The sequence below is a fragment of the Falco rusticolus genome, chromosome 8, assembly GCF_015220075.1.
Source record: "Falco rusticolus isolate bFalRus1 chromosome 8, bFalRus1.pri, whole genome shotgun sequence".
In the NCBI taxonomy this organism is placed as follows: domain Eukaryota; kingdom Metazoa; phylum Chordata; class Aves; order Falconiformes; family Falconidae; genus Falco; species Falco rusticolus.
In genome coordinates, this window is record NC_051194.1 from 37,772,605 (window position 1) to 37,844,693 (window position 72,089).

The 72,089-nt window shown below is 40.4% G+C and overlaps 1 protein-coding gene across 1 annotated transcript; it reads left to right on the top strand.

The window, feature by feature from the left end:
• Positions 1–2,418: 2,418 nt before the first annotated feature.
• Positions 2,419–37,147, top strand: GYPC (glycophorin C (Gerbich blood group)). The gene is made up of 3 exons (XM_037397031.1): positions 2,419–2,635; positions 29,766–29,816; positions 32,247–37,147. Exons 1-3 carry the CDS (start codon positions 2,602–2,604, stop codon positions 32,441–32,443), a joined length of 282 nt encoding a protein of 93 aa, XP_037252928.1. The 5' UTR covers positions 2,419–2,601; the 3' UTR covers positions 32,444–37,147.
• Positions 37,148–72,089: the final 34,942 nt, after the last annotated feature.

Sequence of the window (72,089 nt, forward strand, 5' to 3'; positions counted from 1 at the left end):
CTGTATGAACGCCACAGCCCTTAGATATAAAATGCTTTCAGCCACCCTTTCACTTTTTTTTGTTTTGCGGGGGGGGGGGGGGGGGGGGGGGGGGGGCGGGGGGTGTGTTGCCAGAAGCAACCACTATATTTGAAGTTTAGGAAAGAGTTCAGACAAGCTGGAAATCAACAATTAACCACATATTTCCCCCACCATGACTCCACTCCCCTCTTTTGCTCTGGGTTCCCTTGGTGCCTCCTGGCCCTCAGGGGTAGTCGGCTGAGGGTCAGAGCAGGCAGAGAGCACTGGGCTGCTCTTTGTTTCACAACCCGGTCTCAGGCTCCTCCAGGAGCATGCTGGGCTGTGTAGAGCTGGTTGTGCTCATTTCTCTTTTCAACCTCACATATTTCCCATTAATGGTGAGTGGGAAAGGTCAGGGAGTATGTCCTTGAGGGCCTGCTTGAAGGCACGCAACAGCCTTGGGAAATGGCTTTCTGATTTCCTGGAAATCCCAGCCTATTCAATAAGCAAAGAAAGAAGTCCTAAGAAGAGTGAAAATATCAAGGTGCCAAAGGGAACTTTCCTATGTGGGCTTGATTCTGCCAGAATCCTTCTATGTAAACTTGGGTATAACTCCCCCGGTGTTTTTGGTGGTAGGAGGGTAGCCTTAATAAGAACAAAGAAAAGAGATGCAGGAAGTGTTGCACAGATGCAAAAGGGCTATGCACTAGGAGCTACCTGGGTAGAGTTTAGGCAGCCCACTTGAGTGTGTGTATGCCATCTTGAGTAGCCTGCCACAAGACTCCTGGGAAAGGTCCAAGCCACTGGCACTAGCATAATGAAGGCATCAATACTTCAGTTCAGCTGCAGTGGCTGAGAAGTCCTTTCTCAACAGCAGTTGTGAAATTTCTCAGGGATCAGGATGATGAAAGATTTAAATGTAATAACTTTGCATGACAACAATTCTCATGCCTTAGGACAGAAAGTTCCAATTTTACCTGTGCACATTGTGCTTCAAATATAGAAAAAGAGGTAATAAATAACATGCCCATCAGTATTTTCATAGAGGATCTATCTGGTGTAAATCAATGCTGTGTTACAGAGTTGAAGGCAGTGGAGCAACGTCAGTTTTTTCTATTATTTTTCTCTCTGTATTTTGTGCCTTGCTTTGTATATCATTAAATGTTCCAGGGCTTTCTACTGTGAGCCCAGAGTGTGGAAAATGCTGAGTAAAGTCATTTACTGTATCCATGCTCACAAACAAGCTGTTATTTGTTGTTGGCATGTAAATAAGTCACTGTTCTTTCGATTTTATAGCTGTTTAATAAATACTGTGAACCAAGTTTGCAGCATTGATTTTTTGTAGGAGGTCACTGAGATGATTTCACAGAAATACCCTGCAACACTTTTGCAAAACAGGATGAGTCTCAGCCTGAATTTCATGACTCTGTTTTTTTCCACTTCCATTCCGATGGTTACTGTGTTTTTGCTGTCACAGGCAGGCGGTTAATTCACCCTGACTCACAGAGACGAGGAAAATGGAAACTTTGTCCACTCTTCTGAGTGTCTAAGACATATGCATTATAAATTAGTTGTATTTTGGTATGACCTAGAAGTCCTAGCCCACGTCAACTGCAGACAGGCTGTGTTTGCACACCTAAAACAACTACATACAGCTGATTGCAGTATAGCATGTGGATAGCCAAATATTTTTAAATGTCAAAAATATAAATGAGGGAGCTGGTAGTCTAGTCCAGGATGAAAAATTTGCTGTGGAGTATAAGTAAACTAACCCATGCCCACCAATAAAGATATCCTATTTATAAACAATGCCTACCTGGAGATTAAAATAAAAATTCTAAGACTGGGGGGACATCTCTTGTATCATCTTCATTCTACAGACGGCAAACTGAGGCAGAGATTAAATGCTTTGCTGAAGGTGCCATAAGAAGCCTGTGTCAGTGCCAGGACTAGAGTTACCTGTGCCTCAGCCTGTGCCTCAGCCACAGGTTCCTCCTTGTTTTGAGCACAGGGTAGATCTGTGCTATATACTGACACAACTACTCCGACCTAGTAAATGTCATTCTCAATTTTCACTCATTAAAAGGACAGAATCGGTTAGACTGAGTGTTAAGGATGCTGCTGGGCAATGAAAATTGAAAGCCCTACTTTCAGTCTCACCCACTGGTGATAGGGAAGGTAGCCAGCTCAAGTTTTGCACTTGAAATAATATCAACAGTGGTCAGTAGGGTTTTGGGAAGCAAATCTAATAGGTGCATCTAGATTTGGCGAAGAATGAAAAGAGCATTTTCTTTCCACTGGTTGCTGGCTAGTAAAAGCAAAGGGGTGGAACACATCCAAGTTGCAAAACTTGAATACAGTTACTGCTATCTGCAAATGGGTGCCCCTCCCCGCTCATGTGAGCTACACAGGCAAAAGAGAATGACACATGTGCTGTTTCCTTTTCCAGTTGTAAAGGGGTCAGGAGCCAGGCAAGGAGAGCCCGAACAAGAGGAGCATTTTCCTGGGCTCTTCCAGCTGTTCTGGTCAATCCTGCCGTCGGTTCTGAGCAGGGAAGAGAGACTGTCAAGACAAATAAGGCATTTTTCAAAGGCGTAAATTATGAGTTACCAAAACAATACAACATCTCAACCACGTGAGTACTCTTATTCCCCCCACCCCACCCCCCCTTACAATAAGAGTGGTTTTTTCAGTCTGCTGCTTAAAGAAAAGATTGTCTAATGTGTTTCATATGTAAAAAGGAAAAAAAAAAAAGAGAGAGAGAAAAAAAAAGAAAGAAAAAAGAACGCCTGAAACTAATCCTGAAGAGAAAAAGTTGTGATGAAACTGTTTTCCTTTTTTATTCTTTGTGTTTGTGCACGCGCGGGTGTGTGAAGAACTGAAAGAGGCTCTGCAAACTTTGGCTTCTGAATAGGAACAAGCAAAGTTAGTAACGTTTCTGCCTAAACCCTGGCTTAGAAAAGTTTCATTTGAATGCTTTTCCCTCCCCCCACCTTCAGGAATGAAAATATAGAGCATTTCAAAAGCATACTGACGCTTTTCTGAGATATTAATGGTGCTGCCCAACTTGTCTTCAGAGTTTCAAGCTGTCTGTGTGTAATATGAGACACAAGCCACAAACTGGCAGTCTATATTTAAAGCCACAATGCATTTCTGCTCCTGGAAATTTAGAAACGTGGGATTAAGGACAAGGAAATTAGTTTCTCAGCAAGAAAGGGTACAGGAGGGCAAGTCCTCTGCTGGCGTAACTCTGCATATTTCAGTAAATTTTAAAAGAGAGTTTGGCCTGAACAGTCAAGTGAGCACGGAGGCTCAGCTGCAGCGTGGTAGCGTTCATTTTGGGACAGTATTAAAAAGAAAGCAGAGGGAAAGAGGGAGGATTCTGTTTTCATAAGCTGAGAAAATCAATGGGAAAATTCTGAATATTCAGTGTTGCAATAGCTCCATATCTCTTTTATGGCTTTAGTATAATCTTTGCTGTTTTAATTCAAGACAGTAGCTTTGTATTATTCTTAATAAATATTCTTTTATATAAAATTATAAAATAATAAAAAATATCTGCCAATAGCAGAATTGTTTAGCATACCATGGTACCAGTAATGAAGGCAAAAAGTACAGACGACACTGCTGTGATGTGCCTGTGGTTCAGGATTTGATCCAGAGACTGCTGTAAGAATATTTTTTCTGCGTGGATGTTGACACTGATGATGTTTCCCAAGCTCTGAATGAGGCAGGCTGATCCAGCAGAAATGACACAGTGAGCAGCACCTCTGCAATCCTGACCAGTAATTTCTATTTACCCTTCAGTCCTTTTTGCAAGTTCTAACCAACAAGAAAGATTAGATACTAACTTTATATTATTTTTTGATCCTTTTTATTCAGCAGTTTAGAATATTATAGCTTGTTTTGTATTGTTTCTATTATGGCTTGGTTTCTATTATTGATAGGAAAGAAACATTCAGGGTTCTGAGAGCTTGGGTTTGGAAAACCTTGAGTAATTTTCTGCCATTGGTGCTCTCCAAGCTTGTGCAGGTGGGTGGTTGTGACTCACTGAGATGCATTTTGTTCATTGTGCAATATCAGCAAGGGTCCAGACCCAATCTTGTATCTTTAGTGATGGGCTTGGCCAGGTGACAAGTCCAGGACCAGTTCTAAAGTCCTGAATACATTACAAATTACTTCTCTGACAGACCCAGATTGTTCGAGGACTCCACAGAAGGCCCTAGGGTGAATCTGGATGAGGAGTTAGTACCCCAGGGGGCCTTTTGTCTGTTCATAATGAAAAAAGGCTGATTCATCAGGTTCTCTTGTTTTTTCCAAAATCTAGGCAGGAATTCTCAGCTTGAACCATTTTAAGATCATATGATTGCCAGTGAAAATGAATGGCCTCCAATCTAGCTAGAAGAAGTATTCTGACTGAAAAATATTTACTACCTATTCTTTATTTGACCTCAGAATTTCCCTTACTGATTCAGACAGGATGTTCCTTTATTTAGTTTCAGTCTCTCTTTGTTTGATTTTTTTTTTTTAAATTACATGTATCAGATTTATGGATTAAAACCAAAATTAAATTAGAGGGAAGTCTGATAGTATTCTATTCCTGTATAATGCAAGTTTGGTGCATTGTTTTTATAAAGGTAGAGGTTTTGGGGGTAGGTCTTGTGGAAAAGGGTCCTATTTCTCAGTAAAATTCCTGCAATTTTTGCAAGAAACAAGATATTGAAAGATCAGTGTACTGACAGGCACTGCACAGCATGGACAGCAGATGTTTGCCAGAGAGGCAGAGTAATTGGGAAGACAAATTTGCTTCATAACCATAGTGAAAATCTTTGAAATGGGTGTGAAAATGCATAAAGAATCAGTAAAAACCTTTGACTATACTGAACATATTAATTCTTTGCTGAATACCTGCAGGTGAGACCACAGAGCACCTGCCTACTGATGTAAACTGAACACTGTTAAGTTACCTAATTGCTCGTGTTCTTTGCTTATCTCCTTGTGTTCACTCAAGGCTGATAAGGAATTTGTATTCATTCTATAAATACAGTATGATCCTGGCAATTCAGGTGGGAGCAGACTACTGTTTCAGATTTAAAATATTCAACTCTGTGAAACTTGCAAATGTATTCCGCATCGATATGGGGATGCTACACCATCTAACCTTGGGCACTTCCCATGCCCAGCTCAGATATCCCACTGCTTTGAGTGGACTCTCTGTATTACTCAACAGAGAGGCAAGGGAGCCAGTAATTCTACCTGCTGATGTTAGGCAGTGTGTGTATATTTACTACGTCATTAATTGTTAATGGACATTTGTGTGTGGCTGGAGTAAAATGGAATGCCTAAGTAAAGCAGTCTGTTACCAAAGCCAAAAATGGAGTTCGGTTTGGATTTCATTGACTTGGATTGAATACAATACTGTGCTGTGGATATGTATCCAGTTTGGGGTTTTTTTTTTTAGTTCTTCTGATATAAAGGGGACCTAGCCTGACTGCACGAATCTCTGCTCAGATGTACAGGCAGTAGATGTCTGATTTATTATAAAATCTGAGGAAATCCATAGGTTTGTCAATCTCTGTTGAGACTGCAGCTTTTGTGCTCTTCCTTTTAGACTGCACTGACCCAGTTTGGAGGCAATGGGACAGCTCAAATGAGGTGAAGGACTCACGCAAATAAATGTCACCTGGTCAAAGTTTGGTCTGGGAGGCAGTGATCTATGCAAAACCATCTTCAGGGGTCAAACGTTTTCATCCCTTTGGAGAAGGTGCTCTGCACCTTACAGGACTTAATCCGTACTCAGCATGCTGGGACTGTTTTATTTGGAACCTTGTATACTCCAAATGCCAGCCGTCAAAGGCATTAGTGGTTAAGGAAAGCAGTTTGTGGAGGCTTCTCTTCCTCACCACCTACCAGCAGAAAAGGTTTTTCTTCTGGGCAGGTAGCGAAGCAGTCCAGTCTGTGCTTTGCAGAAGAATTGGCCCAAAGGGAAACCAGGAGTCAAGACTGGACCTCAGGCCATGCCACAGCTGCAGAAAAAGGAAGAGGGTCAGGAACAGGGTGAAGCAAAGCATGCCTTGTGAACTGCACGTTTTCCATCTGCATTGCCAGCTGTAGTTCAGCAGTAGCCCAGCAGTGCAAGACTGCTCTGGGGGGAGCAGACCCTGCTGCTGCCTCTGTCCCACGAGCTGGAGGTCTCAGCTCCATCATGCCCATCTTCTCCACCTGCCACAATGACAGCTAGGGTTTCTGGCAAAAAGAGTCAAGTATGTGTGGGATGTCCCCTCCAGAGAGGTTGAGAGCTTGCCAAAGGTGCCCCCCCCCCCCAATAAAGGCAAAGTGAATGGTGAATCTGGTTATGACAGCAGCCTCGCCCTATCTTTAACTCATTTTGAGATACATTTTGGGGCTGCAGACTGATCCTTTAAATGTTCATGGAGCAGTACCACTTGGGTTTCACACAGGGCCTGTGAGAAGCCACAGATGATCCCTGTAGGCTTTTAATCACGTTATTCACTGTCTTGGCAATAGATTTGATTTCATTGCCCTTAATCAACAGAAGCACTTGTCTGTGACAATAACTAATAAACAAAAATGGAGGCTATTGATTATGAAAATTTTGGTCATCACTGGTAAACTTGTGAGCATTTATAAGCAAGGAAACCTATAGATTATAACAACCTCTCATTTTTAGCACAGAAGTCTCAAAACAGGTCCCACAAGCATTTATGTAAATTGACTGCCTCTGCTTCTATATTTGTCTCTCACCACTGTGCATATGAATTGGAAAATTTGGCTTTATACCCCAGGGCTTTCCCTGACACCCCAATTGCCTGAGATGTTGATGTGAAAGTCTGTGAATTGAAAGACCCAGAATGCACCTGAAATTTCAGTAATTAACAGCAGAAATGTTGGTAAACCTCTAAGCTGGAGGGAATGGGCGGGATGTCCACCCAGATAGGAGTCTGCTTTTTTAAAATACACAGCTCTCAGCATTTCTGGACACTGCTTTTCACACATACACACACACACACACAAATAGGGGGATGGAGAAAAAGAAAAGAGAAGCCAATTATTTACACAATAGATGTTAAAGATTCAGGTTATGGCTGGTTATGTGCTTAAGCCTATTAGTATTACAGAATCATGCAGTGTCTGCATCTCATTGCTGATACTGCTGCACCTTTCTTTCTAGGCTCTGGTGGAATATACCCTGTATCCACCGCTGTTCAAATGACTGAGTCCAATCAGCAAAGCCTTTTGTACAACAGGCTTTCAGGACTGCATTCTCTAATGAAAGTCTGTTTGTGTGTCTGCTCTGTGGAGTGCCTGTCTCTATTGTTGGGGCAGGATTAGTATTCCTATAGCATACAGAAATTCAAGCCAGCAGAGGGATCTGATTGTGCTAGGTGCCGTATAGGCACCCTTTCTTCAAAAGGCTGGTAGCCTACCTAAAGGATGGATTACAGGTAGGAGAGAAATGACTGCTTCCCAGGGGCACTCTGGAGAGGCAGCTTTTGGCTGTGGGAAGGCATTTTTAGCAGCCAGGAGGCAGGAGCTAGTATTGATTCCAATAGACCCACTGGGGCAACAACTCTTTGCTTCCCACTCTCTAATTTTGTAACACATGCTTAGGAAAAAAGGTAGGTCTGAAATCATTTAGCAATTGCCCTGTTTATTTCCCACAGAAAGAACAGAAAAATTTTACACATGATATTTGGTGCTAGTAGAAACTTTGTTTACTTTTTCTTCTTTTTTTACCTCACATTGAAGTTGTGATAGGAAATGCATGAAAAATTGAGGGACACCCAGATGTTGCAGTGACAAGAATACATGAACACCTTAGCTGGGCAAATATTTGGACAGCACACAGACTGTTTTACTTACTTCTGAAAGACTTAAGTTCCTAAGTCAAATGAATTTGGCAGTGTTACCCCAGTAATGAGTTGATGAAAAATTCACCAGCTGCTAGGCATTCTGAAAAACTACTTGGTGAATGAAGAAAAGTGGCACTTGGAGAAATCAGGTTTGGTTTGTCAACAATTTATGAACACGCATGGAGAAAGGGACTGTCTTCTCTGGATGATTTATTTGTAACCCATAACTCAATTGCATCAAGTAACAATACTGCAACATTATAACAACAGACATGCAGCTCGTAATTTGTAGCTGAAATAAGATCTGAACTCTGTTTCTCCAAGAGTCAGCATGGTCTAATTCACACCAGATTCCCAATGTTAGCATGGAAATCAAATGCACTGTCTGTGCTATGCTGCTCCCTTATTGCAGATGTACCTCGCACGTGTAGTTTCACCAATGAGACATCTGGCTAAGTGATTTTCCTCTTAATTAATCTTCTCATCTGCAAAGGAGGCCAGTGTCTCATATCTTCTCTTCTGACATATGTTTCACCACAGGGTTCTTCCTGATGAAGCAGAAAACTTCACTTAAAATCTCAATGGGTTAAACTAGTTCTACTGCATTGAAGTTTTAAAGTGATTTTTTTCCTTCTCTCTCCCTCTCTTTTTCATCTTAGGGGGGAAAAAAAGAAATCAGTTATTTCATGAGGGTCTACCTCTTTCTTCTTCAGATAAGCCCTGAAATGGAGTTAAGCTTTTTATCAGTAAGTTGCAGGGGGGTTTTTGAACACACCCTGAGACAGCTCCATGTTATCATGAGTGATAAATGCCTATTTTACTGGAGACTGTATGTTTAAAATGTCTAGTTTTATGAGGCAGTCCACATTATAAAGAGCATATGTGACAAGGTCACAGCAATGCAGAATCAGACATCAAGTCTTTACATATGTGTAGGTGGTTAGATTTGCAAATAGAGACTATTTTAGTATCATCAAACCCAGAAAATGGATTTGAATTCTTTATATACATACATATATGCACACACACAGTGTATCTATATATAATATACTGTATAACGGTATGCATATATATACACAGACATACATATCTATACACGGACACCCCTCTTCACCACTTACATGGCTTTTCACTAGTCAGACTTCTCAGTATAGGGAGTTTTATTTCCCTGACCATATCTCTATTCACAGATCAATACCCACACAAACACGTTTCCCTTTTTGTATGATAGATACCTTCAAAAGTGGCAGAAAAAAATGACTGTATTTTTGAAGGCTTAGCAGAGGCATAAACTCAAGAACAAGAAAGAAAGCAAGGAGATGGTTTGGGCTACATAAGAAGCTGAAAACATTACAAAAAATCCTTTTTTTATGATATAGTAAAACATTAGAGAAACAGCCTTATACAAACTATCTCTTGCAGATGCCAGATTCAGATGTCTCTCTGCTGACTGTATATACAGTTGGAGCGTAGCAGCGCATGACGGTATAGACACTGAGTCACTCCATGTTTTGAAATTAAGCATCTACGTTACTTGCCTGAATCCATCTTGGAGACTACTACAGGACCCATGTCCATATAAGCAAAGATTCAGAGAAAAGCAATGATAATAAGAAGCAAAGAGGAAGTAGATGTTCCATATGGCTCAAGCTATTTAAAAAGGGAGAACCCAGATTAGGACAGGCCATGTCTGCACTCTTCTTCAGGCAGTGAATGGTTTAAACCTCAAGCAGGCAGGAGATTGGGTCAGGTTTGTGTTCTTCTAGTAGCTCATCTGTGCTGGGAGAATTTGGTACTTGCATCTTCAGGACAGTTTTACAGAAAAACCGGTCATTTTAGCGTGTTCATGCTGAAAAAAATTTATTCTTTAAAGAATAACTACCCTCGTTTGGAAACAGAATACTTATTCAAGAATCAATTCAATGTTATTATGTAATTGTTTCACCTCAAACAGTTACGGGAAAATGAATTTATACTGGAGTAGCTTTCACAGAATTGTTACTCCAGGTTCACTTGATCCTTTTGTGTAGGCATTTTTTTTCTCTGTACACAAGAAAAATAAGCTTGTTTTCTTTGCAGCAGCATTCTTACTAAGACAAAAGCAAGAGGCTTCTCATCTGCTAATTGGATGTTTCAAACATTTCAGTCACTTAACAAGAGATGAAACAGCAGCCCTTGATGACCAAGTTCAGCTAAACCAAATAATCCTTAGTTAAAACAAAGAGCCTGAAAATCACTTAACCACAGGTTACTGAGGACTTACATGTATGAATGAGTAGAGGGAAAAAATATTTCTAGTGCAAGGTGAAGAGGTACCATAACAAGGCGGTCATCCAAGAATCCAGGAAACCTGTATATATTTTCAAAAATTCTAAAGTATGTTTAAAATGACACCCTGAATGTTTTTGGTTTATTTCTATCTTCTGTGATCTATATGGGTGTATTGTTAAAATTTGCTTTCAAGGTTTTCTTAGCATGTATTAGGGCTATAAATTTACCAATTTATTAAATTATTGCTGTATCTGTGATGCAAGGATGCTCTGAGAGAGTGGACCAGACTCTATCAATACCTCTCTCTCACACCTGACCTCCCAAGTTGTCTAGTTCAGGTACCCTCTGCACCTCCTAGTCCTTCCTGTCTGACCCTTTCTCAGCCCACAGGTAAGTGCTCGTATCTCAATACAGGAAAGACACACAGGTCCCAGTTGTTAAATGCTATTCCCTCCCTTTTTTCAAGGACCTCCCACAGTCCTGACAGTGGGAAGGAAGAAAAGCATAGACAAGGAAGACATACATCTTCCCCTGTCCTCCTCTGGGCTGAGGCCTTGTTTCCTTTGGGAATCACCCCCTTATCCATCTCCCTTCCTCTTCTCTGTTGGTTTGGCTTTGTTCTTTCATCTTCACAGATTGCTACAAAACACCTCCCCCCTCCAGATCTTTCCTGTCATCACATAGGAATTTTTATTTACAACCTGGGACACACCTTATACATCCTGGATCACACAATTGAGAGAGTTCATTATTGTCTGTCTCTTTTGAATTTCCATAATTACATCAGTGGACTTTGATTTTTGGACTGTGTTGCATAGAAATCCAATTTTACTCTCACTGAACCCATTGGGAGTTTTTAGTTTAAAGAAGCCTATACTACCAGTTGTTAATGGCAATTAAGCCCTTGGTGGAAACAGGGCAATATACACAGGGTTAGGCTACATCTCTACAGAAACTCCTGCCTAAGCTGTTGAGCAGAGCAGAGCAGGAAGCACAACTGCTGTTGGGAGCCATGCTTCCGTTCCAGCTTCTGCTTTGCTTTGGGAAAAGGAGAAGTCATGGGTTTTTCACTCTTTTTCAAAACCACTCAGTGTGCTTTGCACACCCTATCACTTTTCCTTTTGCCAATCCTACTCTTGCCCCAGTCATGAGGAAAGAGTGGAGTGAATGGCTTCTGTTAACATCAGCACAGCCAAGAAGAGCTGCACCAGGTCAGAGAGGAGAAGGGTGCTTTGTAGGTCCCTCTTGTGCAGGCTGTGTCCACCGAATGGAAAGGAACAAATTCTGAAACTTGTTGATTGCCTTTGGCACTTTCCCATCTCCCACCGAGAGGTGTCTTCTCCTCCATACGTACAGATTGAGCAACAGCTAATGTCAGGATCCTTGATTATTCTTAAAAAAAATGAAGTCACCTTCTGTTTCACCTTTTGTAGAGCTGGATGGATCTGGTCCCTCCAAACACTTTTCTCATCCTGCTTACTTGCCCACCCGCTTCACCATATATCCCCAGTTTATGCTTCCTCCTTCTCAAGCTTACCTTTCCACACCCTAACCCAAGAATCCAGATCTCATTTCTACTTACTTGCTGTACAAGGGACAATTTGAGATTACTTGAAGTCCAAGCCATTACCACAAAGGCAGTGGTGGTGTGGTGACTTCATGTAGTGAGAGATGGAAAAGATGGTGGTGTACAGCCCAGTCCCAGGAAGAAGCTAGATTGCTCATAGCCTGGGTTAGCCAAGTCCTTCCTCTGTTTCCAGCTCTCCAGTCAGCGTCTCCTTCCTACTCATTATTAATAGCAAGCTCCCACCATCTTTCTTCTCACATCCTTCCCATTCCTTCTTAACAAAATACGGTCTCCTCCATTGCATGAATTTATCCTTTTTGCTTTGTTTAGTCTGCAGATTCCTCAGGACAGAAATCCTCTCTCCTTCCGTCTCCTTTCTAAACAAAAGTCACCCATTATTTGCCACTTCATTGCTGATGGCAAAGAGCACTGACCACATCCATCTTTCCAAGTTACCTCATCAAGTTGCTCATTCTGGGAAGAGATTTAGGCCTCCTGAAGCATAAAGATAAAATGCAAAAAAACCAACCTTAGGTAGGACATCAACTGGCAAAGTATATCAAGTTGGAAGGACTTTAGTGTTTTCTCCTTGAAAATATTTTCCCTCTAAACATATTTATTTGTATTCTCTGAGATAGTCTCTAGACTGTGGAGATCAAAGCATGCTGGAAATCCAGCAGAGTTTTAAAGTGCATTAAAGGTAGCGTGTTTCAAAGCCACATGCCTGAACATTTAAGCACCATGGAAGAAATGAAGTAGCAGGTGGTAATACATGTAAACATGATTGTTCTAATCTTCAAACTTTTCAACTTGTCAAAGCCTAACTCTGTGACACAACGTTTGACAAAGAGCAAAAATAAAGGATGCTGCATGCATACAAAGACACACAGGAAAGCATAAAGCCCAAAGACACCAGTCAGCTTTGGGGTTTCTCTTTCAGCTACACATCTGCTCTTGCAAGTCATTTACAGCAATAAGGATGTGGATTTACCAGACTTAAGTGGAACCTGGCAACTCTGAGCATGGAGTGAGTGCTTCTTTGGAGATTTAAATAGAAAAATGTAGCTCTCTGCTGCGTATTTTTCACCAAGGAAAATAGTATAAAATGCCATCCACTACAGACTAGTGGCATTTGTAAATGTCTGCATATTGTGAATAGATAGATATAACCAGTCTTTAATGTTCCTCACTTAGCAACTGAAGCATTGTCAAAATATTTTCAGGTGGTTTCACAGAGCCAAAGTGAGACAAAATGCATCTCTTTTTCTTTTTATTACTCCTAAAGAAATGAGAACATAATAACGAGAGATATCCACCAGATCTAACCCCTTTCCTGCCTTAACTTTTGGTGCTTGTTTTCTGATCAGCTGTAGCTGCAAACAGAAATCTTCATCACCTGAGGTCCTGGCATGTAAACTAATAGTTGCCCATTTCTGTCTCCTTCACATTTCTGCAGTTTCTCAGGAAATTCCTTACTCATTGCAGGTTAGCACTGCATTGCTGAAGTCAGTGGTGGTGAGATACTTGTACCCTGGAACTCAAGATCGCTCATATTGATTTCATTGGACTTTGGATTAGAATTTGCTGATTTCACATCTTCACTTTTTTAATATTATTCTGTTTCAAATGCCTTGACTTACCTCACAGCAGCCTTATCTACTATCACCACAGATTTTAATGAAGGCAAAGTGATTTGATTTATCACTGGTAACTAGAGCTTTTCTAGGAACCACTATTGAAGGCAGAGGGTAGTGGGGAGCAAATAAAGATAAACTGATTCTGTATGCTCCCAAAGAAGAATACTTCTTGCTGATTCAAGGTTGTTGCACATTAAGAAAATATATCTATGGCTCCTGAGCTTATTCTCCCTGTGGATTAATGATCCATAAGGGACTCCTTGTACCAAGGAGGAGTAAATCACCCCTCCTGCTTTTGGAAGGCAGAAATGTGACTGGGGACATAAATGGTTTTGCATTTCTATGAACTTTGCTGTTGCTCCTTGGTAAAAGATTTCCCCTTCTGGAATCCATTAAAATCTGTGAATCTCAGGCAAAGACTGTTCTTCCTCCTCCTGTGTTCTGTGTGAGATGTTTAATCTCTGCATCCTGGGGACATAAACATTTGTGAGCTGGAAACAGAGCATGAGCCAAGCCCTTCACTTGGAGTACGTCCTTTGATTTTCCTTGCTTGTAATGAATGAAACCTTTCATTTCAACAGCATCTGACTTGTGTCAGAAGGTTCATGACTAACTGGAGCAACAATGGGGAGGCAGAGATGGATGGAACTGTTTAAAATGTGTCATTGCTAAATAAGTAAAGATCAGCTTTAAATATGGGGGAAGAAAGCAAGAGAAGGTACGACTGCATGACTGCTTTTAAGATAAAGTGCAGCCTGGACTTTTTCCCCTTACTCCTCTTCATGACTTGCATTTCCTTTACAGAAAAGGTCATGCCTTCTCTCCCAGGCTGCAAAACCCCTCCCTGGGCAGGAAGCGTATCCTGTGTCCTGTTTTCTCCAGAGGCCGGTAGCAGAGCAGATAGGAGCATGACTTCCATGTAGTTGCTTCCATTGTGTTGTTTTTAAGTGACCAGAGTACCGAATTGCTGGGTAAATCCCTTCCCTTTCAAATGCAGTGTAGCACAGCCCCAGGACCTTGCAGAGTCTGGCAGCTGCTGGAAGTGGCCAGAGGGGGAAATGCAAGCTACTCCCTTTGGAGGCGTTGGAGCCTATTTTTGTCAGATATGAAATTGCAGCAGTTATTGCGGGGGGGCGGTGAGGGGAGTAGGGGTGGGTGGGCATACATCCTGTAATTAAAGATTGTGTCTGTGACTCATTCCAGAGGAGAGGGATGTATTTTTATTATATTCCTCATTCAATGAGGAAAATAGGCTTGGAAACCGGAACATCTAGCACATGCCATTTTCCACCTAAGTGATTTCCTTCACAGCTCACACCTGAGAAGAGACTGTCAATTCCCTAAGGGACCAGCCCTCCCCAGTCATGCCCTGCTGCCTGCAGCACACAGCAAGGTCCAGGGTTTGTGGGTGGCTGGGGGAAGTCTGCCAAGGAGACACTGATAAATATGGATGTCCAGCTTTGCAGATGATTTTGTTTGCCAGTATTTGGCACATTAAGGTAGCAGCTTGATGTCTGTGGGCATAGGCATCTATATCCCTAAGAGGATACTTCTCCCCACCCCAACCCCAACCCCACCCACCCCCCACCCCGCACTGAACATAATCCTGGGTGAGGGGAGATATAGAAAGAAATGCAAAATCAGTCCCTTAACAGGCGCAAAACTATGTCATGCCAGCTGTGGCCAAGGGTCGTATCATCTCTCCAGACTCCCAGGGCACGCATATCTGCCTTTCCCATTCCTCATCCTTGCTGGGATATTTCCAATCCATCTTCTAGCTAACAGTATTTGGTACCAATTTTTTCCCATACTTTGTTTCACTACCATTGCACAATTAAATGGTGGTGTGGCATTACCAGAGCTGCCTGTGTGTTTTCCTTGGCCCTTACCAGCTGGCTGCATGGTTACACCAGTATTAAGAAAAAGAGACTTTCTTTCCCAGGGACACTGCCACCTCTTCCCATCTGCTGCAGTACCCATGACAAATGATTACCAACATTGGTTTGATCCTGATGGTGCTGGGTATTCTTGCCTAACCAGGACTTAAATGTTTTTTTAGATCTGCCTATGAAAATGCTGTAGTGAGCATGGAGCTGACATTCCACCTTTCCCATTACAGCCAGCAGCTGATGCCTAATGGAGAGTTAAAGCACAGGGCAACCATCTAGGGATCTGAGGCATGGGAAATTCTTGAGCCAGAGTTAGTATTTCAGTGTTTAAAGGGTTGCCTTGGGGTATAAAAGCTTTTGCATTTACCAGAGTTTCTCATATTAAATACTTTAACGTCCTGTTCACATCCAGACTCAGGCTGGGTCTGTGGGCTGTTTTATCCACTTGGCAGGACTGAGCCTTGCCTCCCCCTCTTCCCTCTTCTTGAACGAGCTCTTTTAACTTGTACTTGAAGGAATTCAACCTTGGGAACTCAGCATTACTGAAGGCACAGCTTGTGTCAGGGAGCAAGGCACTCTGCCTTGTTTCCCCAGGTAACCACAGTGCCTCCAGAAGCCACGCAGACATGCACACAGTTGTGACTTTATCCTTTTGTCCCCTCTAACAGCCAGCTGTGCAGCAGGAGCCGGCCCCAGAAACTGTACAGGCTGTTGTGTGAAGCTATCCACGCAACCCAGCACAGCACAAGGGTGTTGACATGCCTAGCCCATGTCTGGGAATGCAAGCGGGATAGGGGAAGCCTCTGCCACTCCTTCTTCCCTCCTCATTCAGCAGAGCTCCTGCTTGTCAGACAAAACACTTCAGTGGAAGGCTTTAAGGAGGTAAAGCCAGGCTGCTGTGTATGTCCGTTCTTACAAAGCATAAGCATATCCAAGGGAATGTTTCTTGCTGACTGTCTGCTACAAGGACTCCCAAGAGCAAAGAAGCTAGAAAGACAAGCCTTAGAGCTTCTGCCTATGTGTTTAACTCTCATGAGGGTGGCAGAGGCATGGGGCAGGGCTACCACATCTCATGAAAGTAGCTTAGTGGATTTAGAAACACAGGCATTCAGGTCTTGTGGAATAAGGAATTAAATTTAACAGACAGGCCCTGTAAAAATGTGGGCTGTTTTATCCACTTCTTTCAGTTTATTCCATCTATGCAGACAGAATCAAAGAATGTGAAGGGATGTGAGCTTTATTCATCTCTAACTTGTAACAGATACATACTTGTGTCCAAGCCTTGCCCTAACACGAAGTACAGCATAACTCCTCCTGAAATAAACTGCAGCTCACCCATATCTCGGGGTGGAACTTGGCTCTTAAACAAAGTTTAATGGGAGTCTGCTCTGGTTGAACTCTACTTATGACTTCATATTTTCCAGTGTTGTGCTAACGCTGTTGGTTTGTTCATTTTTCTTTTCTTTTCTTTTTTTTTTTTTCCTCCATTTATACTAATAGGTGTTTCAGTGGGATAACTTGACCTTATGATACTGTTAAAAGCAGACTTCTCTGGAGGCAATGTTAAATAATTTGGGTGTGTTATGAAAGGGCTTTGAGAAATTTGCAGGCTTTCATGATGGCTTGAGAAGACAGAGTTTTGCAGCCTCTTAGGCAGCATCAGCTACTGAATTAAACTGGGAAGCTGGAAAACAGAGAAGATGGGCAGAGACTAAATATGATGATGTTGATGATTACTCCTTTGTTCTATCATGCTTCTAATATCCATAAAATGGAGTTTTTAAAAGTTTTCACCGTTGGCCTAACAGAGCAGTTGGAATGCAAGACACATCTGCCACCAACTTCAAAGGGAGCAGAAGCTGTGTAAAAGATCTTTTGCAAATCCCACCTTGTATGTGTACCACTTGCTATTTCACTTTGTGTATTGGAGCACTGCTCTGCTTTGATACAAGTGCAAATGGGACAGCAGGAACTGCTGCTGCCCCTTTGAATTCTGCTGTGGAAGAGCAGCATCGCCCCAGGGAGGGAGAGTGGTACATAGTAACAGCCCTGCCCTAGAGTCCCTATTTTGACAGCTGAGAGAGGAGCCTTACTTCTTAGTGCATTCCAATATACTCTTACACAGGGAATGCCAAGCCCAGCTTTCTCCATGGCATTTTAAAGCTACTGTATTTCAAAGGAGTCACTTGGCTGTGAAAATATGGAGTTTTCTGTTTCATTCAGAATGGCCTAGCAAGGAAATGCCCAACTTTATCCAGCTGGTTTTCTCCTTATACTTGTCTATGGGGGGACAGTTTTTTCGTAGTGTAGATTTGCAATGTACTTCACCCACCCAAAAGAACATTCCTGGGTTTTGCCCTCTCTGTCTGCACCTAGCAAACCACTCCCAGTTAACAGACCGATGGACAGTGAGACTACATGATGATTTGGATCAGTTTGCCAATAGGTAAATACCACCCACCTCTTCCCTTTTGCTGGGCTGGTTTTCTGCTGGATTAACTTGAATGGAAAAGGGTTAGGAACAGGAATGCCAGTTCCTGCTGCAATGTAACAGCCAGCTCAAGCCACAACAATTCACCCTCAGCTTTCCTGCATATATATTTCATACATTTAGGAAAGGAGCAGCCCAAAGGCTTTACAGTAAGTGAAAAATATGTTGATCAGAGAAGTGCCATAGCAAGCATTAGTTGCTATTGAAAAGTACTAGACCATATTTCTTTGCTTAATGACACACATTAATCCTCCACTGAAATTGCCAGGGCTCTCCAAGCCAAATCTGGTTTTAAAGGTTTAAAATATAGTCCAAACCATAAAAATGTAACATTCTGACCAAAAAAAGGAGCTGAAAAAAATCTCAGCAATGTCTCTTTGGTTTTTCCTTTGCTGTTTATACCACTAAGGATATCATATACAAGCTTCGAAATGGTTGCAAAACCATGGCATTTTTTAAATTGGTGACCAAAATATTAATATTATCCAAGTACCCACTGCTACTTCTGTTTTCAGTCCAGTTTCCTAACGAAATGAGTCTTATGTGTTCCTGCTGTCTATCTGTCTGCATAATCATCTGTTCATCCATCTGTCACCTCCCATCAAGAACTTTTGGATGCACTGACCAGCTTCAACCAGATCTGAAAGAGAAACAGAAGCCCCAGAAATTATTATCATTCTCCAAGTTATATGAAAGTCAACACTTGTCTACAGAGAGCCATTCAAGTGAGCAGTAACACAAAAAGGACTCTGTATTAGGAGACTAAACTAAATGGAGTTCTTTTCTAGTTAGAAATGTAGTAGCATTAAACTTTGGCACAATAAGATGGCTTTTATAAACATGACTGCAAATAGCAGGCAAAAGCTGAGTGTAAGATACTATTTAAGCACCTGCAGGGGAGACCTAGCCCTTCTGACCAGTACATGTTGAAAGGTCTGCAAAAAAATCTACTGAATAACTTATAGAAAGGCTAAGCCGTCAGCACAGGCTTTGGAAAGGGCTGGGATTTATTTTCCCTAATTATAGATATATCTATAATATATAGAAAGCTAGACTTCTAATCTAAACTAATCTTCTGGGTTTGCTGCTTGGTTGGTGAGAAAAGAAATTCCCAGTCCATCCCCCAGGATTCATCCCACCTCTGTTGGAACTGAATGGATCTCCTTCAAGAAGGCATGTTTAGAATAGCATAGCATAGAATAGAAATAGAGTAGGAAAGGGGAAAGGGGAAAGGGGAAAGGGGAAAGGAAAAAGGAAAAAGGAAAAAGGAAAAAGGAAAAAGGAAAAAGGAAAAAGGAAAAGGAATTAAGAGTTCCAGCTGGCCGGGACCTACAACAACAATCTTGGCCAACTGCCAACTAGTGTCCTCTCTGCAGCACCTGTGGAGACAGTTCAGACCACAAAGACTTCTTTCCAGCCGTCAAACAGCTCACCAGTCTGGTTATCTGCTTTCCATCTACATGGGACTTACTATTCCTGTTTCATTAGGAGAGAGGAACATTACTAATGGGTTGTTAATGAATTTCACAGCAATATTAGTCCTGTGCTGAAAAACATTCAGTATACAGCTTCAATGAAGTTTTTTCATGCTTAGCTCTGTTAATGCATTCAATATGCTATTTGTCAAATAATGCCAGACAACTGTCCAAAAATAATAAACAAGCAAGATATTTTTCTTTTTTTTTTTTCTTTTCAACAATTATTGCACAATCTGTCTAGAATTGCTCAGATAAATGATAGATGGCAAAGAAGTTTTGCTAAAATTGCTCAACTCAATTCAGACAGCTTGGACTGATACGTAAATGCTTTTGAGATAATAAAATGGGCTTTGTCTTTTTAAATGGAGCAGATATGCAAATGAAATATGAATATTCATTGCAGAATCCTTGGAAAATGGGAAATGTTGTTGCCCTGGGCTACTATTTGCCTTGCAAGTTTCTAAGGTGTTTCAACACGTTTTATTTTCTTTGTTCAATATGCTCAATATTTAAAGCATTTGGAAGATTGTTTCCATTACAGGTATCTCCATTAATAATATTAACCTCGTCAGTGCTCCAGGAAAGATCTGTGTCCCTAAAGAGCATATGCTAAACATCCTGACATTTCCACTTGCAATGCTTACTACAGAGTGCCTTAGGCAAGCACTGGTGTAGGAGCTGGATGTAGATGAATACAATTCATATCAAATAAGCTAGAGGATGAAGCACAGAGAGTTCCCGTTTGCAAGAACTGTGTCACCTGTTGGACTGCTTTGCTACAAAATATTGGTGGTGGCAATGAGACATAAAGGAAGAAACCTGGCCACGTTGGGAAAATAATTATGCTTTTCTAAGGAAAGTAGACTGGCACTACATTCTTCGCATTGTCAGGATAATATTTTTGTGCGTAACTGCAGGATTTTGCCAGGCTCCAGGTGATTTCTAGATGACATCAGCTGTAATTTGATCATATCACCTGTAATTTAAACACAAAATCAAGATTTTTCATCTCAAAATGAGAAACAGACTTTATCAGCCTGAATAGAATAATCACCACGTTTCTTTCCTTGCATGTGTGTGTTCATTAAAAGAAGTTTTCTGCCAGCAACAGAACCAGTGAAATACTCTTCCTTTTGGATTTATGTCTCTGCTCCCTAAAAATCCCAGCCCCAGCATACAACAGCTCCATCCCACAACAGCTCCCCATTCAACTCGCTGCAGCTCCTCTGGATCTACATGCATGATGCCTGGAAAGCATGTGCTGCTAAACAGAGCTTAAAATTGCTGAGTCCTTGCCCCCGTTCCTTCACTGCTGGACTACTCTAGTCTTCCTTTTCTTTCCAGCCTACAGTTTGCATGAAAATGGAGGCAAAGTGCTTATGTTTGCCTGCTCTTCCTTTAGAAACAGTTGCAGTTTAATAATGGAGTCAAAACCTGTGAAGGTTACAAGGACATTCAGGCACACAGCAGGGACAGAGAAAATTGATGCAAAAATGGTGCCAAATGTATTCAATGGAAATATTTCAAAGACTAACAAACATTTCAGTCTGTCTTAGTTAGGGGGCCTCATTTTAACTGTTCGTCTTGAATAGTTCCATATCCATAAAAATGGGCTGTTTCAAATGTAAAGCCTAATCTTGAGAAGTTATTAAGGTCATAATGTCAAGCACGGCAACATTAGGAAACACAGAGATCACCTTATCCTCTGATGACATGGTCAAAAGACCCGAGAGTTGGGACTGGGGCTGGTAGAGCTGTTAGGTACAGATTAAAAGCACATCTTGGTAAATAATTACAAGGAATTTAACAGTGTCTTACTGCATTGTATAACCATTTACACAAGGGGTTGGGAAGGAATTGTCATGTTCTCCAAAACCTCTTGGCCTCTGACTTTCCACTCAAAGGTTCTGGCTCAAATTTTTATGCTTATGTTTCTAACTTGAAAAGTTTAGGTCACCAAAGTGTGCTTCTTTCATGCACTGTTCCTCCAGAATTACAAGTTAAGTATCTGTTAGAGGTTGCCAGATGGGCTTTCACTATGTTCATAGTCAGCTCCTTTGATTACCTATGGTCATTTGTAACATTTGTAATAGTTAATCAATTAAGACAGTGACTCCTTTCCATTCAGCTTTGATCTCAATGAATGAACAAATGGCTGGTTTGTTCCTATTTTGATTCAGCAAAAACTGACTAGATCTTAAAATTGTTGACTTTGGAGGAAAGTCAGGCAAAAATTATTTGCCAGATAATGTTTCTTTCAAAACTTTCCCAATTAAAAAGTCCCCAAAAGGAGTACTTTGGTCTGATGAAGGTGAGGGAGGTGGGAGGAGGAGGGACATATGCAGGGAAACATCCAGCTTGTGGACTGTACCTTATGGATTGATTCATACCCCTTTTGTCACTCCTTTAATGAAGCAATACCAGGTCAATTCACCTTCCCCAGCAAGATGTTGTATGTTTGGTGCATGAGCCAACTTTGATGGTTCTGGAGGAAAAATATAAATGATGGCCTGGTTACATTAACATATTTCCATGGAAAAGTAAGGAACTTTTGGCAGTGATATTACTATAAACATGAGGCAGACAAAACAGGGCACAACTTGGAAGTTGCCACACACAATATTTTTTGGAAAAAAAAAAAAAAAAAGACATTCTTTCAGGTCCACACACTTCACACACCTTTGTTTGATAAGAAGGCAGCATTGGCTCTTCAGACATCAAGCAGCTTTCCCATAGGAGCACAGCAAAAACCCACCACTATACATGAGCAGCAAGACCACCTCTGGGTGGGCCTTGGTGGCTTCAAACATCCCATCTCTAAAACCAAGATTTCTACAGCATCCTTTTGTGAGCTTCACTGCCCTCTTGCTAAGGAGCTCCAGTGCCAGGGAGGCAGCTCCTTTCTCCAACTTTTCCTTTGCTCTGGGTTTCTTCACTGGCCCTGAATCCTTCTTGACTTCCCTGATGCTATAAGCAGCAGACAGATCCATCTGAATTTCTCTGCCAGTTTTTTACTGTATATATACATCAGTGTGAACACACAGGACATGTTAAATATCTGTTACAAGGGAGGGCATGGGCCTACAATAAGCTCTCTCTCAAGCACCACACTGTACGGGAACTTTAAGGTTGTAACATTTAGTACTTCTAAGGTGGGATTGCCATTTTAATGCTCTTACTGGATGCACTTTTCTTAATTGCCATCAAAATCGGTAGTTGGTATTCAGCTACCTTGAGTTAAGGAGTTAAAGGACTCTAATGTATGCTTCTAGTAAGTGCAAATAAAATGAAAAGAAAGAGTATGTGGTTCAAACCGAAAAGGGAATTGGGGATGGAGGGTTCTTTGGAGGGGATAAACAGAAGTTTGATTTAATTGAAAAATCTGTGCTTTTATAGATTATGTAATCCTTTAAATAATTTTCTTCTTTTATTTTTTATTACAAAATATAGAAGGTCTGTTCAGTTTGAAAAGATCCTTACTACTTTTCACTTAAATAATTTCCCATATTTCATGAATATTTCCTCCTTGTCCCTCTTTTCAGTAAGGATATCATATGATTATTTTTTACAAGCTCATTTTTAATGTCTTTCCATCTCTGATTTTCCCCAAGACTCAAGTGCAATTCAGCTTCACAAAAGAAGGAAAAACTGTGTGAGTGAAGCCTTTACTTCCTCAAGCATTAGAAAACATGTTTTCTCTTATCTCCTTTATAACATTCTAGAATGGTACAAAAATATTTTGCTGACACTGCATACCAGAATCAAATAAGAACGGCTAAAATTGTGTGGCAACCCTAATCTAATTAAACTAATTTGACAATATCTTTTTATAATCACTTTATTACAAAGTTTGAAAAGTCTTGAATATATTTTTATTTTAATTGGATGAAACTGGATTTTATCTTCTCAGGACTAATGATGAAGTACTTGCTAGCTAGAATAGCAAGAGGATTGGGCCCAGTGCATTTTAATTTTGTAGATATTTTTAGTCAGCATGATTTACCTCACATTTGCAGCACTGTCCATATAATTACCAAAAAGATCATCTGGTTGTTGTTGTTGTATGTCACCATTATTGTCCTTATAATAATTTAGTATATAAATGGAAGCCAAATTATTCTGTCTCTTTTCCAGATTGACAGATGAGAAACTGTTCCTTAATTTTGAAAGAACAGCCTTGATGTGTTTTATTATCTAATGGGAGATGGTGATGGCTTTTTCAGCAGAATGTGTCAAATTGATGGGTTCAGGCTGATGACCCTTCAGGATAAGAGATGCCAGCTCTGGCAGGGCACTGCACACTTAGTGGCAAATATTAAAATAGGTAATGACTTTTTTTTTTAATCCAGAAAGGCCTTAGTGCAATGCATCTGATATTGTAACACAGGCCAGAGAGCAGCTTGAGCAATTAACATACTTTTAACATGAAGTTTTCAGAAGTTGGTTCAACTTGTTTTTACACATGCAGCTGCAATGAACCAGTTCTAACTATAGCTTGTAAATTAAATCAGTGTGCTAAGGTTAATAGATTAATGATTTTCTCATGAATGCAAGGTATTGGCAAGGCACAAACAGAAACCAAAGGGCAAGGAGGACTTACCACCATTGCATAAACAATGGAGATGTTAAGACTTCATTAGTTCTTCCATACTAAATGTGTGGTAAGAAAAGTCTTGCATCAGTGGTGGCAATAGGGACACATTAAGACTTGCTTTTACAGTCAAGAGGAATGATGACTGCAGAAGAGCGTACAAAGCACAAAAAGAGCCCCTGAGAAAGGAACAGTTATAATAAATACATTTTAATATACATAATATTAAAAAAAAAAATGCAGAAATTATAGTAAAGGCTTTTAACAATTGCAGAAGCTTCCTGGTAGACTCTGTACATTCCTCAATACTTCCAGAGGTTTATGTTTTACTGAACCCAGTCAAATACCTTACTATCATTTTCAGTGGAAGCAATTATACCAGGGATGAGTGCTTTTGAAACTCCAACTAAATTCTTTACAGAAAAGGGCAGTCTTCCTTTAAAATTACAACTTTTAAAAAATAATGTAAAATTAGTATGGTATGTTGTATTAGGTCAATTGATACAATCCAAAAGATAAATAATAATTTACTAGACTCAGTATTACTGGGTCAACTGTATTTCATTAATCTCCAGTTATACTTAAAGCTCTCTTTCAAATGTATGTATGTCTGAAAGAACAACCAGTATGGAGGCAAAATCCCTCTCTGAATCCCATTATTATCTGGTGTGAACCATGAAGTGGATATTATTCAGTTTGAACATCTCCCTTGTTTACTGGAAGTAAGCAGATAGATTTTACTACTATTTAAGAGAAAACCATTAAACATTTAATAGTTGAATTCAAAAGCCTACAGATTGCTTATGTACCTGCGACAACACAGTCAATATTTGAGGTGGTTCTACAAAGCACATCCATAGGTATACTGAGATAAGGTTGGGTTGTTCCTCACCTGGAAAAGTCCCACTAGCAGCAGTATTTTTCATAAGGTGGTTAGGTGAGCTGATTGAAGATTAAATCTTATGGCGCATTTCCTAGTCTGCACACCTAGGAAAGCCCTAAGAAGGAAATGACTGTCCTAAGGAGCTCAGCTCATTCACAGGGATGGAATGAATTTCAAGCATTTCTTATGCAATAAACAGGCACATCAAGAGAGAAAATGAGTTGCCCAAGAAAGCGCTTAGAGACCTACCTGAGTGCAATTTAGCAGCCAAGGCTTTGTCTGAGATTGTAACCCCAAGCAGGCAGCAATGGAGCATCATGATAAGAGATGGCTTACGTTGCTAAGAATGAAAAGCGCAAGCTTGTGGGTAGGAAAATCCTGAAAGGCAGGAGCAGGAGCAGTGCTGCCTGACTGGTGCTGAGTGACTTTGAAAACTGGGTTGTAAAAGCTGCTTATCACACACAGATATCTGTATATTCACTCAGTTTGACTCACCCACTCCAAAACAGCAGCATTACCCACAGCTGCAAGGAAATTGTGACAACACAAACTGTAATCCGGGGTGTGTGTCTTTCTGTATTCGACACTACTTAGCTTTAATTTGGAGTTTTATCTCAGGAAATGAGAGAGACACTGAGAAGTTTGGGGTAAGGTCTGTGTTATCCCATCAAATTGCCCTTCTGGATTTACACAGCAGAGAGCTGGTAATTTGCACCCTGGTCTATCCCGTATGATGATTCCCGTGCATTCATATCAAATGTGCTGAATGGGGATCCCTTTGCAGCTACAGTTCTCCTTTCATGCTTTTTCCATGTATAAATCCATAACAAGCAAATATGTAGGTACTTCAATTGCTAACTTACAGTGTTGAGTGTAAAACCACTAAGGGTGCAAGTACCAAATGTTTGTGGGTTTTGGTTTTTTTTTTCTGGAAACTCCTTTAGCCGGCAAAAAATTGATGCCTGAAAAACTAGAAAGCTTGAACCTCACTACAAGTTTATCCCGTGTGTCACTGACAGTAGCCACAGAAGCATGTGTCATTGTTTTCTGCAAGTAGTAGGATCTGAAATTGTGCTTTCTATGCTGGATGGGAGAAAGTATTTTGGGAACGAATATGGCTCTTCCCATCGTCATTTAAGTTGAATAGCTTGTCAGTTTGAATGCCTTAATGTGGTAATGCTCCTAAAGTAGCTCACTGATAAGTCTTGCGTCTTTATCAGGATTCTCATAATGCTTTGTGTTTTCCTTAAAGATCTGCTTCCTGGTGTCACAAAAGCATACCAAAACCTCAGTTTTAATCGACAAAGCACATTTTCTTCTTTGGAATTGTAGAGAAGGGCAGGGCAGGAAAGTAAGGCTTGAATGAAGCTCAGGTATGAAAGAAATGGCAAATAAAAAAAAAAAGTTTTAAATTATTTTAAAGCCAGTGTCATAATTTTTAAACAGAAAGTGACTTATGGCTTTTACTGGTTGAGATTTGTGATTTAAAAAATAAAAGAAACCATTGCAACTGCCAGGAGAAGTGCATAGCAAAACAAGGAAAGTGCTGAACCTCAAACATTTTCACTGTTGGACCTGCCTCCTTCCAACAAGTGCTCCTCAGCCAAACTGGAATGGGATCAGTTTAAGCTAGAAAATACCTCTCAAAATCAATAAAAGTCAAGTTTTATTTGAAAATTGCAGCTGGAGGAGATGCTTTAACAAATTTACCAACAAATTTAGCAGGAAAACTCACCACTGACTACATTAAGATAAAAGCTAGTTGTACTGGCTTTTCACCTTTGAAGTGCAAAGCCAGAGATCTGCCTGCAGCATTTAAGTCAGGAATATTCCTAGGGTTTTCAGAAGCTGCTGCTTTCTCATCATGATTTGATTGATGAGAATGAGACAGGTAGCAATTGTAGTTCTATTGCAAAATTCCTTATCTGTAAGTTTATGGGCAGAACTGGAATTTGATGAATTTCAGGTCATGAGACAAAGGCATTTCTTTCCCTTCATTCTGGCTTTTAGAAATATACTTTCCAACAACAGGCAATTTGATTTGTATGTTCTATTCTTGATTTAGCCAACTCATTCTGATGGCCAGAGATTTTATGAAAAACAAGTTTTCCCAGAATCTTTTGATTTCCGTGTGTCATGGCAACCAATAGCACTAAATAACAACGCTGTCTAAATGCTTTTGAGACCAGATTGTAGCTATGGACAAGGGCCAGTGTAACAGTGAGAGGAAGTTTTGCAAGGACAATTTAGCAGCAGATAACACAAAAGATGTCCTTGAAACAAGGGAAAATAACCAAAACAGGTGCGACAGCAGTTACTGAAACACCATCCTCTGAGTGCTCTGACTGCAAAGGAGAGCAGAATAAAAAAGGTACAAGAAGGCCAAAGCCTACAGCCATCAGCTAAAAATTCCTCCACTATGATAGATACCTTTTTTGCCTCAGAAGTGAAGAGTCAGTCCCACAGTAATGCAGTGTATTTCTCACATAGACTGAGCTGAAGTTTAGAGAGACCATGCTGAGGTTCCTGACCAGGTGTAGATTCTTGTCTGGATAGTGGCTGTTGTCTCACCTCTGCTCTGGGAAGACGGCCTCATTTCATGAGCACATGCCTTGCATTTTCTTCAATCAATTTTCATGAAGGCTGATACTGCTCGTATCAAATGACACTATCTTCCTTTCCCCTGCCCTGCCCCTGCCTAGCAATGTTTTGATATTGCCATGAATTACTTCAATGTTTTTGGACAAAATGAAATTTCAGAGGCTGTGAGACAGGCATTGAGGGTCCGTCTCTCCCCACCAGCATTGTTGCTCCAGAACTGATCTGAGGAACAGATCCTGGCAACTTCTGGTCATTGGCAGTCACTGCAGTGTCCTGGCACTCTGGATAATGCAGCAAAAAGGCCACCTGGGAGAACAAGCAGCCTGTTCTGTGGTCACAAGTCAATGCACAAAGGAGAAGTCAGACTCTCATGCTTGCAGTAAAATGGGAATTGTGGTGAGTAAAGCCACATCGTGATGTTAGCCAGCTGCTGAAAGGCCCAGCATCATCAGCTTAGCAGATCAGTGCCAACTACACGATAGCTCAAGATGGGTCCAGCATCCCTCTGGAAACTTAGAAAGTACAGTATGGAAATAAAAACTTTTCTGCAAAGTGATGATACTGTAACCCAATATCAAAAAGCACTGTGGTGGCAAGTACTAGAGATAAGGCACCTGCTTGTTATCTGCATCTGAGAGGCACCTGGGAGCAACAGGAAAGAGCAGAGAGCTGCTTGCATGCCTTTTTATAATTAAAGGGATAATGATTTGATCTGGAATTAATGTTTGGAAGCAAGCTGTGTGGCTAGGGAAGCACTTTAGAATTCACACCTTCAAGTATTTGATTGTTGTAGAGGAGCCTGCTTTGTTGGCATGCAGCAAATATTTGGTATATAAAGAAATACAGAACAATTTGACCTTGAAGCAATTAATCTCTTCTGAGGCACACGGGTTTTGAATGGACGTAGATGTAATTAGAGTTTTTAAATTACACAAGGTGTGCTCAACCTTTCTGTCAGTGTATAGCTGGAAGAAAGTGTGGGAAGGATCTCTAGGGGAAAGGAAAGTATTCCTGCTTTCTAGAAAAAAAAGCATCTCCCATGTTTGGGAAGAGGGTGATTCTTTGACTCTCAGCTGTCCTCAGTTTATTGCAATTTGATATAAGAGACTGCTCATGAGTAAGGAGAAGGCTGCTGATGGTGTCTTATGCTTGCATCATATATCACAGATTTAGCAAAAGAGTCAGCTATCAGCCATAGTGCCACTGTTGAATTTATAGAAGGATTTGGAATTAGCATTTTTACCTTTTCCAGAGAACTTTTCTATCTACTGTATTTACCAAAGGGAAATTAAAAAAAGACCTCACATAAGGCTCTTTGCCTTGTTCAGAAATAAATGTCATTTAGAATTGTATAAATAGTATAATAATAAACAAAGAAAGGAGTGTCCTGTCATAAACCTAGCATGGAAAAACTCCAGGAGTTCATCACCTTCTCAGTCATCCATATAATTCAGGTCTAAGTGTGCTGATACCAACAGCATGAAACAAGGAGCAGAGAACAAGATCAGACTTGTACCCTGATCACCTAAGGGGAAGCTAGTGAAGAAATGCTTGTCTATATGAATTGACTTTCACTTGAGGTCTGTATCTAATAATGAGAGAAAAATCCTCACCATTTTTTCGGATTTGTTTTCCTCTCCCCTTTAAAATACTTTGGCTATTCATTAGTTGTTTTGGATATTCTTAGTAAGTGCTACAATTACGACAAAAATGTAATTAAAATTCTAACTGCTCTTCCAGCAGCTTACAACATTTCAGACTGATTTCCTACGTCTTGACCATGTCTCTTACCTGGTCAGGTACTTCTTTTTTGCATTTAAATTGCAAAGTTATCTTTTTTATATAAATTATAATCCAGGGAAGAATGTAATTGGATTTATCAGCACCAAATTCAAACTTACTCTAAGTGGGGACTATATTTTATACCACGCACATAACAGGCTTGCCTTCATTCCCAATGTAAGTTTAAAAGAAAACAAATGCTAAGATTAAAACCAGGGTATTGCAAATAAATAAATACTAATTGAAATCAATAAAGGCAGATTAATTTGCATCAAATCAAGATCCAGACCATACTCCAAAGAGCCATAAATGGGAAAATAAATAAGCACCAACATTTTTTTCCTCAAAACTACCTTTCTGAGAGGCATTGCAGTACCTAAACCCTCTTAATTTAATCATTCACTGGAGGATGTTACAGGTAAGTGCTCATAATAAACAGTGGGTGTTTCCCTCAGGGCCATGATAGTTTGCATAATGTGCTAGCTATTTATTTTCCAGTGTTATGGTGACAGAAAACTGTTACAGTACAGCTAACTCTAATGAGAAGTTTCATAAATGTCTTTTGCTAACAAGAGATCTAATTTAAGTTCTGAGTTTCAGAGGTTAAAATAATACAGCACCACCAGTACAGTTACTGCTGTTACATATGATCCAATTCCTTTTTCTTTAATTAACTTTTGTATGTTCTAATCTATTTATAGATGAAGACATCGAGACCCCCACAGCTGGAGCAGATGTGGCTGTTATTGGAGGTAAGTAGAAGACCATACTAAGCAGCACCATTAGAATTAAAACAGCAGGTTAGCTGGTTTCTTGCATTTTACAAAATCCCTGCTTTGGCTGACAAGGCAACAGGAGTGGCACAATTAGAGTTAATTAGGCCAGTGGGAAATCTGCTCCCAGAGGGGCTATTGGCAAGATAACAAGATGAGATAATGAGCATAAACCATATAGAGCAGTACCAGCCCCATCCATTCCTTATTTTAGGACAAAATACCCAACAGTCCAGCAGCAAAGTCAACTTCTGATATTCTTCATTATTCAGTGGGCCAAGATTGTCATTTAATACAGAACTGGTGTAACAGCTTTGATTTGAGCCATTCTAGCTCATACCAGCTGACCCTTTATTGTTACAGAATATACCACAGTGCATTTCCTGGTGTTCCATTAAAGCTCTCTCATCCATTTAAACTAAATACAGTTGTCAGGATAAATGAGCAAAGCTATGTTCATGGAGAAAACCTGTCTTTTTATTTTTATTGTGTTTGTTCATTTCCATGCTAACGCACTAATTTCAGTCATTCACAAGAGGGTATACCAATCATTAGTGAAAATTAGTGAGGTTCTGCTGTTTTTCCCTCAGGTTCCATCTCTCGTAACTTTAATTTCAGCTTTCTATGAACAAGTAGCAGGTAAATTGATTTGTACTTAGTCCCTTAGGCTTATTAGTACTGTGCTACATCCAAAGCCTATTAAAGCTTCTTGTGTCAAGGGATACCAGTGAGGTCCTAAAAATTGATGAAGCCCCCACTGCAACTATGATGCTATTATAAACCTAAAGTTCTTCGTACAAGTAATTTCATTTCTGCTAGCAGTAACCTCACTTTCCAGAACCGGACACCATAAAATCTGTGGGATAACATTGCAGCCATGTTTTTTAAGACATAATTATCATTTTTATTTACCCTGCTAATATTTGCCCATTCCCATGTTTTCATGCCAACTGGATATCCCCACTCAGTTTACTGAAGCTGAGAAATCTAAAGCTTTTGAGATACCCATTCCTGCCACACATCTTGACCACAGCGGACAGAGAAGAGATACTGTGTACATACACCTCATAGTCTCTGTAGAATAGTAGAGATTTCCAAGGAGCAATTCATCTGACCAAATGTAGACATTCAGTTCTAGAAGAGGAATCAACCTGCACACATACCATCTACTGACAGTAGAAGAAGCCCAAGGGGAGTAACTTAGATGAAGCCTCCTGAACTGTAAATGCCTACAATCAGTCAGATTACTTCCTACTTAGTGCGTCCTCATAGCAGCTTTATACTCCACATATGGGATTTTCCTAGGAATCTCCTGTTCTGGTGCTCTTTACTGTGTATTTCTTTAATGTTTGGTTTACTCCTGGAGCCATGTGAATCTAGAATCAGCTCAGTATCATGTACTTGTACAGAATCACAGCTAAAGCGTTTATTAAGTGGATCCCAATTGTATGCAAAAACTGTTAAAAAATTAAAAATCACACAAGTTGAATAAACTTCAAATAATTTATTTTCACAATTCTTATGTGAACAATTTGATCTGGGAGGAGTGGGATGCATCTTGTAATTATTTAGCAATGGACTTGTCAGGAGTACCTCTCTTTTATGGACTTCTACGTTTCACAGTAGGAAAGAAAAAAAAGGAAAGAGCTCTGGGAAGCAAGGACACACAGTGTTCTCTGCACAACCGCTCCTGGAACTTAAATTTACTTTCCTTCAGTAGGAATGCTTCCTATCACCATTTAGTCTTAAGCACATTTGGGTTACCTATGGAAATTTTTGTCCAGTCAACACATTGCCAGTAATTAGCCTTAGTCCAGGAGACAGGGAAGATCTGCCCAGAATCCTTTTCTCCTCCCAGGTGTCCCTTCCACGTTCATTACAATCAGGCTTTCCTAATCAGAGCATAGCACGAAATGGCAGCTTGCAAACAGAAAGCAGTACTGCAGCTACACAGCTCTGCTATTTGTTGGACGTCTCCTAAAAAATACCCAGTGCCCTGTACTTCTCCTGATACTGAGGATGTTTTTGGAGGCAGGGCCAGGTTACCTACACACTTGCCTGGACATATTTTTCTAGAAGAATGAGAGAAACCTATTTGGGTTTTCCTTTATGTCCTCTTATTTCTTCTCATTTTGTAGTGAACTTGTATCTCCAATGAGTTCAACAAAATCAAGCCATTGATTTGAAAGAAAGCTAGTGAGAATTTGACCTGCGTTCCTGCAGTATCCATACCCCATCTGCTTTTTTTGCAGTGTCAGGCTCTGTTCTGGCTCTGGCCACCACAACATGCAAACACCTTATGATACACAGGCTTCTCCCTATCAAGTAATTAAAGTTGTGATGTCTGGCTGTGAGACACTGCTTCTATTTTATTACTGGGAATACATTTAACTCGTCTTTTTCCTCTAGGTGTGATTGCTGCGGTGGTATTTGTCCTCATTTGCCTGCTGGTGGTGATGGTCCGGTACATGTACAGGCATAAGGGCACCTACCACACCAACGAGGCAAAAGGAACTGAGTTTGCTGAAAGCGCAGATGCTGCTTTGAAAAATGACCCTGCTCTCCAGGAAGCAGTGGATGAGAGCAAAAAGGAATATTTCATCTGAGAGGCAAGGATTTCCATGGAGACTTCCCCAAGGGAATCAATCAGAAATGCTACATCAACAGAAGGGCTGAGAGATGGATAATATGAGGAGACAGGCAAGCATCCTAATTGAAAAGTATCTCTTTACTTTTTTTTTTTTTGTCACTGCGTTGTTTCTTTTCCTCCACCGGTGAAGAACTAAATGCCAGATACTTGCCTGTTGATTTTATTAGCAACACAGCTGGTCACAGTTGAAATCAGTATCAGATAAGAAGAAACAAAATCTCAGTATGAGTGATACACCAAAACCAGGTACAGATAGCAAATGTCAAGCCTTGACATTTGGTGAAAATAGCAGATGCCAATGGAAAACACCCTCTTAGAGCTAATGATGCATCCTATGTTGATATGATACAGAACTACCTGAAATTGAATTTCAAATGGTCACAGAACAAACATTAAACTAGATAAAGCTGATGTAGCTGCAACAAAAATAGCTTTATAGCCCAGATATCTCCCCCTTCCCCTTAAATGTGCAATTTTATGGGCACAGGGGACTTTGCTTTGTTTGTTTGGGGATTTAGATTGGGAATTTTTACATTGTTTTTTGGATTTTATATATATAAAAGTCAAAGACACTTCAAAGAAATAAACTGAAAACATGGAAAATGTAAGAATGAAGGATTTTTTTCTAACTTGCTCTGCATGGCAGCTTGAGAACTGCAAAATGTTGGAAGTCACAATGTAGTGTATAATAGTCAGTGGACTTACAAATAGGATTCCAGTTAGTTGGTAAGTTCCCTGCATGCATGCATAAATAGATAGAAATTTAAAGGTAAAGCATTTTGGTTTGAGCAGGCCTTTTGAAACAATGGAGCTCAGTTAGATTTTTTTATGTAAGATATTTTTGCCTGAGTATTTATTTATTTATTTTGCATTGGAAAATTCTCTTGAATGCCCGCCAGCAGAATTTTGGGTTTTTTCAGGGAGAGGAATTCAGTTCTGGTGCAGATACAGATACAGATAAATCTTTCACAAATGCAACTATAAGACTGCCACTATAAATAAGCTTGTTCATCTGCATCCCACTGGCTTGTATTGATGTCTCCCTCTGTATGGCCTCTGTATTGTGCTAGGTAAGAGAATTATACCTACGATCGATGCTTTATTATAAATAAATAAATAGATTAGTCATGGTGGGCCACATGAAAAGATCTTGTTCCTCGCCTAAGAATTGACAGTGATGAGTTTCTTTACCCCAGTAAGTTGGCTTCCTAATTGGAGCCCACAATTAGCTCTGGAAAGGGGATAATTGTTCTCTGCACCTGCTCATCCCCAGCTGTGATGGTGCCCTGGACTACTGAAAATAGAGGGGGAGAAACACATGATAACAAATAAGACATTGATGAGCTCTGCTAAATTCAATATGTTTTTTCCTGTGTTTTAATCTATATATGTATGTACATATATATAAAATTATCTACAACTGTGCTTTCAAGTCATTGTTGATGATCACTTGTGCTCATTTCTTGGCACTAAAGCTTGGAGAGCTCCTGGACTCCAGTATTCATTATCAAAAATGGCCACAAAAATGCTGGAAGAGAAGACAGATCTGAACAAGAAAAGGGGACTCAAGTGACAAAATGGGACAATTTTGTCTTTTAATCACAATCTCAGTCTTTTCTCAGTTCCTGAAGGAGATGGACTCTGAATTATTCTTAGAATCCAAATACCTTTGATTTTTTTAATCTTAAATCCCTGTGTGCTTGCATTATAACCAAAGAATATCATAGTCGTGCCAAATTTACTAAATGCTGAAGATATTTTTTGTAACATACTATTGCACAACCATGTTGTATTCTGTGGCTAGCGCAGTATAAAATGCACAAAACCCAGCACTAGTAGAGCTCAAATATTTTGATATTATGCATCTGACTCTTTCTTCTAAGGTACATTACTATTTTATTCTTTTTACCACTTTTTTGTAAGATATCTGGCTTTATTTTTCTGGGACAAGTGTTGGAGAAATTCATTAAACTTATCTGTAAGACTGAATTTGTAAAGCTGAAGACCCCCGACCCTCCAGTTCAATAAAAATGTAAATATTTCCTCTGAAGACAGGGTAAATGGGGTGACTTGAGCTCTGTGGCATCTCCCACACAAGGTGTGGGAACACCAAAACACTTTCCTGCAGTGCTAGCAGGACTTACAGAGGACTACTAGCCTCTTGTTTCCTTTCATATATGCAGAACCATGTAATGTTAGTTTGGCTGTTAAAGAAAATTTACTTTAGAGGAAGGTGTGAGGGACATGGGGAAGAAATTCCTGCCTGTCTCCCCAGTCATGAAATTCTGGTTTTTGCTACTTGAGCCTGCTGATTATAATTAGACAACTGTGTCATACTTGATACACAGGAGGACCTGAATTAGTGTCTCTTTTGGGGTGCGTGTGATTTTTGTAATTATGGGGTGAACTGAGACAGACTAACTGTCCACGCTGGAACTGTAGAGACCAGATTTTCTGGTGGTACAACATAAGTTCAGTGGAGCTCAGTCAATTCTTACCAGTTCAGTCAACACCAGGCTTTGTGTCATTGCTTCCCCTAAATCTGAACTGAATGCAACTACGGGTCTTTGACTATATCACTTCTTAGTAGCTTAATTAAATCTCTTTATCCCATTTTCCCTGTTCATCTAGGCTGACAAACAGTTCAAACATAGAGGAACAGCTTCCCTGTTGGTAACGAGCCACTTTGAATACTTCCAGAGCAGTGACTATAGCAAGAGCTGTGGTTTCAGTTAGCTTATTTTTCACAGTATCCTTTTGGGTTCCAGGCCTTTACATATTTGGAAATGACTCAAGCACACTGAATGGAGAGAAAAGATGGTTTGTGAAGATTTTCTAATTATTTGGGTTTTTCAGGACAAATTTTGCTTTGTAATGAAGAAAGCTCATGACATGTGATGACTGGCAGACTCTAATGGCTTCATCCTGCTATTTTCTACTTATACAATAACTCTACTGTCTTAAGTCATTCAATGTAGTTGTGAAAAGAGTGCATGACAAACTTCCTATAACATTTAGGACTAATTAGCAAAACATCCTTCTGCAAGCAACATGCTGTGCTAAAACAAACATCATGTGCAATGCTGAAGCATCCCAGTTGACAGCCATAGCTTTTGATCACTGATGATGAAATGATTTTTACAATTTGCTTCCTGAATAAAATTAAAGAAACAGTTTCTTTTTCTCCCACATACTTTTACCCCAGGTCTCTCCACTGCTGTGGCCTGTTGTCCCGCAGCTCTCTGGTGCCCCATCTCCCCAACTGTGACTGCCATTCTTGCTTGCTGTCCCCCAGGTTCCTATCTAGACCCCTACTGCGTTTCCTATGGCAAATGATTGGCCATTTACTTATGCATTTATTTATCTGGTTTTATCCATGAAGATACCATGTCCCTCTCTGTCAGACCAGAACCAATTTTCAAAAAGGTTTAGGTTTGGATTGCCAATCCTGTGTCAAATTTGGTCAAACATGACCAACCTGACCTGAGATTGATTTACAGAGTCATCATGTATGCCACATGTTGACAGAAAACGGGCTTAAAAATAGCACTGCAAGCTCGGTAGTTAGTCAAATTTAGTGCTATAAACTCCAGTGTTCACTAAACAAGGGAGTAGCATGATGATCCCTCAAGCAACTTGTTTTTTTCCTGAGGCCTTAATGCCCTATGAAAGATTGTTGAATCCCACTTTGCATAGAAAGCCACAGGTCTACTTTTAAAAGTATAAGTCATTTTTAGATGATGTACAGGAAAGCTGTGCATTGAAATAACCAATATTTGCTGGGGCTGGAATAGAAAAGTTAAATATGATCTTGTAGGAACATCAGACATTTTTAAAAGATATATGGAAATGACAAGAGTTAAACACAAAATTTCTGATTATGTGGGCAAGCTTTAAGAGTGGGTCCATGGAGCTTTCGAATTCTCTCACTGGAAAAACCCATTGCTTTCAAAGGAATATGAGTCTCTTTTTAAATCATCTCTTGGGAAACTTGAAAACAATCTTCACAGATTCAATATTCTGCTATTCTGCTTTAACATATGGAACTCAATTTCTTCTAATTTTTGGAGCATACCTGTACAGTCCTCCCCTGCACAAAAATGACTGCTAGACAGTGTCAGCCCCTATAGCAGCATTACAGCTCAGCAGAGTAATTCTGCCCAAAAGCAGCCAGTCACAAATGCGTGTCTGGCCACCCATTGCTGGACCCGGTATGCATATTTTTCTGGGGCTTGGCCTCTATCATTCCAGGTTTTCCTGAGATCCAATGTGACATTGCACATTAATGCAGTCCTGAGGAGGATTTAATCAGCCACTAGTCAAGGTAACTTTTTTTTTTTTTTTTAATTTTATTTTAGAACAACAGGACCAAATCACTTTGGGGGACTATTAAAAGTAGTTCCATTGGATCCCTCAGAACATTAATATCAATTTTTCTCTTAAATCAAACCTAAGGATCATTGGTGGAACACCAGGACAGGAAAATAAAATAATATTAAAAAAAAAAAAAGGGCTATTCCTTTTCAGCAAGGAACGCAGACAAGTGCTGAAACATTTATAGCGGCAGGAAAAGTAGAATAGCACAACTAGCTAAAGCCTGTGAGGATTCCTCACAGAATACAGAGAACATTTAGACAAGATGTACATTCATGAAAATATACAGACTAGGAGAAACTAATTAGATGCCACTAGAGATGGAGAGCAGTTTTTCATCAAACAAAATAGATATTGCTGTTTGGAGAAACCGAAGTGTATTTACTGAAGGTAACTGCTGACTTCAAATTTCTTTGAATTATATGAGGTGTTTGAATTCCTTGCATGTGCAAGTCCAATCAAAAAATGCTGGTAAATACACACCAAAAGGGTACTCACCTTAAAGTGTTAAGAGCTGTTTACTGCATTTTCTAAAATCTTTCACTTCCTCACATAAGAAAACTTTGTATGTTTAGAAAATGCAGAAGCTTCACAGCAGCAGTTCATGTAAGGCAGAAAACTGAAGAACACCTGCACAAGCAATGAGCACACATCTGATGTCTGGAAATGCAGATAGGTGATAAAGGAAACTAATGATATCAAACAAAAACGTACATGGTGAGTAAAATTTCCAACCATGTTACAAAGGAATTAAAAGTCTATAGTAGTAGAGGTCCTTCTCTAGTTCAAGGTGGTAATAGTGTCAGGGACTGGAAATAAGGAATCCTTATTCTACAAAACTGTTCCTTGTGTGGTTGGGATAAAATCCCACTGAATTCAGCATGACAAGAATTTCACTGACTATATTTATTCTCCCTAAAAAAAAATGCATTCTCATCCATATCAGAAACACACTAAATTAAAGCAGAAATCTTTGTAAGTGCTGATCTTTCAGCATAACCTCTTGCCTTCACACCATTTTTCTATTGTTTTGAACTGTATGTATGATGAAAAATATCTGATGCATTGTATTAAAGTCTATTGGAATTGCAGTAGTGCTATGACAAGAACAGAGAGTACAGGACATTCAAAGCTTACTGCTGATTGTACATTAAAACTGACTATAATGTTTGTATTTACCAAAGCTATTCAAAATACATTACACTGCTTGTGTAAATCTACTATATTTTGAATTGAAAAAAGAAAAAGAAGCTAAAATACAAAGAAACAAATAACTTTATAATTAAAGTTGTCATTTTCAGCATTTAAAAGACTGTTCTCATATTTTTGTTCTCTTTTAAAATACCATGAACTTCTAGAATTGCCAATTATGTTGTTTTAATAAGAATGTAGATCAAAAAGGAATAGTAGGCTAGAATTTTTCTTAATAGAGCATGCAAACCCTAAAAGATATACTGGTGGTGTTTACATTAAAAAAGCAACAGAAGCTTTTGATAGATTCAAGAAGGAATCAAACTTCAAATAAGAAATAAAACAATAATTTTCTCTGAAAGAACATTACCCCGTGAATGCCAGTGTGGACCTGTACACAGTGTTCTTAAAAATTCTAGGCAAGCTTACAAACATCCAATGGGTATTTACTGATGGACGGCCTGCCTTTCACCCAACTGCTACGCAACGTGAATGCTTCTGCTTCGCTCTTCATGCTTCCCATAGAATTCCTCTTTTATCTTAATATATCCCTAGTTAAAGAATATTCAGATGCTTTGCCTAGTATAATACGTATTGTAATAGACTCATAGAATCATTTAGGTTGGAAAAGACCTTTAAGATCACTGAGTCCAACTGTTCACAATCTAGCCAGTGTCACCCCTTTTTTCAAAGATCATTGCTGTTAGTTGGAAAAAAAATAAAGTAGATCTTTAAGTGAGATGTTATTGGGTCAAAATAATGCCTCAAAATGGTGAAAATCTGGAGGATACCTGAAAGACAGTGGATCCTCTAAGTTTTAATATTCATAAGTGGAGAAGTTGTGGTAAGAACAGCTCTTCCAATGGACCTTTCATGTGGACTTCGTTGAGTAGGGCTGTTTAGAGGCTAGCAGTAGCCAAATGGTTCATCAGCAATGCTCTTGCTGGGATGAGAGGCAGAGGGGTAAGACTACACACTGGATTCTCTTATTATCCAGTGCCTTACAGAAATTTGACCTTGACTTCATACCACATGACAATGGGATTAAGTGTTATTGGAGGTACTTCAGCAGCCCAAATCTGTGATGGATTTTGCTGTTACCAGTGGCACCGCATGTCATGCCGTTCCATGGAGACTGGCCATAGACCATTTGTGAGAAATAATGAAAGTGTGTCAGTACCAAATTAATCCTTCACGGATGACCAGCAGCTGACAAGCTTACAGCAGAAACAAAGAGCTGAGTAAAGGAAAAAATACCAAATGAAGGGACGTACGTGAAAATAAGAGTTTTCAGTGCCATCACACAGCAACATCTTACACGTACATATGATTTGCTTCACACATTTTCTATCATCGGTGCTGAACCTAAAGCCTCAGTGCAGGATATATAGACTACACTTAGAAAGAAAAGAGTCCAGACCCTGCAGTAGTGAACCTGCCTCCCAGCAAAAATTTTGATTAACATTTCTATTTCAACTTAAAAAAATCAGAGAAAGGTGTAATACCTCAATCTTTTGCAGCTGGTCTTGCCAGGGCTACATGTAGAGAGGTTTCCTAATTGCTGATGTTTGGTTAATGACCAGAAAGACCTGAGTGGTCACTCAGATCCCAGTATCTTGGAAAGAAAGTATTTAATCTCCTTGAGGGATTGCTAGCAGATTCACATGGAAGCCCTTCTCAATGTGACATATGGATATGCTAATAAAATGCAACTCAACACCACATTCTTGGTTAGTGGGAACAATCATCTTTATTCATTCTAACACCTAATGGAGTGATCAATAGCATTTTAATAAAGACCACTGTAAGTCATATTTAACTCAAGTAAGATTTTATATTGCATTTCAATTAAATACGCTTTCTGCCGTTCTTTACCATCAATTTCTGCTTTCCTCTCCATTCATAAATTTTTGTTTCACAAAAGCGTGTGTGACCCTCAGGGCTCTCCATACCTTTTCTAATATTCCTGTAATGTAATGCACAAATACAGCCTTATGCTCAAAAATTCTGCTATAGAGGTGAAATATTTCCATTCCCTTCTGTTCAGCAGCAGCACAACTTCCCTACCAGAACAGAAGCTGAAGAATCAGAGTTTATTACATCTCACAGTTTTCTGGTAAAGGGATAAAGACCATTGTTCCATGAAGGGAGCTCAGGACTGTCAGTCTTCTTGCATGACATGAGTGATACTTCTGACACTGGGATGTAAGAAAGCGGAATGAAAAATGAAAGACACACTGCAGAATCAGGAACAAGCTGATTCCCCTGAACACCAAGGTGCTGAACACTTGCCAAAAGTTAAGCCACAAGAATCAGTCATAGCGACTTGCGCCCAACCCCCAAAGAATTCTTTTTCTTAATCTTCGCATTCAATAAGTCTCTCCCCTTCTTCCCCTCCAAAAACATCTGGCAGATGCGTTTAAGTTTAACCAGATCTCTCATCTCTGAAGTTTCACTGGCTGCAATGAAAAATGAATTACAGGTCCAATGAAAAGAGCAAATAGTTCAGGATCAGATTACTTTAAACCTTATCTGACCTACCAAGTCAGCTTACTCACTGTGCCACTCAGAGGTATAAAGTTACATGGACTTTGAAAGCCTGTCCCAATTTTTTCATCTCACCGCAGCCCCCGCAATCTAGTTTTTGCCCTCCCCTCCTGTAGAGTCAGGAAGTTTCCTATTAGATTCTGGCTGACCTTTTCATAGATCACATCTTCAGGGGAGGGAGGGTATTGTTGTTGGTTTGGTTGTGGGGTGGTTGTCCATACAAAAAAAAAAAAAAACAAAACTCATAACTTGACAGAACAGTTTCATGAAACCCCATTTGGTAAGGCATATCAGTAAGGAAGGTAACGGTATAGCTGTGAAAGGTCACATTCCCAAAGGTCAGCCTCCTTACCAAAAGCAGGGGGACACAGAACATCTAAAAGAAATCATTTCCAGAATATTGTTCTGGCATGGAACAAACAATTATCATTTTTATAAACCAATTCTTTGGCCAAAGTTGAATTTTTATTGAAAAAAAAATCGCCTCTTAACTCCTCATAATTGTCTCCTCTCTGCAATAAAGAGTAAATAAATAATCAATCCGAGAGAAAAGCATTTTTAATCAAACAGATGAATGAGAGGTCATTATGCACTAAAACTATTTATTTTCCAGCAGTTCTGTGCTGCAAGTAGAGTTTGTTAACACTGCACAAAAGCAAAGTAATATTTTTTTTTCGCCTTCCCTCTGCAGTAACGTTCATGGAATGTGTTTGTGTCATTTTATCTAATAAACATTTTTCTTGTGCAGTGTCTTCCCAGGTCTTGCCCTCTCTCTCTACGTACATTGGATGGTTAAGGCGGAGCTGGGAAAATATGTATAATCATCCATTGCCTGGCTCTGAGTCCAGGCAGGAGTTCACATCTTCCAAGTGCTCTATCTTGTTTTATTGGTGTTATTATGGAAAATTAAACCCCTGAGAAAACGCTATACAGTTTCTTGAAATTGTATATTTAACATGTTCCTCTGTAGTCACTACCCAGATGATCTGCAAGAACCTATTCTTGCTTTTTATTTGTTAACAATCTTCCAACATCATCTTCTCCACCTTGTTCCTGTGTTAAAGACACTATTTCTTCAATCTTAAATCTCAGCCAACATTCTTCCAGAAAGCATGAGAAAATTACAGCCTCATCTATCAGTGCAAGGCTGCAGTTGGGTCATGGTACATTCTGTTGCTAGTAGCTGGTTTGTAGGATGTTCATTTCATTTTAATTAGCATCGTCAAAGCCGACTTTGGCTTTCCTAACTAAAGCTGGTCCTGTAGAAAGCAGGAAACCCCTTTAGATTCTGCAAGTAAACCAAAAATCTCCCGTATCTCAGGTAAAGCTCAAAGATTCCTTACAATAACAAGGTTGGAGCAATGTTGTCTTCCACAAAGGTGAGAATTTCTGCAGCTATACATGCTGGTACCTTAGAAGCCATTGGTCATAAAGAGAACTGAAACTGTGACTGTTAACAGCTAAAAGCAGAAGCTTCTCCAGATTTAGCTAAGCAACTAAAAGCTGTTCCAAAACACAAGTGACTTCCTGCACTTCTTTGTCCACTGCATCATGATATATACTCAGTGAGTATCCCTTTTCAATAAAACACAAATTTTAGTTCTCTTTGCCCCAGCCACAAATTGGTGTGAATATTTCATCCCATTGCAGCTAGAAACTATGTTTTAGGAGGCTCCCTTTATCTGTACAACATCTTAGAGACAATACAGGGGCACCACAAGCCTTCTATGAGTTAAAGAGTAGAAGAAAGACTTCCCCAAAAGAGCAGTTATATTTGCCCAGTACATTTTATTTGCTTAGCAAAGCCCATCAGGATAAGAATTAAGCATTTCCTAAGAATTATAAAGAAAAAGAATGAGTATCTGAAATATCCATTTGCAGCAAATTCACAATGAAATTGTTAAGTACTGGCTTATTTTACTAGTGGTTTCTGGAGTAACAAGGAGACAGCACTCTTATTAAAAGAGTTCCCATGTTAAAAAACCCACTATTAGTTACAAGCACTTGACATGCATTGTCAGTATTGCAGATATCAGGAGATAAGGCCCCTTGCCAAGGTGAACAACTTTCTAAAGGTATCATCTCGTAAATGCTTGGGGCCATAAGATTGGCTGACTTTCACGTAAATTGGGATTGTTATGGTTTCACATGTCATTCCAGCCGCATAGCTTAGCTGGTGAATTCCCTGGTAAAAGAAAATAATCCCTCCAAAGATATATAGCCTTCTGCTCTGTACACGCATGTAGAACATTGACATGCCCATTCCACTGTCATGTCAGTGGCTGCTGTGGCTGCTAAACTATTCTAATCCAAATCATATTTCCACCTACAGGCAACACCTGAATGTAAAACCACAGAAATAAAAAGATCTCCATGACTTGGGAGACAGCCAGTCGCTGTCTGTAGGTTTCTGCCTGTGTTTTCTAGGTTCTTGCTGATGGTGAGTGAGACAGCAATACCTCTCACATTTATTCTCCAAATTACATACCCTGGTTGCACAACACCTCACTGAAACAACCTTGCAAACCACAGAATTTCGTATTCCAGCTAACTGGACAAGATAGCAACACAAATAGTATTTCTTAAGGTATCTTTTTAACCACATATAGAGAAAGTTAAGCCTTACACCACTGTACCCATTAACACCAGTGGCAACAAGACAGGGGAATGATTTGTACCCGCAGGTGCATATGTCCTAATTTTGGATGGATCATTTGATAGAGATACTAGCAAATTCCTCCCTTAGCTTCATAAAGAGAACAAGCATCTGGAATCATTGCAACCACCCCAGCCTTGCACAGGTTTTTGTAGCTGTGGCTCTGTTTCAGAGCAGCTGCTTCATCCCACTGTTATTGCAAGGAGCTTCACCATCTCACATCTCTCAGATCTGTGTGCAACCTCAATAACCTCCATATCAACATCTGTCACCAGCTTGCAAGGGCTACCTGCTACAGACAAAGTGCTTTCCAGCAGATCTTACCACCCCTGACTAAACAAAACAAAACAAAAAAAAAAAAAAAAAGGACTTTGCAATAACTTTAACAACAGCTGAAAGAGACTACAGATGCTGGGCATAGTCCACAACTCATAACAGCAGCTAGATCAGTGTCACATCTCTCTCCAAACTATCAAGCTGCAACAAGGTCTTTTACCATCTCATACCAGCATACTCTTCATACAGTCCCTCTGCTGCCTTCTCCTCATCTTGCCTCATCCACGGCATGTTCTCTTCTCTCTTGCTTCTTCCTCAGCTGCTCTCTCTTCATTGGCTCTCAACCACTTAACTTAACCAGCCACAGCTGCACCTTATCTACATCGGCCAACCTGCGGCCACTGAAGCCAACCCACAGCTGTATATTATCAATGCTAATTAACCCAGCTTCATTTCTCTACAGACCAGATGCTGTAAAACCAGAGCAACCTGCGGTAATGGTGTGTTGGTGGGTGACACACAAACACATGGACCTGGGAAGGCAGATGAGCTCTGCCATGGTACCTCAGGAACTGTGGAGAGAACTCACATTGCTTAGCACCTGTGCTGTATAAATACAGCTATATGCTTATGATTCAAAAGCAGCCTGGCCACAAAGACAGGCTGAATTAACCCAGCACCTATCTGTGGTTGTTCAAACTCAGTTACAACATAGTCTGAGAGAAATCACTTCTGACAGCTGCGTCAGATAGAAGAAGGAATTGATGGTGGCCCCTCACTATGAAGATTAAGCTGTGGATCTCAGGGATATTTTATCACCATATAGCACAGAAAATGTCTCCTTGAAATTCTCTGCACCTGCACACTGATTGGCAAAGTCCAGGCAGGATCTCCCTGTAAAAGGCTGTTTTCTTGGGTTTTGGATCCAGAGTTTCAGCTCAGCCCATTCAGACAGCTGGTATAAATTAACACATATCCCTTGACTTCAACACAGCGACTTCAACTTAAAACAAACTAAGCAATGTAAATTGGTCAAGGACCAATGAACATGTTGGAAATTGAGATCTGGATGAATAGTTACAAAAAGGTTTGAATCCAAGAATTACAACTGAGTATATTTTTTGTTAGGTTTCCAACAGCAATTCATGTTGCAATAGGTAAATTGGAGGCTTAAAACTACCTCAGACACAGCAAAAAACCAGCATCTTTGAAAGCAGAGGGATCTGATTCTTTCTAAATTATATTGGCAGAGTCTTAGTTTTGCAGAACTGACAGCTTTTGTTTTATCTCCTCAGCACAGTTAATCTGACAATGTGCTACTGTAATTATAAGCCAAGGCAAACCCGCATACATTCTAGGGAGAGTAGTTTTTTTAACAGGAAAAAAAAAAAGAAGAAGAAGAAATACGCTATTGTGCATTAATGACTTCATTAAACGAATTTCTCAGGACTTTGGGAGGGGGACTGAAATTATGGGCAAGAATTATCTTCTTCAAACATCTGGGAGCAGAGCACAGCTGGCTCTCTATTGGAGCTTGGCACTCAGTGTGCTATGAGACATACTCAAGTACGTAAGAGAGGCTCTTATAAAGCTGAATCATTTGGGCAATTAACACTCAACCAATTTTCACAGAAGCCCTTGATATATGAAATTTGAGTTTTCCATAAGTGACAGGCAGGCTTCTGTATGCAGACAGCTCCAGCTTTGCTGTAGCACTTCAAGGTTTATGAAGGGGAAAATGCTTTCAGAGATGGAAGGTGCTTTAAACAAGTTTTTCTGCTTTTTTGAAAAGGAAGACTTACCAACAAAGTTTTACTATTATGGGTCTGTCCAAAGTTAGTTACCTCATAAGAATATTCAGATCAAGGGGAAAAGTTTGCAGGTTCTGCATCTCGAGCATATAATGTCATAGAGGACTTAAAAAATAACTTCCAATCGATTTTCACCTCTTGCACAAGGTTTTGCATTGAATGTAAGCTGGAGAGTCTCTCTTAAGGCACGGCTTTTTGCTCACATTTTCTGTGGAGAGCCATGGCTTAAGGTAATGGCAAGAAATTGAAACAGATGAGAAAAAATATAGATTTGATAAGTGTAATTACTTCTGATCAAAATTCTTGGAAAGTCATTGATTTTAAAAAAATATATATCAAAAAGCCAACAAAATTTAAGTTGCCTATTAAAAGACCACATACAATACAGTTTACTGACTCAGAATTGCCAGAGATCTGGGAATTAATTACTAGATCTATAATGCTTAGAATAGGTAATCCTGTCTGTATGGCAGCCAGAAATTATCACAGGCAGGTAAGGGTGGTAAAATTTAGGGTTAGTAATGGACAAGAAGATTAGGAATAGAAAAAATAATTTTTTAAAACATCACCCATAACTCAAAGCACTTTGCAAAGTAAAGACATCACCCTTAAACTTACAGTATGAAATAAGAGGAAGAACAACTTTCTTCTCCCACCCCTTCAGTCTGGGAACTGTGAGTGAATGTTCAACGTTCACAAAATTAGTTTCAATTATTTTTTATATATAAGTTATTCTTCCTATTTTTTTTTAAGTAGGTGCAGGACTGAGGAAAACAGATAACAAAAGAATACTCTAAAATTTGCTGCTCCTTTGGTTCTGCAGGGAAGTGATTTCAGATACTCTTTGAAAAGGAATATTGTGATTTAGTAGCAGTACAAGGAAGGTTATTTAGAAGACAAAGTTACATAGAGCATACACTGCCCACCGCTCTGCTCTTATACTATCAGCTGGTTTTGATAAAGCTACTCAATTTCCACAGAGATAACTGAGAACAGAATTCACCTGTAGACCCCAGACTTGATTAGAGTTTTTAAGTTAGAGTTGAACCCTATCTTCAGAAGCAGCCTTCCTATCAGTAACTGCTTCATAATAAGAAATAGAGATACACAGTTGGATCCTTTAGACCTAACAGAAAATTGAACAGAGATGCTTTTGAGAGGTAGACCTATGCATTTGAGGTATCTCAGAAAGCCTATGTTTACTGCCTAGTAAGGTCAATAACAAAGACTTCATTTATACATTGCTACTAAGACTGACAATAACACTTTGCCATTAAGTGCCTCAGATTCATTTCAGCCTAAACTCATATTCTACCAAAGCTATTTTAGGCTTCAGTGACCAGAAGCTTTTTATCAATGACTCAGAACTGCTAGCATACCTTGTATCTTGACACTGACTCAATCTCTGCACACCTGGATTTCATTCCCCAAAATACTGCTATTATCCAAGAACCATGATTCTTACCAGTCACCTAGGGTTTGCAATCTAACACCGCAACTAGGTGTAGTTAACTTTCCATGCCTGCTTCCACTAAGAAGCTAATCCTCTCTTATTTAGTAAATAACCACAGCTGGGGAGAAGCTTTCATAAGGAAGTTTTTGAGTCAATCCTCTGATTTGGCTAGAGGGGTGCAGAACAGAGTGGGTTTTGTTTGGGTTTGAGAATACCTTTGTACCAAAGATTAAGTATGAAGAAAAGTTTGAAGGAGGCTAAACTGCAGTGTGAAAATACAGTGAGGTTTAGTGAAGAACACCTAAAAATGGCTGTTGTTGAAGAACAGAACGCTCTGAATTAGAAGAGCAGGTCCGTATTTCTGTGTAATTCTGTATGGCTATTCTATGTAACGCTGATTTTCTGGCAGAGCTGGATACTTAGAGGGGGTGCAATTTCTTCCACCCTACTCTGTCCCTGCACACCTCAGCCAGTGTGGTGTGGGCTTCTCAGTCCCAGATCTCAGCATTGCATCATTCCCATTGAGACATGAGCAGCACCCAGCGTGGCTCACACACTCTGGTCTGTTGTAGGGACAAGTGTGTACACTACCGAGCGGCACCTCTCTACCCTGCTCTCCTGTTGTTATCCTGCTATCAACCTCTTGACTGCACCTAGCCCTTATTTCTTTCTTACTAGAGCACTTGCTCCCCACCAGTGAATACTAAGTCTGGTTCCCTGTGTAGTGAGCTTTTCTTTCAGCTTGTTTTGTCTCTAGTTGATTCAGGCCAGCAAGTCTCTCTCACTTTCTTCATACTGATACCCCAGTAAACTGCAGAAGCAATTAGAGGCTGACTGCTATTGTAGGGACGGTGTGTAGCTCTATAAGGAGGTAAGCGTAACATGAAAGAGCTTTACTGGGACAAATACAAGGTCCAAGTAACCTGGTACCTCATCTCCAAATCTTTCCCAATTGCAGACACTTAAGGGAAGAACACAAGGACAGAGGAAGGTGATGGTGCAATTTCCCTAAAATATACTCAAACATTTATGATTTAGAGATTTCCTATATCAGAGAAAGGTTATTGTGTTCTCAGACTGTAAGGCTTTTTCTTCCTTTAACTTATAGGGGAAAGTTTTGAATTTACAAAATTATTTTTGTGTCTCAGACATGCTGAAGCAGTAAAGCAGTACCTGCTTTTCTTTGTTCTGAACCTGTCCCTGACAGTTTCTCAGCAGAGCCCTGATAGTCTTTGCATCAGAACAGATGCCCAGCAGTTATTTCCATCTAATTCCTTCAGTGGTCCTCATGTCACTTGGAATCCTTTGTGAGCCACACACCTTTGTGTGGCTCCTTAAGACAGCTACAGTAACATGACGTGTCCTGTATGGGGGAAACAGACAGCAGCACTTTCAAAAAATGTGAAAGTAAATTAGCTAGAAAGTAATATTCTTTAGATGTTTTTTCTTATTGTTCTCAACTCGTGTTAAATGACTCTTTTAAAGCTTCATACCTATTCTCTGCATAATACAGTCAGCAAGATACTGCATTTGTGGCAGCAGCTTTATTCAAAATTACACTCTGCAACCCATGGCTTCTGTGCAACAGACAGCATTTTAATCTTCATGTTATTATAGACCACTAGAAGGTTTTCAGGACTGTTTTCATGTGTAGCTTTGATATGAAAAAATAGATATTTGGCTTCCACTTTGTGAAAGGCTGTTCTCTTTCCCTGATATTGAACTGTTGTGTCAGAGATCACTGGACTGAACTAGGATAATTTGCAAGGCAAAGTCCTGATGGACACCTGACAGACCTGAGTCTGTCTTATTTTGGTTAGACTTGTTTATGGAATCCAAGTAAATGGGTGGCCGGAATCTGTCCTAGCAAAAAGCAGCTGCAGGCTGCAGATGGGGTTAATTCTAGTTATGGAAGGGAACATTTCACACTAGCTGACAGCATGAGAACATTATCAGCATGTGTCACCTACATGTCAGTCTCCAGTTTCTTTTCACAATCATAATGCTATTCTTTACCAAGGTTAAATGACGCTTCTCTTGTCTTTTAGTGAAACATGAAACAGCTTTGCATTAGAACCAAGGAATTACAAGCCTGAGCTGTAGAGTTCCTAGTCCCCCTTCCTATGGGGCATCCCATAGGTGAGATGGAGGTAAATATAGACTTGCTTCTTATTGAAGAGGGTGACATGATGAATAAAGGTCAATAAGGGCAGTTACAGATTTTGCTTTGAAAGTTTGGTCCATCCAAACAAAGTGCATTTTAGCTAAGTGGAATGCAATGTTACTGATCTTAAGAAGTGAGAAACTGAACCCTAGTAACTAGTGAGTCATATTCATAGTTCATAACAAAGAAACAACATACTTTGCAAGGGTAATATAATAGGTGAACAAACTCACTCCTTGGATGCACCAGCAGGCAAGCACTGCAATGATTTTTGTTCTCCATCTGGCACTGCTCACCTGATGCTGGCACGTTTCCTGCATACTGGAATGGCATGTCCAGTTCTGGTGTTGACATCTTTAAGAGGATGTTGAAAAACTACAGGGTGTGTAGGGAGGAGACAAAAACATAACTCAAGGGATGGAGAATATATTTACGGGGAGTAAATTTGATCTTATCTCAAAGAAGACTTGAGACAGCCATAATTATTGCATTAGTAACATTCCTGGGGAGAAAATAGCATATACAAAATGGTCCTTTAATCTTGCAGAGAAAGGCATATCAGACAATTTATGGAAATTGAAATTGAGCAAATTCATATTAAACATTTTTTAATGAGTGTGATTAACTGTTGAAATACACTGAATCATAGTATAACAGGTTCTTGTCCGCTGTGGCTGTGCTAATACTTAAAAGAAGTCAAGGCTTTCATCAGCAAAACTAGAATCTTTCTACCTGGACATGGGCTGAACGGATCACATTTACACTTCTATGGCTTCAGGTCAAGACTGACTATGTTTTCTGAAGTAATATGTAAACCGAAACACAGCACAAGCTATTGGACTCCATCTAGGAGCAGCAGTGCGAGACCGACTGGCCAAGCACTTGGACCTTTTCATCCAAGGGTAATGTTTTTGTTAGCAGATCTACAAATCCACATGACCTTACTTGTCTGCAAAATGTCTTGAATACCCATACTTGCCCAAAGCAAGCTTGCTTGCAAAAATCATTTACCTGCATAGGGGGGCAAGTACTCCAAGAGGTAATAAAACCAGCATTACAACGGTGCCTCACGCATGAATAAAGCCAGTAGATATTGCCTCCTGGAAATAATAGTGCAGGAGGCCTATCAGCTGCTCAGGTACTGTTTAACCTGCAGGCATTGTTTGTGTTGCTTAACACAAAAATGTGTTACAGTGTTACCGCTCACTCCAGCAGATACAGCACTGCTAATTATCCCATCGTGTAGTCACTTTGCAGTGATATAAATAGACCAGTTAGTGTCATTTAACATTATCCAGCAGAGAACCTCCAAAGCCTGGGTAGGGCATAGAAGTTGCTTAAAGAGAAAAGCAGGTCACTTTGAAGACGGATGCTGTAATTTCTCCCCACACGCTTCAGATGCTGCTGTTTGCTTGAATCAAGTCAGCAGAGAAAGAAAATGGGAATGATGAATAGGGTAATGAAAGAGATGAATCAGTAAATAGTCCTATTGCTGAGAATTCACCAAAAGCATAGATGTAAAGGCTGATGCAAATAACATTTGCCTCAGACTCTTCTAGATACTATACTTCATATTTCCACCCTGCAAATTAGCTCCATGACTTGCATCTCTTTTTCCTCCCTGCAAATGGTCATGTTTCCTTGTTGCCAACAGAACTGCTTCTTTTAGACCCCTGCCTCAAGGACCTCTTGTACATACCCTTGAGGTCCACCCCACAGCTGAGAAATTCTGCTATGTCCAAGCTGGACTGCTTGCTCAGCTAAGAGGTTCAGTGCAATGGCAAACTGTATATGGGAGATCATGCCAGATGAATGGGAGTCCCAAATTTCAAGCTGAGGTTTTCAGGCTATAAATAGATAAAACCAGGAAGGAACTGGGAACACAGGCTGTTTTGCACCATTTTGCACATGCATATGTCTGGAACAGCTATAAATTCTGAACAAACATCCTACAGCCTCAAACTCTGCCTAGATGAGATTTCCAGGCACTAGGTATATCTAAATGGGAGAAAAAATTGTTTAAAGGAGTGTTATTACTGTTATTCTAAGCATCTGTAAGAAAAGATTAGATAAACTGGGAAGTACAGACCAAACTGTTGGAGAGGGAATTGACAGAGAAGGTTATTAAAACCAAGCTGAGCAAAGGAAATTTTAGGCAGTCTTAATGAAAAGTTGCTGACAGATATTGTGCTATGTAGTGGAATCACTGAAAGGAGGCAGTGTGGACCTCATCTAAACGTTAAAGAACAAAGAATAATTCTGGTTAGATATTTGGGAAAGGAAGTGACTCAGGAGTCTGAAACTTATTTCATGTTTTTCCCAGTTCTGTAATCATCGACACCATAGTCCTTTCACCAGCAGTACATCTTGCTTGTGCTGTCTCTCTGATAGCAAGCAAAATCCATTTACTAGGAACCCCGCGGATTATTACCATAGCCAGCCTGGCTCCCGGAACAGCATTTGGCCTCACTGTGGCAGAAGACTGGAAATTCTTCCAGCAGCAGATTGTCAGACATCAGCATGGGTAGCAAAAGTTAGTAAAATTAGGTCTATGGTCTTCCATGGATACTTCATTCTGAGACGCTGGCTTATTCTGCTTGTTTTCAGATAGCTAATTTTGCTTTAAGACTCATAAAGAATAAATATCTTCCTGATGTTTCTGTTCCAGTTGAGTAGCCATATGGGTGGCCACAGGGACGTAGTTGATTGACAGCAGGAGAGAAGGCAGTCCAGCTAAGAGTGCATCAAAGGGTGGTTCCTCTCTCCTTCAGCCTGTGGTCCACACTCTGGAAATGTGAGACCTTCTGTCCAACTGCAACCATGGCAAAGGAACAGAAGGGTCAGAATGTAATAAAGGGGTCCTGACCAGGAGGTAGGGAGTCACTAATTAAGTGAATTAAGGGGAATCGGGATGAACACCTCTTCAAATGTCCTCATGGAAAGGACAGCACTTCCAAAGGAAGTACGTTGTCCCTGCAGGTTGCATTTATTCATATAGCATGGTCATCTAAAAATTGTGAAGCCAAAAGAATGTGGTCTGGGACACAAAGGAAATTATTCTCTGAAGCAAAGGCTGGGCATCCTCTGTGGAAAGAGGAATAAAACTTCTACAGCATTGGACATGAAGTTTTTCCCCAAATCTGCACTGAACTCACACACATTTTGTGTCATAAATTCTTTAAGGTAAGGAAGTGATTTGCAAGCTCCAGAGCAACCTTAGGATATTATCTTCTGAGCAAACACCTCTAAAATGAATGTTGTAAATCTCATACGTTCCTTGAGATGACACTCAGGCACTTGAGTGTCTCAAGGCAGAACCAAAGTTTTAAAAAACTTTCATACAATTGTTCAAGGAATTTTTCATGCACATCGCAGGCTCTATTTGCTATGCAAATTTGATAGCAGCATGCCAAGAATAACTTACATGTGTGTCTGCCTATTTGCACATTGAACAATGTAAATTAATAGGCAGAGAAGACTGAGTCCCCCCGGCAAAGTACATAGATTTACAATTTATACATCAGCAAGACCTCTCTGTTGCTGCCTCATAACTCAGTTACTCAATGAAATTACATCCCATCTTGCATACCTCCAGCAAACTTCTGCCAGTCTTTCTAAGACCACCATTCACAAGTATGCTACCCTGCTTCAGGCCAGGTTCAGACCTCTGCAAAGCCAAGGGAACACCTCTCATTAACTTCAACAGCCTGTGGAGTAGGCAGGAAATAAACAGGCGTATTGCATGCATTGTGCTTTAGAGGCTTCTCTTCACGCCAAATTACTCAAGGTACAGTTGTGAAGAATTCAGAAGTGGTGTGGTGGAAATGAGCATGTGTCCCACAAAGTCTAGAAAGCTGGAGCTGAAGACCAGGAACTCAGAACGTAGCGTGTGCCATGTAGTTTACTTTTCCAAAGATTAATTCACAGCACTTCTCAGGGGACTCAGCATAAGTAGTTGCGACAGACCAGACAGAACAACCTTAATGCACATTACCTCCACTCTTGCATTTCACCTCTAGTAATACTGCTGTGATGCTCATCTCCTTAAGCTTTTTGGTGTTGTAAGACAGCTGGAAATTCTATTAACAAAACATTTCTCCCTTTCAAAAGAAATGCTGTTGTCTTTGGAAACAAAACTTACAAGAGGAATGAGTCCACCTAGATGAATCTATATGAAAAACATTCTCAGTTAAAAAAAAAAAAAAAAAAAGAAGAAAAAATGTTGAAATTACCTATTTTGATGTGCCTGACAAAAATTTATATTTTCCATTCCATCAAAGTTCTAATTGCATACTATTTTTTAAAAAAATAAAGAAAACTGAGCTTACTATTGGTGCTTTGAAATTATCATTGTGAATTTTTTTCTTACACCGATTCATTATCATAATTTCTATTAATGCATTTCCAGGTTTTGCACGTCTCACCTGATTTCTGCACTGAAAATGTGACAAGCTTATCCCTTCCCCCCTACCTCCTGTCCAGCTTCCTGAGATTAGGAGAACTGGGGTTTCAGCCTTCATGTTAGCAGCTCATCACTGACATCTTCCTTTATTGTTTGTGTCCATGCAGGCTGCTGCGTTTTAAATCCTTTAGCCAAGCAGCTTTCTTATATATCCTAGATCAATGTTGCTTAAAGCAACATTACAATCGATCCCTGCCCTTTTCTTGAATGAAGTGCTCACTGCAGCACTGGTAACTCTGTTCTAAATATGCATCATGTCTCGGACACAAAGCACTCTAAGCATTTTGCAAACCTAAATTTAGCATTTACTGTGCTGTGGAACCAGCCTGATAGGCAGTACATGCCAAAAGGTCAGGCACGTTTCCTTTGCAAGGTAACATTACGGTACAGATAAGGGAAGAAGAAGGGACTTTTATACCTGCCCTAGTTAGTTCAGTGTGAGTGCAAACAGAAGGGTGTGGACTCTGGGGCAATTTTTGCAGCCATCATTCCCCACTCAGCATAAAAAAGTTCCTATTTATCTCAGTGTGGCTTTTTGAATATTGGACTACTAAGAAAGAGTCTGAATGACTGAGGGGTGATAATAAAAGCATAGGCCACATATAGAAACCTAATCAGATTTTAGACTTGCAGACTTCAGGGGTGGCTGCATCTGAAGTCATACATAGTTGCAAGGGAATTAAATACAGTTCTCTAATACCTGATCATAAGGTTTGATCAAGGACAGCAGCGTTGCTTCAACTGATTGTGCATAATCATGGGATGCTTGGTAACATACACATGAACTACACTGCAGTAGGCACCTGCAAACAGCTGGATTTTGGGAAGGTGCAGGAGGTCTTACCTCTCTCCCTGAAAACCCTTACTCCTTCTTTTCCATGGGATTCGGAAAGAAAAATAAAGGAGTGAGCTTTCAGCCACCCCCAGCCTAAATCAGCATCTTTCGTATTGCTGCTGGGAGCTCATGTTGTGACAGGTCATTGCAAGTTCCGTAAATGCAAAGATGAAAGCAATTGAACCTCTTGAGGGAAAGGCAGAGAGGATAAACCTGGAGGTAGCAGCAGGATGCCACAGGGTGGGAGGGGATATCTGGAAAGAAACCTTGAGATTTCTTCTTCCCTGCCTGGCAGGGTTTGAGCTGTTCTTGCCTCCCCTAAGAAGGCTTGCTGTTTCTGTAATGGGATTGTTATCATTTGAAGGCTAATTATCCTTCCCAGAATAAAAGACAAACCCAGAGTTATTGGGAAAGGATGAAGTTATAACAAAATGAAACTAGCAGACATAAAACAAGGCCTCTCCCCATCCTATCCATAACACAAATCTGAAGAGATCCTCTATCAGAGGAGAGAGATGCCACTATCCTATCTTAACCTACTTTATCATGTGAATTACTGTTTCCTAGTTCTTGGTGTTCTCTAAGTGAGTAGCTTTCTGAGCTGTTTGTAGGTCAGCCCAGAACAAGCATACACTGAGCTGGTTGACACTCTCTGGCTTTCAGACTTCAAGCTTTAGTAAAAGTTAAAGCAGTGTGGGCGTAGGGAAGAGGAAATTAATTTTGTTTGTTTCATCTGGGATGATTCATAGCAAATACAGGGAAATTAAAAAATCTTTCAGAAGTAAAATAATGGTTTCACTTAAATAGAAAAATGACTTTTTGACTTAAAACTAAATATCCCAAACGTTATTTTTTTACTTTTCCATAAAAATTAGTTTCCATAAAAATCGTGGTGCTTGTGGAGGATAATAATTCTTGTGTGCCATGCCCCATCTTCTCATGTAGTGCAGGGTGTCACAGCATAATTTCATCTCCAGCACTGCACTATGGTAGCACCCATGTCACCCCCATGACACACATCTCTGCAGGCACAAGGGTTGCTGCTATTGAATATTGCAGGCTATTTTTAGCCTTCATTGTTTGCTCTGTATTAAAATTGGATAAATCTGGCTGAAACAGAAAACTTTAGTAATTTGGCACTACTTAGCCCCCAATAAGTACCGTATATGAGCACAAGTCAGTATTTGGAACTCTGAAAATTGCACTGCTGTTTGTTTGGAGTACTCCCTCAGCTGCTGTGAATAGGGCTGGTAAGTCTGGCAGGCAAACTCTGTCAAACACAGGGAGACTATACCCGTAGCTCTTTGATCTATAATATTCATTAGTATCCTGCACATTCCCAAGAAATTGTTGCTTTGATTTTCATCTGTTTTTGTTTAAGTATGTTTGAGTTCATGGGACGTTTTGATTGTCTTTTCAATACTTTTATACACAAACTCTCTGCTATAAAGCTGCCATCTGTGTCTGAAATACACACTCAGAGTGCTGGGGTTTTCCTCCCTAGAGAGCTCCTGTTCTCTGTGAAACACTGAATAAAATTCATATGGGTGTTTCAAAGCCAAATAATATAAAAAATTAAAAAAAAAAAGAAGAAGAAAAAATGAAAAAAGAAGATAGATTTTGCAGGACTGAGGGAGTCAGATTTAACCATCTTTACCAGCATTATGTCATCCAAGCAATGTTCCCACTACAACAATAAAAATGTTGCAGTTAGCCTGTACAATTCATCCTCAGATTACACCACAAATATTCGGAAGCTTGTGCTACACATGAGGTTTACACAATCTAGACCAGAAAGGTGTAGAGGAAGATTTGGCTTGTACGACTAAATGGCAGCAAACACTGAATAAATTTCATGGGCACCGCTCATTGAGTAATAGTGAACATGCTGCTGGCTATAATTATTGTCCTTGTCACTGGTCCAGCCCTAACCTCTGATGCTGCACTGGGGACCAGTGCCTTGCTTTACTGTCACTTATCTAGTCTGTCCACTGAGGGCACATGAGGACTGTCTTTTAAAGATGAGACTCACCACCAGTTTGGGTAGCAAAGCTTTTGATCCTAGACTCTGGTAGGGCCAGCAGCTGCCGAGTGGAGCACGGGACATCCAGAGTTTTCCATTGTCCTTAGCTGGCCACTTAGACCTAGACCTAGCAGATGACAATGTCAAACTGCCAGCAGGACTTTGTCTTAACCTAGGTAGGCAGTGTCACACAAGCAATGTGAGCAAAGGCCATGCATGCTGGTTCAGCCCTCTGCTTTGATCCACAGCCTGGGTCTCTCCCATGTGAGATTCCTCCTTTTTCCATGAGTGATTTATATTATAATAATGCTCAGAAGCCCATTCAGAAGCCAGCTGCCATACTGGTGGGCATCACAATAACCCCTCATTATGGGCTGGACTGGCTGCCGTCTTCTGCTAACTCCGTTCTGAAAAGAACTGCCTCCACTATGGATGTCTTTGTTCCTTCCAGCCAGACAGTCTGGATAGTTAAGGCTAACTCTTGTCACATGCAGTAAAGGCAATCCCTGCCTGCAGGAGCTTCCAAAGTTTTGTATTAGAGAGCAGAGCTGTGAAGTGACTTGCTACTCTCTTCTGCTGATAGATGAAATGCAAGATTCAGCTCTTGCTGAAGAGACACTGTAGGCGCACAATGCTGTCTTCAACAGCTACGCTGGAAAGATTTTCTGATGCACTCCTTGGGACCTGCCACAAAGTGCTGCATCCAGCGGCTCATTCACTACTAAAAGCAGCAATATGCTGTATCGGACCTACAGATCTCAGGCATTATGTTGTGTGTGCGCTTGGTCAAAGCCTCTGACACTTACATGTTAATTAGGAATACAGCTGCTGTTGTCGTGACACAGCAGTTACTCAGAGAGAGTTATCTGAGTTCTCTGCAAAATGAGAACAAATGCTCCAGCTTCGGAAGATATGCCATCGTTATTTAGCTTGTAACACAAAGCAAGCAGACAGAGCAGGAAGCACTGCAGAAGAGTTAGTTCTTCATAATAGGCTTTGGCAGAATAAAATCTAGGCAAGGAATTACACATAGGGAGTAGATATAGGATTTCTCAGAAGAAATCCCTGAAAGACACCATTAAACCAGTGTATTTGTTGACTTCATCTGTCTCAGGCCAGGCTTATAACATTAAACCTTGCATGACCTGGAGCAAAAAGAAAAACTGATGTCCTCTGAGCTGTAAAAAGACACTGAGGCACAGTTAGAGAAGGAAGCTGGGAGTCCTTATTTTTCACACCCTCCTCTTCTAGCAGTAGGTAACCCATCCATGCACCATAATTGAAACAGAGAAGTCCTTTTCACTCTAAACTGTGTTACAGCTTTGGTGCAAGTTGTTTATTTTTATGGCCTGGCACCTTTGAGGCCATAGAAGAATGATTGTTACCCTTACTGAAAACCACATCTGTCTCTGGGATCAGCACCATGTGCTGTCCTCGTGATACCAAATCATAGATTCAGAGCTCACTGGTATCAAGGGGAGTTTTTCCACTGACTTCCACAGATACTGGATAAGGCCCTTATTCAGCTCCTTTATGAATGTTCAGTATTAAATATTTCTTTTTTACGAGGTTATTAGTGTATAGGTCTGATGTACACAAGACACTGGAAAGCATTTTTACTGCCGACCCTCTGTTTGAACCAATGGGCAGTTTGGCATATTATGGTCCATTATTTTTGACTGAGACTTTAAACTTCACTGTAAAAATGCTGTCCTTGTTGTTAGTTTGCTGTCCTGAGTGTTGCCATAAACACAGGTTCTTGCCAGCCAGGAGACAGGTGAGGTAATTTCTGATGATCTGATGAACCCTCGTTACTCCCCAGCAGCAGTAGGATGCCTGAGCTGGGATCACAGTGATTTAAACACCAGACTGAATCAGGAATGGGGCTGTACAGTCCTTCAGAGATATATTTTTTCCTTTGCTCTTCATCCACCGTGTGCCAGCAACTCATACACGAAAGGATAAACCCAAGCCCACATTTTATCTGAGGACTAAGCTTTACATAAAGCCTTTAAAGCTTTTAATGTGCATTATAGGCTGATGATCAGGAGATTCCCTCCAGGCTGGCGAATATGGCATCTACTGACTCAGTTTTACCAATGTCACTTTGGGGAAATCTGTGGGTTTGGGCCAGCAGCAGCACTGGTGGGAAAGGTGGCAACCTGCACCTCCTGGCAGAGTTTCACCAGCTTTTGAATAGCTCTACTTCATTTTGCCTTACAACTTTATCAGTCTGTAACAAAGAAATAAGGAAAAAAGACAAGAAAATGACACTTAGCAGCCCTGCTGTATATACAGTTTTGACTCAATTTTTTTCCTAGCCAGTGATTTTAAAAGTTGGCGTGGGTTTGAAATGGGAATTGAATAATTAGTGTAAAAATAAGAATGTAAATGGAGATGCTGAATACAAAATAGCAGCCCTGGAGGTTGGAATCATCTCTCTCTCTGCGTGGTAGCATCCTATCTTGGATTCTCCTATTGTCACCATTGTGGACAGGACCCCACCCCTGGCTCCCCTCATCCAGTCATTTGTGACAGCCAGGTGCAGGTTTTTTGCGACAAACTAGAAAAAAAATGAAAGCTTCCAGAGGCAGGAGCATATCAACAATACAGCTAAGCACTGAAGCTCTGTATAGCTTGTTCTTCCTTTTAAATCAAAGAGGACTTCACAACTACACAGTCTACAGGCTTTTGTAAAGCTCACCTCTGCAGTGATATAGTTAATAAACAACTGTGATTTTTTTATCTCCCAATTTGAGAATGCCAGGTGTTTATACACTTTAAAAGGTTTCAGTAGGCCTTTTTAAAATAAATAATAGGTCAGAAGCCTTATATCTTGAGCTCTGGCTCCCAACATAGATTTTTCAAATGGTAGATTTGTACGCAGGTAGATAGTGGCCATGGTGCCCTGCGTGCTTTGCTGTGAGAGCGCTAAGCTAGGTGGTGGGGCAACTAGGCAGCCTGGAGAGGTTATTGTCACTAATGAGACTTTTCCATCTGGCTCTTTGCTATGAGCAGAGAGCTATGGGGAAGCCTGTGTTTCTGCTAGACTGTGGTGTCTGGGCACGGCCACTTCTCTGAAATGTAGGTAAAGCTGAATATTGTCACCCAGAAGATGAGTAGGGTCAGACCATTCCCACTGCAGAAAGGGAAAGGGGATGAGGGGACAAAGAGTGGGGATGGAAGGTGCAAGGGGTGGCACTGAGGTGGTGAATTTGCCATCAGTGTGTCTCCAGGTGGTCCTTGCTCTTCCTCTGAGATGACAAGAGCAGACTGGCACTCCAAAGCTTTGGCATAGGCTCCCTCTAAGGACTGGTGCTACAGCCCCTGCGTATACAGCAACTTGCAATAAACAGGTGTAATCCAACAGCACTCCTGCAAAAGCTGGCAAGAGCCATTAATGTCTCAGGAATAGTGAATCCTGAGGTGGGGTAAGGGAACAGACTAGATTATTGCAAATACAAGGTGTCCCACAAGCTCTCCTGAGCCTGTAGGAACAAGAGGTCATTTTGTCATGGTTTGCATTCAGTAGGCGTTACTGGACTTTCACTCTGCTTTTAAAGGGGAGGGTATTTTGAAGATGCTTTTATTTTCTTCCGCTCCACTAGGCAGCTATGCTGTTTTTTCTTGCAGAGTTACTTGGGCTTGCCACTGTGATCAGGTGAAGAAAGAACAGATATCTTTAGCAAACTGATTTAAAACACACCAGGGAATAAAAGTAAATCAATTAAGGTTAAAACACATGAAAATCAAAATCAAACTCATACTCATTCTTAATGATTCCTTCCATCATCTGTTTTAATTCAAAAAGAGCCTCTTTGGTTGAGAAGGCTATTATCAGCAACAAATGCCTTTCTTTAAAAAAAAAAAAAAAAAAAAAAAAAAAAAAAAAAGAAAAGGCCTGTTGAGTGCTGAGTGCTAGCAAGTTTAATTGGCCAAGATTCAACATGCTTTTACAGATATATAACAACTACCCAGGAGAGAGAGAAAAAAAGCCTTTCTGCCTGTGGGGTCTGTTTTACATACTGAAATGCAGTAAGCCGTATCATTCAGCTCTTGTGTCTCTATAGTTTAATCCAGGACCCTTTTCCTGGGTCTCTGCCCACTGGTTCCCCATCACAGACTTGGGATACTACTTCAGATTACTTTTAACCCAAACCAAGGACAAACTAGTCACTAAATGGAAAGCTATAAAATGTCAGAATAAATTAGTATTTGGCACAAAGTTCCACAATAGGCAACTGGATGAAAATATAGAGTGCTAACTTCACTCCTGTGTTACTACACTGACTAGTTGCTTTCTTCCAGTACACAGCAAACGTGATGCACAACCCTACTGAGGTGATTCAAGCCAAGGCACTTTACCTCATATTTACAATGAACTAGAAGTATATGTGTGGCTGGTTACTGCTGTTCAGCTGATGGGTGGTAACGTGTTAATTCCTTGTTACTCAGTTATGGCTCGTTGCTCTTAAACAGGAGCTTAAATTTTCACAATAGCTCATGATTTGGATGACAGGAGTAAGGCCTTGGGCAGATGTCAGCTGCTCCCCAGCTGGCCTCTCTAGGGTAGATGTGTCTGGAATAGATGTTTTCCAAGAAATCCAACATCTTCCTCATTGCTCTGATGAAAGCAAAATAAATCAAAAGAAAATCTCTGAGAAAAATCCCTTGACAAGTAAGGTTTCCCAGTCCCCTATCAAAGGTTCTTTCCCACAGAGTTCTTGCAAACTTAGTTCACGATGCATCTGGCAGACCTGAGCTGAGTTTCGATGTCTCATATTATTCATGTGAAAACTGTGTGATACTGTGAATCTTGGTCCAAGTGAAGCCAAACTAGAATAATTCAATGACTTCTTTTAAGTCTTCTTTTGAAAATTTGAAACCATACCTTTATGTTCCTTTTCAAATCTTGCCATGAATGATTTGTTTAAGGGAGTTTGGGGAGGAGAAGTAAGTGAAATCTCCATGGCTCCTACTCAGTGCCATCGTATCTTTACCATCCTTGGCAGGGGATGAAGGACTCAGCAGAATTAACAAGAGTTTCACAGAAGGACAGTGCAATGTGTCTGTCATCAGTATCCAATTCTTTGACTACAGACCTTTTCCAGCTGGATCTACTCATAAAAACCCTCAAAGCTCCAGCTGGAAATGGCTGGTGACCCCAGCTGTGTCGCTATGACTCTGGGAAGCTCCTGTAGACTAATTAAAGCAGGAGGGGACTGATGGTCCCTTGATTCTGCGTACACTGACCCCAGCACCTGCCTCCAGCTTTCTCCCTTGCTGAGCTGCGACATTAGCTAATGTGTTCTTGATTGCAGCTGCACTTAAGCAAATGAACTAATGGAAAGTTGTTAAATGCAGAGCAAACAATTAATTAAACACTTTATTTTTGTGCTGTTTAGAACAGGAAAAATAAACCAAAATGTGACTTTCCTCCCCAGTCATTGCCACCTCTCACACATTTTCCTTTTATCAGCACGGCACCCGCTCTGCTAATGACCTGCCTTTTCATAACATAGACTTAATGGCTCAATAAACACCACTGTGTGACAAATAGGCTCAGTTAGTATCTCAATCTCACCCCAACTGTTTACAAAAAGTTTTGTTGGCATTTAAGGCTCTTTTCTGGAAATGTAAGACCTGGACATGCTAGGCTATACCTACCCTGTTCATGTCTGTAAGGTCAACACCTTCCTCCCAGCAGAGTCCTCCTGGTGATGGAATTGTTAAGTCTCAGAATTAATTTACATGCAAGCTTTTATAACCTTTAAACTGTGAAGATCCTTCACAAGGTAATCATTTTCTGTTGTATATATATATACATAAAATATATAAAGTTGTATACCAAGAACTGGGTTCCACAAACAGATACATGCCCCAGAAAGAATCAGGATCCCTATGTAGAAGAAGCTGGACATATGGAAAAATCCTTTCCCACAGTTTTGAACAAATGCTAAGTTTTGAATCCCTATCTTCTGCAGATGGCAGCATTTTGGGGCAGTTCTAGCAGTCCGCTCTGCAAAGGAGCCATTCAGAAGCAGGAAACTCAAGAGCAAGAAGATGGAGGGACCAAATAATAGAGGTTGACCAGGTTTTGAAACCAGAGTTCCTAACCAAATAAACATATTTTCTCAGAGATGTGCTCAGCAAATCTGTCTTCATCTATCCTCAATTTCCAGGAGGCATAAAACTCAGTTGGAACATTGCTTCTGGGCTAAAACTTATATCAATGCTTTTAGTCAGAAAGCAATTTTATTTTGCATACTTTGAAGAAAAAAAGGTCATGTGAGTGATCTCAAGATTACAAAGTCTGAAACAAAGAAAACAAAACAAAACAAAAAAAGGACAAAACCAAATTGAAGTTAGTTTTCCTGAAGATGCTCTTTAGTATTTACATAATGGGTTTGTATTTCTAAAAAGAAAATTTTGCAGACCATTGAACCACAGCACAGTGCCTAAGTGAGTTTGCTACTAAATCATTCAAAACAAGAGTTATTTAGCTTTTAGAAGAAGCAAAACATATTGTTGTATAACGCTCTGAAAGGACTATTACCATTTTTGTGCATCATTAAAGCAAAACCCCCAAATAATCCCTTAGTATGTAGGTCGGGAAACCATAGCCCATAATGAAGCTATGAATATTTATTATAGCAGAACTTCAGCAAGTGAGAAGTAGCTTTGACCTAATAGTCTATAATGCAGCTAGCTGGATAATCTGAATATTACAAAGTCAAGAATTTACCAAAGCTAAACAACAGGAATCTGCTATGCAAGTAAAGCAGCTAGAAATACAGGAAGAAACAAACCTCCCTACTGTATTGGACCAAAGGTGACTGTGCCCCAGCCTTCTGCCTCTATCGGGGGTCAGCAGCAAGTGGTGAGGGCATCTCATGGTATTCATCATCCTCTACTATCTCAAACAGGTCTTGAGGGAGGACAGCCGCTGCCGCTGCCTCTTTCCTGTCCTTCCCAAGGTGATATTTCAGCTGTATCCCACAGAATTCTGTGGTTCCAGCACAACATTTGAACAGACTGCTGCTGCTCCTGTCCACATATCCAAACAATGTCATCCCTATGCTTAGGTTGTACTGGAGACATTGGCACACCCAGACATAGAGATGGCATTGATGGTGTTTTCTGCCCTCGTCTTACTACTTTCCTCATAATTTCTGATAGAGGTTTTTGTTTCTCTGATTTGACTGATATTTCTGTACTTTGATTTGAGTGATATTTTTGACCCATGCCAAACATAAGGGCAGTGTTTTCAGGGAAATCTGCAATGACTAATTTAGAGTCTGTACTGCATAGATAGATGGAGGGTTTTTTTCCTGTTGTGCATGACTTTGCACCTAGCAACACTGAATTTCATTTACCATTTTATTACTCTTCTTCATCCATCTGCAACTATTTATCTGCACCATCAAGTTCAGGATTGTCAAACCTAAATAAGTTCATGTTTATGCAAACTTTGACACATCACAGCTCTCTGCTTTTCCCAAACCATTCATTAATATCTTGATCAGCTACAATTCCGTGGTAACTTTCAGTCTTCTGCATTGTATTGTGACCACTTCTAACACTGGTCATTGCAAAGTGATGACTGTTAGTAACCAGTACTAATTTATAAGATTTTCTACCGTATCTCACCATGACTTTACACTTTACTCAAATATGATTATTTTCACCAGGGTTTTTTTTTTCAGCCCAGTAGTTTTGTTCTGCCTTCCCAGAACACCCTGAAAATCCAAACATATTTTATCAATCTAAGGCATCCTTTTTAACACATGCTTTGACTTTTTCAGTGAACCATGGTATGCGTACCTTTCTCTCCCACTGACACTTCAGTTTTAGACCTCTTTTTTTTCTAGATTCATTCCCTGTACAGGAATCTCCTTATTTCCCCCAGAGTAAACACCAAGACAAATAGTTTATTTAAATTTTCTCTTTACTGTCTTCACTGGGAGCTTAGGAATGTTCTACAGTTTAGAGGTCACTAATAACTCCCCAAATGAGTAAACCTGAGAACTATATCCACAACTTATTGCTTCCAGCAGGAGTAACCCAGTCAATCTATCTGCATATTTATAGCTTAACGGGGCCAACTCCACTCAAGACAAAAGTTCAGATCTGTAAAATGCTCTTGACCTTGAAGACCTGGTGACTGAGCAATCATTTAGTCACATCAGGCTATTAGTATCCACATCACATAAATGTTTCAGGGTCTAGGGTTGTTTGTTTGTTTGTTTCCCCCCCCCTCTTCTTGTATATTCTAGAGTTTGTATTAAAAGACCTGTTTTTTCAGAGAAATTCAGAAGGCTTAAACTGTCACATAGCACCACTTAACCAATTTGTTAGGTCTCGATTTTTACCTTCCATCTGCTTTGATGGGTGTTCTTGTTGTTTAGGGTTTTTTTTTTTTTCTTCTTTTTATCTTTCTCTTTTTTTCTATTTTCTTGTTTCATGAGAGCATTGTGAAATACAAAGGTGCACCTTATGCTGGCACAAAGAGCAAGTGCCTGTGGGTGACTTGCAGCTCTTGCCGTGATGCTGTGCAAGACTGACCTCAGTTGGAGGACCCCAAAGGCTGCTCTGATTTAATCAAGAAAGCAGCCACTACTAGTTACAATTACATTGATGAAAGGTGTAATGAAGACTTTGAAGGTCTACCCTGCACCTGGGCCACATGGCTTCCTCCAAGCACAGAATCATTGGTGATGCAGATCTCTTCTGTGCTGCTACCTTCTGAGCTGGGACAGACCTTCCCAGGCAGCTTTGGGTGGCATGAGGGCACCGACATGTGGCTGCTCAGTCCCTGGAAGATCTCTGTCTTTCTTTCTTTTTCTTTGTGGGTATCATACCTCTTCTCAGTAAGAGCACAATACAGTTCCTAAATCCATCTAAAACAAATTGACATCATTCCTGTAATGTCGCATTCTAATTAATGCTCATTATAAAAGGGTCCACATTTAAACCAGGTTATCATCTGCAGCCTCTAGGATTCAAGTCATTAGTTCATCTTCTGAAGTAAACCTGTATACAGGTTTATAAAGCTGCTCATCACTGGAGAAAATAAACTTTGGCAAGAGTTTTTCAGTCTCACCTTCCCAAGGTTGAATTTCCTGGACACTAGTTTTTGAAACTCAACAGGATCTTTTAAATGTAGTAAAGAAAAATCTTCCATCTTCTGTTAGAGGATGATTAGGATTTAGGGGTGGATTTTTCTGTTTTTAAAAAGGTGCATATTTATTTTCAATTCCCTTAAGACAACACAAATTGCCTTGATCTAAATAATATAACCTTCTTGCTAACATTAATTAATCCTCCATTACAGAAACACATTTTTCCACAGAGTATTTCTCCTTCCCTCTGGCAATGCAGTCAACCAAATAAAAAAAGAAAAAAAGAAAAAAAAAAAAAGAAAAAACACAACCTGCACACAAGAGAGTGCACACACACATATAGGGGCACCCCCACAAGAGTCTCTAGGAGAACCAGGAGCACATGGACAGCAGAGATCTGCTCCATTTCTTCTCCAGATTAGACTGTCTCTTACCCATTGAGTATTCTGCAAGCCTGACTGCAATGTATAACACTGAAGTTAAGTTCACTCTAGTCGGGAGTACAGATAAAATCAATGACTTATACCTTCTCACATTTATCAGTGGAAGTGGTCAAATTCTTTATGATATGTGATCCTTTTGAAAGGATTTACTTTGTGCTTGATTTCTCTGTATTTTCCACTTTCAAGGCACTGAGCAGTCCACAGATTTTTGAAAAGCAGTTCCTATTCAAACATAGGGTACTGTCTTTTTTTGTTGCCAACCTGTATACCCAGGACTGATGACTGGACCAAATCTCAGGAAGCCCTTATTTAGTCTTCCACCGCAATTCATTTGGCATTTATCATTGAAAGGTCTAGGGAAAAAAATGGTGTTTTTTCAGGTCACAAGTTACCGCACATCATCTAAACTATACTAAATGACTATGTAAGTGCTAATATCTGCTGTGCAACGTGTAGGAAAACGTGACCCCCTCCCAATCCGTTTCACCTCTTTATCAGAGGACAGCAGTGCACCAGTTGCCTGGTGAGCTTGAGCAGGGGGACCCGAGCTAGCTCAGCTGCCAAAAGAAATATCCATGGAGCCACAGCCTTGGGCAGCATTGCTGTGTCAGCCTACAGCAATTTAACTAGCTAGCAGAAAGCTGGTTTACCTCACAGTAGCAAAAAAAAAGGTGAAAGCAGTTAATTGTTTTCTTCTGGTTTAGTGGGTTGAATTGGCCCAACAAAAGTCCACAGGAGAGCTGGGATTACCAGGGGGAGGAATGTGAGCCTGGGACAGGAGTAAGGATGTAGCAATCAGTGGATGGATTAGTGAGGGGTACCTTGTAACAACACTCTTAACAGATGCATGTTATTTTCTAAGATGTGAGCTCCTTCTCCCTTTGGATGCTGATCACAGCTTGGCTGACGTACAGAAATCTGTCACACCATGATCTTTCTACGTTGATGCACTAGGTTTTCAAACAGATTGCAAACAATGCACCTAGCATTGTTCTCTCACCTTGACTAAACTTACGACAACAATGAACTACGAGTAGCACACAGAGATATAAAAACTGCAATGAAAACAGTGCTATCAAGTTCAGCAAAACCTGTTCTACGGTCCTTTTGGTCTCAGCGGTTTCCACACCAGAAACCCTGGTGACACAGACAAGTGCATCAATTCGATAGCAGGTTTTGACTGATTTCCAGCCCCACAAAAAATTGGATCAACAGCAAACCAACTTTCCAAATGCTTCCCAAGGACAGGTTCCTGACTCCATTGCTATCTTCACAGGGGACAATTTGCTTGACTCACTGTATTCTGCCCCTTCAGCCACGGCACTATGTATCTTTATGTGCCAGGCTGGTGTGACAGTCCTTTCTTTGAGGAGGGGCAGCAACCACACTGAAATCTCAGATCTGGATGAGGTGGACCCAGGCAGTGGATGGTAAATAACCTTGCACAGGATTTATTACTGTTGTGAGCTTCTGTCATCAGAAATCCCTGTAGCAGACCCTGACATGAATCCCAGTTTCCCATTCTGAGGTAAAGGCAGCCCTTTGATTTCATTCCCATCATCTTCATATTAATTGTTTGGGTTTAAAATATGGCACAGAGGAAGGTTCATAGCCCAAGGCTGCTATTTGTTTCGGTGACCCTGACAACTTCTCTACCTTTGCCATCTGCTCCAGAAATTGCTTTACCTGGAGGCTCTCCTTAGTGTTCTCCCTACCTTACAGGAACACCATTCCTAAACTCAGTATCAGCTCTTAGGATCTGCAGGAGTTAACTCTTGTCCCCCACCATAGTCAGCAGTTTGAAACTGGTCTTGACTCTGTTTTTCAAGAACTGCTTAGTGGAAGCAACTGCTCAAAGGCAGTCGCATGGTACTTCAGGTCATATGATGATCAAGATACTTTTAGTTCAAGGGAAGAATCAACAATCATACTCAAGGCTGGTCCCTTTTGCTCCCTCTACTGCCAAGGACAAGCATTATTTGTATTTTTTAAAAAGAAACCTATCATATTCATGCTAGATTCTCCCTCCATATCAGACAAATAATACTATTTTCCAGGTCTGGACGTGAACAGAGGAACAGTTTGAGAGATGGGAAAATACAGAAATTTTGGGTTTCTTTTTCTTAATTATTAAGATCATTAAATGTTTTAATGTATTAACAGTAAGACCTGAACACTAATTAAATTTGACTAACATGTTGCTTTAGTAACCATACAAAATATTTCAATTACTTCAGAAATGTGCCTCTGTTCCATGGGAGGTGTGGGGAACTGCAGCAATCATTTGAGACAGTCAGAACATGGCATCTCCAGCTGCTGCTGCCTCTCCCAGCCTCCTCTCACCTCTTCTCACCTGCTCTGAACATCCCTGAGATGGGGGCAACACTGACTAATGATTAAAATGGGATTAAAATTAGTATTATGAGGAGGCAGAAGATTTAAACCTTTTCTTGAAATCTCCTTGCAGTCTGAGGCCAATAATACTCTGAACCTGTCACCCTCTTGGCCCCTCAATACTAACTGCTGCATCCCACTGTACTGTAATTACGGCTCTTCTCCTACACTGCTTTTTATACTGCATCTTGGACTTCATAAGGTCCTGAATAACACAGCAGGCTTTTTCTTTAAAAGGTCTGTTTTATGTCTCTGACCATGCTGCTCTACTATAATGAGTTAAACCATATTACAAAGAGAAAAAAAAAACCAAAACACCACCACCACTTTGACAAGATGCAACAACAGAAGCTAATGTGCTAACCCTTTGGCCTTACCCCGGCACGTAAAGTTGGAACGGCCATGTATCCCTATGCCAGAGTGTGTAAAGCAATTCTGTAATTACCATTGATTATGCTCTTTTACTAGGCTATTTAATGTTACAATAAAACAGAGTATGACAGGTCAGGTTCCAGATTAGCTTGGATTTCAGTACAAGGGGTCCTGGGAAGAATTTTCCACTGCCAAAGGCCAGGGTGATTCTGCTGAAGCCAGCAGGGCAGTGCTGCTCCTGCTAGCTCAGGTTTGGGCACCACCCCACCTTCCAGCAAACCCCTGCATGGCACAGCTGGCAACAGGACAGCGCAGGGCACCCACGGTCACTTCTGAAACTGTGGGTGCTGGAAGCTGCTCCCGCTGCTTGTGGCCCAGTCACCCTCGCTACCACTAAACCTGTCACCTCACCAAGGCACTTTCCCAGCTGCAGCCTGCTCACCTGCCACCCTTTTCCCTTCCCACATGGCTCTTAAGTCCTTTGTAAAGTACCTCTTGCACCGCTATCTCAGACTAATCCTTCTCCTGCCTACCCTAAAGATTGAAATGGCTCCTCTACTCACTAACCTCGGCAGTAGATGTTATAAACAGATCCCCTTGCTCCTTTTCCTGAAGAAATACAATATTTATTAAAGAATGACATTGTAAGACACTGAGCTTCAGCTTTACCTCCTGCCTTTCTTCACACATACTTGCATACACATGAATACAGATACTGGCTGTGCCTGCTGGTAACCTCCTCTTAAATAAAGAGTTTGAGAACAAATGGAAAAAAGACCAAGAAAATTATATTAAAATATCAGGAGACATCTGATGGTCAGGATGTAAAGTTATCCAAGAATAATAGAAAAACTTAAAAGGAAAAAAGTTCAATTTCAGCTGGATTTTTTAAAAATAGTCCTACCCCCAAGTCAAAAATATTATCTATAATCAATTAGCTAACAAGCACATTAATATTAACCTACTTTGAAAGTTGTCCCAAATAAAAAGGGAAAGCAATTAGGGTGAGACAATCCGAGACAATCAACCTTTTTCAATGGGTGAGAACAATGATCCACTGTAACCACGGCAAATAAGGGAATTTTATATCATCACACTGTGTAGCTCTTTTTGAAGAATTTCTGTGTCCTAAAGCACTTTTTTTTCCTCAGTCTTCCTGGTCTGTTTTTGTCCCTGATAAATTTGTTTGTAACACCATCTATGTTTGTGGCTTGTTTTCCTGTTTTTCTCATCTCAGCCCAGACACTGGTGATTCTCTTTCTTTGTTTTCCGGACCAATGCATCCCCCAGCTCTTTCAGGTTTCTGACTTTGGATTGTCTTGGATATACCTTCTGCTCTGTACACCAGGTGTGTAACCTTATCCATCAAAAGTAGCTGGGTAGCCTAGTTGTGGATGCAGTGTGTTTCTGAGCCACCTGGCAGGGCTTTATGCCTGAACAAGCTCCTTTGGAGAACATACTCCAGGCACAGGGGTTACACATCAGATTTGAGAAATTGCCTTTTGGAGTTAGGCATCTAAACTGTTAGCAGATCTCTGACCTCTCTCCATGGCCTGTCTCCACCTAAAATCTGACTCACTGGAAGCATCTAATTTCCTCCTTTAGCTGTGATAAAGCCAAACTGCCAGCTGAGGCACCCCAGGTAGATGGGGAGCAGCACACAGCTCCCCATCATACAACAGGGGCAACAGTCCTGCTTCACCTCAAAGAGGTAAGGTAAAATGTCACAAAGATTATGAGACCCTCACATACTAGTTTAGTAGGGAAAGTAGAACCATCACAAATAGGATTGAAAAGGACCTTGAAAAATCCTCTGTTCCATTATCTAAATCAGACAGGCAAACACAACTTCTGCCATTCCCTGACTCTCCATCCATCTTGTCTTTCCTTCACCCTCACATTTTCTCTGTTCACTTCCTCCTAGACCTGTAGCTGGCTTCTTTAACCCCTCAAAGCAGCTGGGAATACTGTCTGACTGCAACGTGCTACTACAGGGAATTAAGTTGATTGTAATAAATAAGGAGGTAGAAAACTACTGCAGATAAAATGAAATGCAATGCATGAGTCATTAAATATTAAACCAAATTCAGGCTGCATAGCCAGCCTCAATATGTTTTTACTGATGGTAAATGATGGGCTTATATAATTTCCAGCATCCTGATGGATGATACGACATCAATTGTTTAAGTTGAGGGAGACAGAGTGAAAAGGGTGCCTTTTACTGTTCTTATTAAAAGCCCAATTCCTGTACAGTGCTGAGGACTTGGGGTGACTCAGTACCTTTCTGGTTGGACTCTCAGCTTCTCCAGTGTTATTAAAAGCTGGGGCATTTTGGAGCAGTTTGGTTTGGGAAGTTTGCAAAAGGTCCCCAAAGGCAAGATTGAGGATTGATTACCCTTGTCTGTTTTTAATGAAAATTAACAACGAGGGTGGGAGTCAAGTTTTATAATTACCAGGCCACTGAAATTAAAAATAGAGAAGACATTCGCCAAACCTCTGAGACACCATTTCCCTCCAGCCAGGTTCACACAGCATGGTAACTGAGGGGAGACACGCTCTGCTGAAGAACCGCTGTTCTGCTGCAAGGGAGAGAAAATAAATATTAACCTCTGATCTACAGAAGTGCTGGAGCTGCTGGCAATTAAGATGTTATTTAATAAGATGCCATGCTTTGAATCACTAAAATGAAGGGTTGGAAGAATCTCTCTGCCATGCTGTTCCTTTCACCACTCTCAGACTCAGACATGGCAGCCACCTGAGGAGGTTAGAGAGCTGTAATTAAATTAATAAAGCATGGCCTGGGTACTGGAAAGAAAGACAGAGAGACAGCGAGAAAAGTGATTGCAAGTAATTGCTGTATGTACTGCTGTAATTTAATTTTTTTTTTCTTTCTGCACTTCAGACTGGCAATTTTTTTGCTGCTCTTGTGCTTGACAGGGTCTTCAGCTAGAAATCACCAGTCAAGCCACAATTTTTCATCAGAAGTTAAAAAGAGGTTGAGATGACAGTAAATGAGCCAGCTTCTCTCAAAAATAACCAGATTATTATTTTTTTTTTTTAGCTAGATGATTGAAAATGTGAAACATTTTTGTAAATGTAAAACATGTTTGATGGACTAAGTCAGATATAATGTGTTTGGATCCTCAGCTTGGGTATTCTGTAGCTGGAACAGAATGTTCTTCACAGCTTCTCTCCCCACGACCCTCGAGCCAGTGATATAAGTCCTAGGTGGTTCAAAAGCTTAACAGGGAATCAGTCTTATAACTCATAGCTCGCTATTTGAGCTCAAGCCAATGTTCTGCACTTTTTCGCATAAGCATGTCCTGTGGTTGACGCAGGACAGAGCCCCAAGCTGAGGCAGCACAGGCAAATGCATTCTTTGTAGATGAGCAGCATATTCACGTGTCTTTGGATGAAGCCCAGCTCCCACCATGGAATTCAGATCTGCACCAGGCTTAGGGCATTGGAAAGATGTGAGA

Excerpts from the sequence above, each read along its gene's own strand:
- GYPC (XM_037397031.1), top strand. The coding sequence starts at position 2,602 with ATGAGTTACCAAAACAATACAACATCTCAACCAC. Across the intron at positions 2,636-29,765 it reads CAATACAACATCTCAACCAC|ATGAAGACATCGAGACCCCC; the intron begins GTGAGTACTCTT and ends ATCTATTTATAG. Across the intron at positions 29,817-32,246 it reads AGATGTGGCTGTTATTGGAG|GTGTGATTGCTGCGGTGGTA; the intron begins GTAAGTAGAAGA and ends TTTTTCCTCTAG.